Raw genomic sequence first — 72,089 nt, 5'->3', positions numbered from 1 at the left:
TAATATTTATTTGTGTTAGTTCGTTTAAAGGTTTTTATATGTTGTATTTTGTTTTATTATTTCTAATTTTTAAAATTTTGAAACCCTAGTTATCTTATATGCCTCTCACAACATCCCTCATTTCACTATTTCAATTTTAGTTTGTGTTAAAGCTTGAAAAAATCTTACTTTTGTGTTTATCATATTTGTGATAATCATGCCAACTATTTTTGGATAATTATGTTAAGTGTGTATTTATTTTTTTGTGGATTCTTCATAATGTTTGTGATGAAAATGCAGATTTTATTCTAAAATGAACATTGTGTTCATAAACGTCGTTTGTGTTCATTTATGTTCATGAACATTTGTTAGAGTTCATTAGCATATTCTAAGTGTTCATGAACAGTTCACGAACATGTTCGTTTCCTTAATGAACGAACACGAACAATAAATCTCGTTCGGTAAGCGTTCGTGAACAGTTCATGAACAAGCTTGTTCCTTAACGAACGAACACGAACAAGACTTTGTTCGTGTTCGTCCGGTTCGTTTACAGCCCTATGCGTGTGAAATTGGGGTTATTAGCAGGTTAGGGCATCAATGGGGTATGAGATGGAATTTGGGATTTTGATATGATGATATATTGAGGATAAGCGGTAAAATGGTATTTTTACTAGTTTTCAAACAGTAAAATTGGCGGAGTGATGTGCGTTAGGTGTAATATATTTTTGATGAGTATTTAAGCCCTTTTTTTTACATTTTTAGCCAAGTTTTAAATTTATAAAACACGATATTCACTAACACTAAACACACATATGGGCAAGTGCACCCATCGTGGACGTAGTATAGTGTTGGTAAGATACCGAGGTCGTCTAATCAAATCAAAAAGTGAGAAAAATGTTTTAAACTAAGAAAAATAAAAACTAACTAAATGCTGAAAAAAAAATAAAATAAAAACAGATAGACAAGATGAATCACTTGGATCCGACATGTGTATTAGTATAACCTTTGATTATTTTCGCACTTTTGCACTTGTTTAAGAGATTATCTTAGTTATTGTAGTAGGCCCCTCTTTTGAAGGCGACGTTACCCTCAACCCAGTAGTTTGAGTCAGCAAGGATACAATCCTAAAGGGTCGGATTATTGAAAGATAATGAATTAAGTTATTAATGCAAATTGTGGTAGGCCCCGCTTTGGGCGGTGACGTTACCCTCGGCTAAGTAGTCTGAGTCAGCAGGGATACAGTCCTAAATAGCCGGGTTATAGTATTAATAGTAGTTAACTTATGAAGGGGTCAAAGAGTTTGGATCCCCGCCATCCAATACCTATGGGCATTGAAGGAGATCCTACTAAATTTGACCCAGGTCCCAAGCAGGACCTCTAAACGCTGAACAATGGCAAGACCCTTACCAAACCGTTCCCTTAACCCCCGACCAGGTAGCCAACATACCTCCATATAGACCGTGGAGATATGAATGGTGAAAATCTTTTATTTTATATAGACAGTAAAATAATGCCAAGACACCACGGACAAACGATAAGGAAAGATCACCTTCAACGTAAGTAACTAGTTATTAAAGTCATTAATACAAAACCAAATAAAAAGTGCAAAAGATTAAAAATAAAAAGTATTATACTAAACATTTGTCTTCACCAAGTGATGTAAGAGACTTAGGCAAACATGGCCTTGATTGTCAAGAACTCTTACGATCAATCTTGGATCCCGAGACGACTCACACACTCTACGATGGACAATGGATGATGGTGGTGGATGATGGTGTTATGGTGGTGGTGGGTGGTGGATGAAGTGTGAGAGAGGTGGTGTGCCAAGGGATGAGAGAGAATGAAGCCAAGCTCCTCTATTTATAGGCTGAACAGAAGGCTGGACACGGCCCCGTGTCCGCTGGACACGGCCCCGTGCCCGTCTGACATTCTCTCTCTTCATTAATTGTAATTCGCAATTACAATTAATGCGCCTGCTGTACTTTCACCACGCCCCCGTGCCCGCTGGACACGGCCCCGTGGTGGGCAATGGAAGCTTCTACTGGTTTGTCTTTTCTGTTGCTTCCTAAGCACGCCCCCGTGTTCGCTGGACACGGGGCGTGTTCAGACTCTGTTTTCTCTTCTTTGCCTTTGGAGGTGCCGTTGAGGGTCCGGGCAGCCTAGTTTTGTTCCTTTTCTTGTATTTATGGTAGAATTAGTTGTCTTTTTGCTTCTTTTGTGATTTTGAGCTCATTTCATCCTGAAAATACAAAAGGAAGACAAAAACACTCTTTTTCCAACATTAGTACTTAAAAAGGGTTAGTTTTATGCCTTAATTGATGTGATTTATATGTTGCATTTTACACACATCACGGAGTGACTCACAGTGTAGCAAATTTCAAACAACAGGGACTCATGCAACCAAAAACTTCATACGGGGACTCAAGTTGACTCCGCCCAGAAAGCATAAGGACGCAAATTGCATTTTATAATTATATTTTTTGTTTTTCTCACAAAAGCCACTCAACAATTTTCTACACGTACAAAATACTGTACTTTTTTTGTTTTTTTCTCACGAAAGTCATTCAACATTTTTTTTTCATATAAAAGTCACTCCACATGTCATATTTGAACAAAACTATGACATAACTTATAATAACTTATTATTTAATAAATTTAGCGATCGTCTCATATTAAATTCAAATTTTGATTTATCCTTTATTTTTCTCTTTTACGATAATTTTACAACCGAATTTTAGATTTATTTTTTATGGAATCAGCGCAAGGTACCAGATTAAAATTTTGTTTATAAAATCTAATTTTATGATTTTCAATATCACATATTAATCAGATAAGCGGAAACGTGAACATGTATATAAAATTTTGTTTATAAAATCTAATTTTATGATTTTCTATATCACATATTAATCAGATAAGCGGAACGTGAACATGTATATAAATTTTTGTTTATAAAATCTAATTTTATGATTCCAAATTGATTAAACAATTATAAGCAACCATATGGTGTTCAGTGATTATACTTCAGTGAAAACCAAGTGATCACACAATGGATTGACGGATGGTTCCACTAGTAAATTGAGCACGAAACAGAGGACACATGATGAATTGAAATCAAACCTTTTCTTAACTATCTCTTACAAAATCATCATCATCATCATACTCAGTAAATCCCACTAATAGTAAAGCTAAGGTAGGGTGTGAGGAGAGTAAGATGTAGACAGTCTTACCCCTAACCCATAGGAATAGAGAGGTTGCTTCCAAAAGTGTAAGAAAAACCTAAGCCTCTTAAAACAAAGCTAAGATCACCGATGTACCATCTCTAAAAAACCTCAACCTTAATTCTACTTCTCTACGAACTCATATCCTGAACTATGTTTTCAAAAAGATGCAACTTTAGCAAATATTGCCTAATCCGTGTCTTCCAAGTCAATTTAAGTCTTAATCCACTCCTCATCCTCACCACATTGAAGATTTTTCCACTACTCTTATTGACGCCTTCGTTTGTCTTTTATTTCACTTGCTAGCAATCTGTTTTGCGTAACTTTAGTCATTCTTAGTCCTTCCGTAGTCGAAGGTTGTATCGCACCTAACTCCTCCATAACGCCCTATGGCGCCTCCCCACACTGCCCCGAGGGGCACTATACCACTTGAACCCGGTTGCCTCGTGAAAATTATAACGGGGTGAACACATTTGTCTCTCTCTCACACACATATATATAACTCCATATTTACATAACCCCCACTACACACACATGTTATATAACCCCCTATAATCCTCACATTTCACTTTTTTTACCATTTATTATATAACCCTGTTTATGAGAGGTTATATGGTGTTACCATTACACATATCCTTAATGTAACATAATACTTTTATTTCACATGAGTACCTGTAAGGGACAGGTCAGTTGTAGATGCTCAAAGAAATGCTTGCGTAAAATTTTAAAAGATCATTTTAAGATTTTTGTGTAAATGTTTTGTACAAAAAGGTTAAAAAGTAGATAAGTGTTAACACAATTATGAGATACAAATATGAACTTTGCGTCCAGCCGTGACTTTAGAAATTTTGTAAGAAAATGACCAATGTTGGTTAAATAATTACGAGGCAAGTGGTTATGGTCTGTCTCTATTAATCATCCTAATCATTCTATTTGTTATAAATTATAATTAATACTGCATAATCACTACAACTTTCTTATCGACCAATTTCATCTTTTAAAACATTATTTATTTATCACTTTTACTAGAATCATAATATTACTCTTTAAATTACTAAATTTTATTTCATATCCTTTTCAATAACATTATCCTTTTTTTTTTCTTTTCCTTATAACATCAACTTACACGCTCTCTGATTCTACTGCTACACTACAATTTTTTTTAATCTTTTACAGGAATTGAACTCTCACCAGTCACCACAACAATCATAACTTCAAGCCTTATTAAGTCTCATATATGTTAGGTACAAGTTACTCATTACCTATCAGGTTTGCGGGTTTCTTAGTTTATGATCTTTAACACTTCCTATAAACTTATTGAAGTATTAACTACTATTTATTTTATTTTTTAGATTGAAAACTATACCGGTATATTCGATTTCAACACGGGTAACGGGTAAACGCTTTTGAATAATCGAGCATGTATCACGTACTACTCATGAAATTTCAAATAATTGATCAACTGCAAGGTCCCATATTAAAAAAAAAACCCATCATGTTTCAACTTTTATTTATCAAATTCGAGTTTTTCTACTGCTACCAGAGAAAAGTATACATTTTTTTAATTGAAAAAAAAATGGAAAAACATTATCCAGAAAAAATGGATGATGAAGGGGGAAGAGGGTGGCAAGGCGATGATGGCATGGCGAGGGCTCCGTCGTCGCAACCAATAGAAAATCATCATTATATCTCTCAAACTCTATCTTCCACTTAAATACCAAAATCATGTATTTTACCTTTTTACTTTTTATTTTTTAATAACATTTTGTATAAAAATAATCAAATACTTTTTTGAAAGCAACATTTTTTTACTTCTAAAATAACATCTAAACAACTTTCACTCACGCCATACTTGTAAGGATCAATCACTAATGTTATTAGATCACACAGATATGAATGATACTTTAGTTGTCTTTAAAATTATTCGTAATGGTTTACTGATTTCACATTTCACATTTTTATTGTGACGTCCAATAGTAACTGTCACATAACAAGTATGTAAATATGATCTTTCACTTATTTTTTTTTTTTTTCACTTTTGTATATGATGGGTATGTTTGGCATGGAGCTTTTAATAGCTTCTAGCTTTAAGCTTTTAAGAAAAAGCTCATACTCAATAAAAAGTCTTGTTTGGTTGAACGAGCTTGAAGCTTTTAGGTTAGGATCTTGAAGCATTTGGTTGAACGCTCCTACTAGTAGTGTTTAGAAGGGAGCTACAAGCTTTTAGGAAAAAAATGACTATTTTAACCTCTAAAGATAATGAACTTTTTAATGTACAAGCTTTTTAAATTTTTAGTTACGTCCATTTTGGTCATTTTATACATTTTATTAAAAGATCCAGCTACTCTGCCAAACACCAAATATATATCTAAAAAACTACAGCTACTAGCTACCAACTACCAATTTCCAACCACCAGTTACTTTTGCCAAAAATAACCAATGACTTCAAAAGTTTTTACTATCCACCCCTTATTAACTAATATTTAATATTTGATTTAAATAAATTAAAAAAAATTGAATAAAGGAAAAAAAACGTAATTAGTTGAAAAGCAAGTCCCCACACACATCTCCCTCTTCATGTGTGAGGTAGACAACGCCTCCTGACCTTTCACCGACTTTAAAGTGCCACCTCACTAGAGAGGTGAGGCGGTAACAAACAGCCTAACGATTTGTTTGAAGCATCATCTTCTTTTATTCGAAAGTGACGTCGTTCAAAAAAGAGTCAAGTGTCATTTACGTCACTGTGGTTTGTTAACTTTTGTCATTTACACATTCTCGAAACGTGTCATTTCAGTCCAAAAAACTAACCCAAGTTTAAAAAAAAAACGCAGTTAGCTCTGGATGAGAAAAGTGACATTTTATTCTAGAATTTTTTGACTGAAATGACACGTTTAGAAAATGTCAGGGAGAAAAATTAGGGGTGTGCACGGTTCGGTTCGGTTCGGTTATTAGCATTATCCGTAACCGTAACCGAAGTCATCCGTTAATCGGTTCGGTTAATTCGGTTAATTTGTCGGTTTTCGGTTCGGTTCGGTTAATTTTCGGTTAATAACCAATTCAAACAAGGGCTAGTTTTTTTGCTTAGAAATACATGTAATGAAGGTATAAGCACATGAAATAGATGTATAAATACATGAAATGAATATATAAATAAATGAAATGGAGATATAAATGCATGAACAGATATTTAAATACATTAAATGGAGTCATAAATGCATGAACAGATGTTTAAATACATTAAATGGAGGTATAAATAAACGAAATAAAGGTATAAATAAATGAAATAAAGGCATAAATAAATGAAATAGATGTATTATTACATGAAATAAAAGTATAAAATATGAAATACATGAAATAGAGGTATAAAAGCTAGAAATATATAAAGAAAATAAATAATTCGGTTCGGTTCGGTTAATTTCGGTTAACCGATGGTAAAAAAAAAATATCCGTTAACCGACTTTCGGTTAATTCGGTTTCGGTTAATTTCGGTTCGGTTTTGTCGGTTTTCGGTTCGGTTTCGGTTAACGGTTCGGTTATTGCACACCCCTAAGAAAAATGATACAATTTTGAAATTTAGTCTGAAATGAGAAAAGTGAACAGAACACAAGGACAATGGCACTTAACTTTTAAAAAAATAAGTTAACTCTTTTAAAAAAAATAATTTATTTCCTAGACGTATTTTCTAAAATGTAGTTATGTTTAATCATTATTTCTTTTTTGGTTATTATGACGGTAATTCTTAAAAAGTTTTTAAAAATAAAAATGGTATAATCATGTGTTTAACGTAATACCGAAAATACCCCTACTCGAGACCCCATCATTCACATGACGCAATGAAAACCAAAAATCTGATAATCATCATGATCAAAGAAGAAGAAGAAGCAGCAGCACATTTAATCCATTCCCATTCATACATGCCGCCTTCTTTCCTTCCTCTCCATCCTTTCAAATCTCCATTATCATTACCTTACTTTAACCTCCCCCCCTCTATATATAGATGACGCATCACTAGTCTTTTGCGTCATATTCTCACCCTACTTCTGTTGTTTAAAATTCATAAAAACAGAGCTCTTTGTTCGTTGTTTTTCCCACAGGTGATCTTTCTTGAAAAGACACACAAATTTGTGTGTGTTTTTTAGTCTAAAATTTGAGTAATCAATCATTTTTACAACAGATTTTACACATATATCTCTGTTCTTTCCTTGTTTTCCTTCTCATAATAGAAGATTTCTCATTTTCACTTGTGCTCTGTTTTTCTAAATTTCTTAAAGTTGGAGATTTTTACGTCTAAAATCTGTATAAATCGATGATTTCTATAAACAATATTTGTGGGTTTTGTTTATTAATCATCGTTATATATTTAATATTTTAATTTTTCTTCACAAAATCTAATATTCCTCATTTCCTGTATATGCTCTGTTTTTTAAATTTCTTAAAGTTGAGATTTTTACGTCTAAAATCTGTGTAAATCGATGATTCCTACCAACAATTTTTGTGGGTTTTGTTTATTAACGACTATCTTTATTCTTTCTTTTTTTTTTTTTTTTTTTGTAACAAACATTCATCTTTTCTTGTATGTGCTCTGTTTTTCTTTATCTAAAATCTGTGTAAATTGATGATTGTTTAGTTATTAAATCCATTGATTAATTTAGATTCATGTGTGCAGTTTCTGAAAAGAAAAGATAAGAAGATGGAAAGGTTGAACTCAAAGCTGTACATGGAGAACTGTCTGATAATGCAAGAGAATGAGAAGTTAAGGAAGAAAGCACAGATTCTGAATCAAGAGAATCAAGCATTGCTCTCACAGCTGAAACAGAGGATAACAATGGGTGCTCAAAATGGGTCTCAAACCACCAATGGAACTCATGCTTCTTCTTCTGCGTCTAGGAACCCTTGAAGATTAGTGGAATGACCAAATGGGACTTGTGTTATCTCTTTTAGTTTTAAATTAAATCCCCCTTCATTTTGTAGTTTAAGTAGATATAGGGATGGATGGATACTAGGGGTGGGGGTAGAATTGGTACTTTGGTATTTCTCTATGGTGTAGTATGTTATATATCAGTTTTAATGACAAATTTCTGTTTCAAAATTATCTTATTCTTTAATTTTATTAAGTCCGTAAATTTAGCTTAGCTTAAACAAGTTTGATATACTATTATTATTATTATTATTTTAAATATAATAATTAAATATTAAATATTACTAATTTATAAACACTATTATTTTATATATTTAAATATTTACTAATTTATGAACAAGCTGAGTTTGAGTGAATTTGAAAATCAGAAAAATAATTTACCAGCACTATTCGAGTTTAAAAAAGAAATTTTGACAACTTAAGGGACTTGATTATAAGTGTAGCTTGTATAAATTAAATGAGTTGAACTTAAGTAAAATTAAACGAGTTGAACTTAAGAAATTGACGTAGTCTAGACTTTCAGTTGGGCTCAAGTATTACCAAAATAGAGATTTGAGTAAAATGGTAGAAACCCGAGTAATCAAAATAGAGATTTGAGTAAAATGGTAAGAGATCTGAGTAAAATGGTGTTTTCTATCAACCGAATAAAATATGGTAAGAGATCTGAGTAAAATGGTGTTTTCTATCAACTGAATAAAATATACTTGTACTGGACTACCGAGGGAAAATCAGTTTATGTCATCTATGTGACCAATAAAAACGTGGACATGTAGAAGTAAGAGCTTAGGGTGGGCGGGGCACCCACCGAAAACCCACGCGGGGATCCCGGTACCGATTAGGGGAGGTGGCGCCAACATATCGGTGAGGTAGAGAGAGGGAGTGAAATCGGTGGGGCTTCACCGAAGAGAGGGGGAGAAGAGAGGGAGGAGAGGATGAGTGGACCAATCAAAACTTTTTTTTTTTAATAAAAACCAAATCACCTAAGAGGGGAGTGCCGCCATCAATTTAGGGTGTTAGGGGAGTTTAAGAGGGGAGTTGACGTGGCACACGAGGATTGGTTGGGCGTAAGAGAGGGGACTCACCTCTTAGGTGAGCACCCCTTACACCCTTACTTGAAGTTAGGGATGACAATGGTACGGGTTTAGATAATTCTAAACTCAAACTCAGTTAGATAAGCTTGTTCCAAACCTGTCTTAAAATCCGTCGGGTTTCAAACGCGTAAATACCCATCAGATATCAGGTGTACCACGGGTTTCAGGTAAACCCGTTAACAATGTTGCAGAAGGCGCTAGGCGCTAGTCGGGCGGTGGGGTACCGCCTAGGGATCAGTCGGATTGGGTCTTTTATGTATAATTTTATAAATTTATATATAAAAAACATCAATTTTATACATTATATCTACAAAATTGAAAGCTTAGGGACCAAGTGTATACTAGTAAAAATAGAGAGGGGTTAATTGTTCAAACACCCCAACATTATTAACCCTAATCCCACCATCATTCTTCATGCGCTTCTCCTTTGTCCTTTGTTCATCATACCCCCAAAATGCTCCTTCATTAATCACAGTGACATCAGGAATCTATTGGCTGATGTTGATTTCGCACAATGGAGACACGTTTTGACTCGAAATTGGTCAAATTTTGGTTCGAAATCTGGTAAGAATATCTTTCCCTTGAGCAATTTGGTCTAATCTTAACCCATTCTGATCAAATTGCTATCGGTTTTGACCGACTAGGTCCGATTTTCAGCGCATTTCCACCTATTTTTCCCGACTTTGACCGATGTTGACTTTTACCGCCTAATTAGACCGATTTTGGAAAATCCAGGCGGCAGACCTCCGACGAGCGACTAATCGCCGCCTAGCGCTGCATAGAACCGATTTCTACAACACTGCCCGTTAATTTAAAAAAATTACCCGATGGGTATACCCGAGCCAAAACCCATCACTATTTAATTACATTTAGTATTATCACTTTAAAAATGTATCAAATAACTACAATGTATATGGAATAAAATACATATATGATATATGTATAAAAAATGAATGTATCATATATATATACATATTTAAAAATATAAAACCAAATCGGTTAAACGGGTACACACTATCGGGTAATCGGGTCGGGTAAATGGGTATATTACCAAATCCCAAATCCGCGAAAAAAATAAAAACTATTCCCAAACCAGTCCCCTACCCAATTAGCCGACCCCAAACCCGTCCCAAATGTATCGGGTTTCGGGTTTACCCATCGGGTTCGGATTTGATTGTCATCCCTACTTGAACTTTCTTATATTGTACTTGATGGTTACATAAGAGTGAAAGGGGTGCTCCCACATGGAGAGTGGTAAAGTATCCATCTAGCCGACCATCTCATGTCATGTCAATAACTATCTCTACTCTTATTTTTTTTTTTCTTGAAAAAAGGTTAAACGTGTGATTGGTTGGAAGAGGGTGAGACCCACCATTAACCATCTCTCTCTCATCTTCCCCACCTCAGTGACTACCCCCCGCTTCAAGGCCAATCACATAAACAAAGGGTGGCGGTGATGTGCGCGCGTGGGGAACTCACTCAAACACCCCACACCCCGCTTACACCCCTATCACACTAAGGAATCAACCGGCTTATTGGTTCATAGTTGGGTTAATGTGGTTTTAATAAATGAACAACAGTGTTACTCCGTTTGAAATCAATGGTTTGAGCCTGATATTCACCAAAATACACATACTTTATTCCCCCCATTTTACCCCCATTTTATGCGTTTTCGGCCGTAAAACCGTGAATCGGATACTTAATCGGGTGTATTCGTGTTTACAGGCCTAAAACAGCGTGCAGAACAAGAAGATGATGAAAACGAGGATTTTCCGGGCGAAACGACAAAGCTGCGAACTTTCTGTGAAGAATTCTGATATGGGCAATTGGAACGGCCGTGCAATGAATGGCACGACCGTGCGGATCCGACAACAGGGCTCTGCCCAGCAATGCACGCCAGTGCGACAAGAAGTGCAAGCCTCTCTCGGAGTGGAACGATCGTGCGGCTGCAGACACTCCCGTGCAACCTCGACGACCAAGCCCAACCCGGAACTGCACCACCAGTGCAGTTGGTCGTGCCAGCCAAAACCCGGAGATGCACACACGTGCGACTATTGGCACGACCGTGCAGATCTGAAGAAGGTCAACATCTGATGAAGTCACACAGCATGGTGAACAGTATTTTAAAAGTGAACGGTCGTGCACTTTATTGGCACGACCGTGCGATCGCAAAAAGTTATAAAAAAACAGACAACAGCTTCATTTCGGAATTCTGGACTTTTGGGAGCTCTTTTGGCGAATTCACAGGCTCCGGAGGCTCTTGCTTTCATCCGGATTCAAGCCCATTGTGCCGATTAGCTCCGTTACTATCCGGATTCTTAATCATGTGCTTGTTTATGGTTTGATTTCTTAAATCTTTCCATGATTTTGTTATGATTCAAGCATTTAGATTGATTATTATGTATTATTGTAAGCCTTTGGGCAAAAACACTAGAATCTCTTGCTTAATTACAACCATTAGTATGTTAATTATGTTTGTAATGACACTTTGAAGCATTTTCTATGTTAATCCTTGATAATTAGTTTGCAACCTTGTTTATTGATGTTGATTTCTTGATTATAAGTAATTATCTTGGATGATTGGTATGTGGTTAGTTGAGATAATTGAAAGATGAAGCTTAATTAATCATGTATTAGTAGACTTTGAACTTGGTTAAAATGTGTGCACCATGATACTAGAAATGGTTAGTGGTTTAATAAGGGGTAATTATTGTTAATCAAGAAAGCTTTCTTTCACGTAAGGACCTTAACGGGTTAAATGGTGTCGTTATGAATTCTTGACATGAATTATTAACTTGGTTAGTAGTTTATGCCAAAATTGCTATCTTGGTGAATTTATGTGCAAGATTTGTAAAATGAACTCGGTTGTGATTTAATCTAGTTTATGCTTGTCTCGGTGGTTGCATTGTGTTTATCGGTGTCACTTTCCTTGATGAAGTGAGGTTAGAAAACTCCTAACGGATGACTAACTTATCTTTAGGGGATTTTCATAGACATTTATCAATTGCACGTTAAACAACAATTTTAGGTGGTTAAAGTGTGTTTATCGTTTTAGCTTTCCGAATGATTGTCATATTAGGATTCCCGAAAGGGATACTAATTGTCTTGAGAATGGAAAATTGATCAAATGTTTCAAGTGACAAAACCGACTTAGTGTATATACTTTGGTTGTGTAAAAAGCAAGGCTATATATTTATTTTCTTATTTGGAATCTATTATGTTTTCATACATCTTTGTTTATGCTTAATTTAGTTTTTAGAAAATCACTCACTTATTTTCCTACCGGTACTTTAATGATAAATGTCTAGTATTATTTCTCCGCCCACATCCTTGGATCGATACTTGGTTCTTACCGATACTTTACTACATGTATGACGGGGTACACTTGCCCTTTCGTGCGTGTTTTAATGTTGAAGTATAAATCACTTTTATAAATTTAAAACCGAATCGTGTGTTAGATTCATTGTAAAAACATGTATATACGTGCACACGTTAGAGCCATGCGAAAGGAAAATTCTGTGTAATTTAAGTTGTCCAAAATAAATAAATAACACATTAATTAGTATAAAACCAAATGTAGAAATACCTAACTTTTGGGTTTCCATATTAATTAAGTGTAAAGATTTAAACAAATGAAATATATAGGGGCTGTTTGTTTACCTCTTAATGAGGCTCTTAATGGTTCAGCACTTAATGGTTCAGACTGTTTGTTTCACGAGCGGATGTCTGAATGGTTCAGACATTTGCCTCTGAATGGTTAAGCATTATACAGAGTCTGAATGGTTAAGACCTCTAATCTGAATTGGCCAGACATTTGCCTCTGAACGGTTAAGCATTATACAGGCTCTTAATGGTTTAGACCTCTTACTGGTTCAGCACTTAATGGTTTAGATCTCTTACTGGTTCAGCACTTAATGGTTCAGACCACTTACTGGTTCAGCACTTAATCATTTAGATGTTGCCAATCAGCCCCATAGTCTAGAATAGTTCTTAACCTAAAATCAGTTGATCCTATGGATTTGTTTTCTCTTGCTGAACCGACCTGTAATAGACTAGACAGTTTGCTCAAGCTAAATTGATCCAAAAAATTGATTAGATCTACCTAGACTAGATTCAAGGAGGGAGCATGCGTTTTTGGTTCATGGAGAATCTTGCATCCGATGTGGGATCATCTCGTAGTAAAAAAAAAACTTAGAACCATGTTTCAAATTCTAGGCCTAATATACAAAGAGTTTGGGATATATATACGAGATACATTGATCTCTTGGAAGAGTAAAAAATAAAGTGTGATATTTAGGTCTACAACTGAATACAAGGCAATGTGTTCAGCCACCTATGAGATTATGTGGATATTAAATGTTTTGCAAGAACTAAAAGTCAAATGTATTTTACCTGTTAAGTTGTTTTGTGACAGTAAATCTACAATATCTATTTCTTTAAACCCAGTCTTTCATGAGAGGAATAAACATTTTGAGATAGACTTACATTTTTTAAGAGAAAAGGTTGCAAATGGTATAATACAACATGAGAAGGTTACTACAGACATTCAAGTTGCAGATATATTTACCAAAGGGTTGAACTCTGTTCAACATGGTGTTTTGTGTGACAAGCTGGGCTTGTTTGATATGTTTGCCACATGAATCATGGGGGCAGGTTAAATGACAAGGTTGAGATTGTTTGATTCATGTTACATTGGTTGCACTTGTTGAAAGTGTTAGTTATAACAACTTATAAGTAGTTATTATATGTTTTTGTTTGTTATAACTGATCAGGGTGTAAAGTGTGCATATATTATACTTTAGGGGCTAGAGTGTTACAAATGTTGGAAAGTTTAATGCGTAAAGGTTTAAAGTTGTCATTTTATGAAACATGAAGGTACAGTTGGAATCATCAAGTTGGGAGTTGATATAATAGGAAATTAGGGTTTCCTTATTCATTATTGACTCTCATTTTCTTTGTATTCTCTCTCGTTCTTATCTTGGTTGATCTTGTTGGATTTTGTATTGTTGTTGGTCATCTTGTATTGTTGTTGTTCATCTTGTATTGTTTTGATTCATATAGATCTTACATATTAAAAGATCTAGGGTTCGGTTGGAGCTTTTTGGTTTGGGTTAAATAATAAAAGTTTTGTCACCGTTTTGTCACTATATTCTGTGTTGAGTTTGTTATATTTTTCATACCATCATTTTCTACATTAGTTCAAAAACATAATAGGATATTTTGTTGTAGGTAAAACTTTTGGTCAAAACTTGTTTTTTTTTTTTTACAAAATTCATAATTTATGAAGGGATATTAGATTTAAATAACCTCAGCTTTCACCAATTGGCCGATAGCACTCTCAACTTTCGATTTGTATCACACCACTCCCAATTTTCAACTTATTGGCCGATAGCACTCCCAAACTAACTAAACCCTAACCCAGTTAGTTTTTTTTGCTGATGTGACACTTGTGTGGTGATGTGGCATCTGAAGTGGAATTTTTTGATGACGTGGCAGCTGGCGTGGCGTTTGACTTGGCTTTTTTGATCACATGGCAGCTGACTTGGCTTTTTTTATAACGCGACAGCTGATGTGGCACTGGTTTGATGGCGTGGCAGCTGATGTCAGCAAACTAGGTTAGTGTTGGGTTAGATTTGGAGTGCTATCGGCAAATAAGTTTAAAGTTTGAATGGTGTGGCACAAATCAAAAGTTAATGGTGGGGCCCACTCTATTCTAACCAATCACATATTTATATATTTTTTAAGCAAAAAATGCTTTGGTGGGAATGGTGGCCCTTGTGTTTGAGTGCAAAATGAGGAGTGAAAATGAGAGTTGACATGGCATAAGATAATTGGCTAGATAGAGAGTTTACCACTCCCACACCCCTTCCACCTTAAAGACATACTTGGAGTCTGTAGATCTTATAAACATTTAATATAAAATGTTATAAGCGGATTCGTGTATCAGACCCTCAAGTTCGGATAAAAAAGTGTTGTCACATCAACACTAACTCAGCACCATTCATTAACTAAATTTTTCGTTAACTAGGTGCTGTGCGTTAACTAAGCAATAATTTAACAATCATTATTTTTATTTATTAAATATTAATACTAAAATACACTTAACAACATAAAAGAATACAATATTACAAAATTTAGGTTTTATAAAAGATTCAAATTAGATAATTAAATTTTATAAAATTCTAAAGTTTTGAACTAATTTTATAGACAACACAAACTGCGAGAACAATATTATTCGTTCTTGAAACTTGAATTATTAAGGAATATTGGATTTTAATAATCTCAACTATTCGTTGTTGGCCGCCAACAATTCCAACTTCAAAAATAACCACCGGCAGTTCCAACTATTGACATATTGGTCACCAATGGACCCTGACTAACAGAACCCTAACGCCGTTAGTCTCCGGTCGCCAGAAAATCGTTTTTTTCCAAAAAAAAAAAGGTTTCTAAAGGTCCGGTCCAAGGTTACAAAGCGGTTTGAGACGAAAATGTTGAGTTTTCCGCCCAAAAAGTTGAATTTTCCGGCGAAAAATGAGTTTTCCGGCGACTTTAATAATTGGGGCTTTTAATAGAAAAATGTTCCCAAATGTCCATAATAAGGTTAAAAAGAGGTTCGGGACAAAAAATGTTGAGTTTTACGGCCAAAAAAATGTTTTTCCGACGACCGGAGACTAACGACGTTGGGGTTCTGTTAATCAGGGTCCATTAAAGGCCAATATATTAAAAGTTAGGACTACCAGTGGTTATTTTTTAAGTTGGGACTGTCGGCCAACGGCGAATAGTTAGGATTATTAAAATCCAATATTCCAATTATTAAAGGTTTTAAAGTTTATGTTATTTTTAAATAAAACCAAACTTAAGGGACTGAATGAGCATTTTTTTTAAACTCAAAACGACTCATTTCTTCAACACAACACTTACAACTTAAAATTCAAACATAATTCAAACACAAATAACTTTTTTTTAAATTTACCTAACTAATGTTGAACAACTCTTTTTCTTCTTGATTCGCACGCCAAAATAGTCCTTTTTTCTTCCCTAGTCGTCACCAACGTGTTTACGAGATACACTGTTAACGGACCGGTTCGGTGTCGCGCCGTTAACAGGCTGAGTTGCCACGTTAAAGTTGCCTTCGTTAACCAACTACGAATAGTCTAACTAATAAAAATCAGACAAATGAGCTTATGAACATACATATACATTATTTTATGTTCACATAAAAAACATATTACACATTGATTTACTTTTGACTAAAAAGTTAATAAGTAAAACTTTAAATTTGAAATATTCAACTTCACTTGCCGTTGCCATGATTTAGTTAAAAATCCTAAAGAGGCGTGGGTTAGGTAGTGGATTGTCGCTACACCTTCCCCTTGCCTTATCCACCGTGGTGGTTCGTGTGGTTAAAACCACGACAACCACGTTCCTCCTTTTCCATTTTCTTAGATTTTGACATTTTGAAAAATAAATTAAAAATAGGGGTAGTGGTTTGAGTTATGACCACATGCATCATATAGGGTGGTGGTTTTGGATGGTGAATGAGAGTAGGCATGGGCGGAGGATAATGGATACTCGGGGGGTGTCCTGGCCCCTGCCGATTATTCGTGCGTAGTATTTATTTCACCGAAAATTTCCTATAATTTATTTTTTATAGTGTAAAATATTAGATTTTTAATAGTTCAGCCTCCACCGAGTTTTCGTTCACGCTCCGTCATTGAGAGTAGAGTGACATTACGTTGACGTAAAGGGTAATGGTGGTGATGAGATCACGTCATATAGCCTAATGATATCTTTATATCTCTTGTGTCAGCTATTTGAGTAAATTTTAGGATGCTGTCAAATAAGTTATTTTTATAACCATTCGAATATTCAACTCATTTGTCCCGTTTAGCTATATTTTTTTCTGTAAATAACGTGTAGCATATAAATAAATTAAATGAAGTCGTTAAAAGTCAAATCTTTAAAAATGGAAAGGATATGGTATACGTAAAAAATGATGGTTTATAGGACCGGGGATGGAGGAGTACTTAAATGTTGTCTGCAAATGAATGATTAAACTGCAGAACGAAGTAACGCAACTGACAATTAAATCATATATCTTCCGAGCCATATTTTTTTTTGGTGCTACTTTCTACACCCCCTATTTACTTTTTTCACCCCCCTCCTCTCACATACTTACAGGTGAGGCCTGCGTGGGACCGACAGTTTTCCTCTCACAAGGGGGGGTATAATCAGGAAAGAGGGGGGGTGCGTATAGAATGAGCTTTTTTTTTCTGCTGTACTTCTTTATTCTAGAGATCAAAATTGTATCTTTTTCGAATTGTTATAATTAATATAATAATTATTAATTTTGACTAATAGCTAGTTGAGTAGTTAGGCCCATTTTTATTTGAGTTTAAAATCTAACTGGGTTCTATTGTTTAACTTTAAACTAGTTGGCCCTTTTATTATATGGGTTTGATTGTAGTAAATGGGGGAGACCCGGACTTTGGTTCGTCGCCCACCCCGTCCTTTTTCAGGGCCGGTCCTAATAATGTTAGAACTTAGGTTCTAGAATGACTCGATGCTGGATACGTGAGCATTTATTCATACTGAAAACATGATCATAATTCGAAAGTCCCCCTTGCGTCTTTTGACTGGGCGCAAAAAAGATGTGGAGAGCTTTTAGTATGTACATTGGCTACCTCCATACTCCAAGATGACACTTTAATGTTTAAGCATAACGTGGCTTGTAACTTGTTCGAAAATAGCTAGAAAAAAGGTGTTTGGAATCAGTTCTATAGAATAATTAAAATCTTGTGAGGTATTGTATTATTAATCAATCATTTATAAGTATACAATGAGGGCCATTAAGGGTATGTTTAGATGAGCTTTTTCATTTCTCCTTATTAGCTTTTTAACCTCATTATCTCATTTTGGAAAAGTCACAACCAAGTGACTTTTTCATTTCTCATTTTCAATGCCTAAAAAGTTCCTTTTTACCTTATTACCCAAACACCATTTCACAAAGACTCCTTTTCCAAGAAGTCAATAAGTCATAAGGAGGTAAAATAAGCTCATCCAAACATTGCCTAAGAGGATAATGATTTCGGATTTCCCCCGGGATCTCTTTCTCCCCTTTCGATTTAAAAATACTGCATGTAGTCAGGGCCGGCCCTGAGAATTCTTGTACCATGTTTGAGCTCGAAAAAACGTGCCCTCGGGCCTTAACGAAATAAATAATTTAAACTAGTTTTCATACAACCGTGAATCGTTGACAAAAATATAGCATTCGATAAACAATGCAATTAACAAAATATAGTATTCGAATGAGTGACATACCATAAAAAACTAATAAGCTAATAGCTAACCAATGATTCGTGAAGCCCGCCTTGCATTCTTGATAGCAAATTGGTGAATCAACTCTTCACAGTTTAAATCATACCTGAATTCGACAAAAAAAAAAAAAAAAGAATACCGGGCCTGAATTTCATGGTTGTAAAAATCCCGACTAGACACCGATTAATCACCGATTAGTTTTCAATTAATTACAATTAATCCCGATTATATCCGATTAATCCCCGGTTAATCCCGATTAACCGCAAGTCCCCATCTCACCGGCCGACTAGCGACTAGTGCTTTCTACAACCATGCTGAATTTGACGATTGTTTCTGTATAAATTACCAACAATTTAGTCTTCAACAATCATTTGGGTATTGGGCTCACTAACCTAATCCCAATACGCTAACTAATCTAAACCATATGATTGTTTTTGTAAGTGGGCATATTTTATGTTAGTATTTGTTTGGCTATAACCTATTAATTGTTTTTTACATATATAATATTGGATTTTTTTTTGAAATTACGTGCCCTACGACATCACGGGCTCTGGCCGTTGGTCCTCCCCGCCCACCTGCTCGTCGTCTTCTTCTTTATGATCTCATCTCTCTCTTTAATTCAAGTCGACTCATCGAGCCACAAGCAAATTCTAGTTCTAAATAAACCGAGTTCGAACTCAAATTTCAACTTGAGAGAGAATTTCTAGTTGACTCGTGTATTTTTTAAGCTCAAGCTCATTAAAAACCTACATTTTCCAGATTATATGTTTTTGGAGAATTCATCTCCAACAATCCAACATTTCCTCCAACAAAGGAGCAAACCTTATTTCCTAGGATTGTGAACAGGATTCATCCTTCAAAAAAGAAATAACTTAATTATCTTTTAAACCCTCTTTATAAATACACAATATAATTATTTTTGAAGTATTTTTTTATTATTAGTTTATTTAGGCCAGAATAACTCTTTATTAAATAAACAATTTAATTAATTTAAAAAATATTTTATAAGTATTAAATTATTTAATGTAAAAGATACTGAAATAGATGGTTGAAGATGGAAAAAAACAGTGGAAGATTATTTTTGAAATATCTATATATTGAGAAATGGAAGATGGTCCGGGGTTAGAGAAAACCTAATGTTGATATGAAATTTGGCATGCCTCAAATAAGAATTAACATTTCATTTAAAATCCTAATAAATCACATTAAGAAATATTGTATCCAACCAAATATTGCTAATGATCAAGTAATCAATTTCGTCTAGATAAATGACGATATAAGTATCATATGACCCGTTTGTACCCATCTAACCAACTAACCAGATAAATCTTAGCTTGCACTTGGCAGGTGGCCTTCAAAAGGTCATGTTAGAAAACCAGATAAAACAAGATTCGAACCTAAGACCTTTGTTAGATGGGAATCCAATGTTTAGTTTACCACCGCATTCACCCGTAATTAGTAACTTAATCATTCTCAAACACAACCACATAGCAACATTAACAAGGTGCACATTACTTGCATTCTTTACTTAACTAAACATGCATATCCAGGTTCCCAAAACATTATAAAACGTTAACTCGCGGCGAACTTTATAAACTTCGAGTGTTAATATACTAAACGATATTACACTCACTCGGATTTCCATCACTTTCATCTTCTTCATCCCTTGCAGCATCATCTCTATCATGACTCCTTTCAACATAAGCCCTTCCTTGCCTTCGTTGAAGCCTCAAAACATGCGTTACACCATCGCGTGTGTGTGCAACCCCTGAATGATTCTCTCCGGCTCGCCTGTTTGACTCCATAATCTGTTTCATTCAAAGATTCAGATTATGATAATAATATTTTTTTTTTTGTAATCATAACTAACACGTTTAGTTACCTTATGTAAATCACGCGGCAGGGGATGAATGTTATCTGATAAAGGAGCCCAAAGTTTTATATTTTTCTCTAATCCAGTAGAAGCAAGAACAGGAATATTCGGATGTGGTTCGACTTGATTCACTATACGCTTATCGCCTTCCATAACGCGAATAACTCTACCGTCTTTTTTCTTCCATATGAAAATACGCCCACAATCTGATCCGCTCATAACATACTCACAACCAGGCCCGAAAAAACTAACCCCTTTAACTGTTAACGAATTACTACGCCCAGAATACATCTGCGGTTCATCCAAACTATCCACATGTTCTAGCGACGCTGCAACGGGGTACGGGCCTAAGCCCATATTCTTCTGAAATAAATAAATGTGTTCATTGGTATACGAAACAAGAAGCTCGCTTGTGTTGGAGTATGAGATTCCGGTAATGTGGATATCGCGAGTTTTGATGAGGTGTTTCGGGCAGAATGTCTCGACGGGTGCACCCAGATGGAGTTTTCTAATATCATATACGCGTGCGTATTCATCAGAACCTCCTAGTGAAAAATAGTTAGGGTCTCGTGGGTCGATTGTAATGGAGTTCAGTCTGTTTGGAGAAGAATGACGGTGGATGTTTCCGGTGAATGTGGAGCAACAGAAAAGCTTTGTGGAAGAATCACTTCGCAAATCGAACTGCGAAAACAGTAGATTGTATACTTGTATAAGAGTTACTTCCCACGTTGACTTTATAATGGTCAAACTAGTTATATTTTGGATATCGTATTAACTTACTTGTTGAACGAGTCCATCCTCGCCGCAGCTGTAGAATATGTAGGGACTTCCAGGCTCAACAGCAAGCTTGTGAACGCGCCCGTTGTGTTTCCCTAACCGTTTTGTTTGTACCTTTCCGTTGTCTACTACCTGACCAAGTCTTACCTGTAAAATTAGATTATAGGTCTTAACTAGGGGTGCAAACGAGCCGAGCCGAGCCAAGCCCGAGCTCGACCAGGCTCGAGCTCGAGCTCGTTTAACATATGAAAGCTTGAGCTGGAGCTCGGCTCGATTCGAGCTTTATTTCTAAAGCTCGAGCTCGGCTCGAAGGTAATTTTTCAAGCTCGAGCTCGGCTCGGACTCGACTCGTTTAGTATTTATTAATTAATTTATATTAATTATAATTATTATTATACATATAATTAAGTTATTTTTTTATATTTATATAAATGGTAATTATTATTATATAAATATATGTTTAATATATTAATAAAAAATATATAAACAAAAAGCTCGTTTAGGCTCGCGAGCCGGCTCGAGCTCGATAAGCGAAGCTCGTGCTCGGGCTCGTTTACTAAACGAGATTGTTTTTTAGGCTTGGGCTCGGGCTCGAGCTCAAGCTCGTTTAAGCTCGGCTCGTTCGAGCTTTTTTTCGAGCCGAGCTCGAGTAGCTCGCGAGTAGCTCGGCTTGTTTGCACCCCTAGTCTTAACCATTCAGACTCAGTATAATGCTGAACCATTCAGACATCTGCTCACGAAACAAATAGTCTGAACCATTAAGAGGTAAACAAACATCGCCTAAAATAATGTCAATATAGAGTTACTCACCTGACCATCAGCAGCAGAAGTCACTATACTCCTCTCATCACTAAACGGGATAATCCGAGCCTGCAATACATTATCAGCATGACCCGAATCATACGAAAGGACCAAACATCTACTTGCGACATTCCACAACACAACTCGACGGTCATCAGAACCCGACACCAGCCGATCACCACTACGGTTAAACTCAACCGTGTTCACACACCCTTGATGCCCAATCAGCTTACCAGCAAGACCAATTCTACTCACAACACCCTACAACAACAACAATCACACATATCATAACCCAATATTTCTTAATAAACAAACAATTTAGAATCTTTAACCACATCAATACAAAACCCAGCTAGCTAACAACCTTAAAACACAAAAAAAAAAAATCAAAATAGTGAGACTGATGATAACATTGTTACCTCGGAAGCAGAGAACCGGTGATGGAATATTCTGGGGGTATTGAGACCTAATTCTCTGCTAAAAACCTCCAGAATCTGATGTTGTGAACAACTTTTGTTATTGTTATGTAGAGTTGAGGTCTTCATTTTTGACTCAGTTGAAGAACATTTGTGAGTGTGAAATTTTGAAAATTATGGGAGAATTAAAGTGAGAAATGTAGGAAATATGATGGGGTTGATGATGATTAGTAACTCATATATTTAAAAAAAAAAAAAAAGGTAAATCATATATGCTCATATATTTTTTTGAGGTTTCTTGATTTGGCTAGTGTACAATTGTAGTCATCAACCCTTGCACCAAAAGATTTGTTATGAATAGCCAATAGGACATCACCACACTCCACTAACTATGTCGTCCTGTCTTTTTTTTTATTCCTTTTAATTTTTTGTGTTTTATATACGGTGAATTGGATTTAAATAACTTAAATTGGCTTTTTTTTTCCGCTAATAATCATAACTTAGTTATTTACCTATAGTGGTACGAATTTTTCTTTTTTTGTTTGTAAAATAATCCGCCATTAAAAAAACATAACGGAGTTAAGTTTTTTTTTTTTTTTCCAAATTACAAACCGATGTTTTTAAGCTTTTGATCAGAATGAGGATACTAGTCTGTTGATGTAAAGTTTACCTCGAAACAGTGCCCTAAACGACGAAAACGGTGCTTCAATTCGGGTGTTTGAACTTCTAATTAACAAAAATCAAGTCGTTTAGAACACTGTTTCGATGTAAGTTTTACATCAATCGATTCGTATCCTCATTCTGATCAAAAGCCCAAAAACATTAGTTTGTAATTTGGAAAAAAAAAACTTAATTCCCTTATATTAACGGCGGACTATTTTACAAACAAAATGGAAACATTAAGACCACTGTGGGTATAAATATTGAGTTGCCAGTATTATCGGCAAAAAATAGCGGTTCGGATTATTTAATCCAATTTGCCTTTATATATTTGTTTTTTCTTTTTTTATATATTTTATATGGTACTGAATTTTTTTTAGGGAGTTAATATTCACACACTTATCCCCTCTATTTCTCTATATATACATATATATATATATATATATATATATAGTGAGAGATAGAGTGAAAAATAATGTGAAAATAAGATATAGAGGTGTGAGAATAGTGAGAGCTTTTTTTTTTAAATATAAATTATCATTACTAATAATTATCCAGCTGAATGGCGAATACGGTTGGCGCCGGTTCGTCTTGGATGTGAGGCGAGGTTTTACGAATTATTCCACTGTCGTGCCTTCGGGCGGGTGGAGGTCGGGTTTCCGCGCATCTGGGAGAGCCAAGGGACTGGCGGCGGTCGAGTCGTCGACCTTGGCCACAACGCCAGGTGTCACGGTAGTTGGCACGTCGTTCCTTGCCGTTAAAAAAAATATTATTAATAATTATTAGGTTTAAATGATTAAGAATAAATAAGAAGTCAGTTAATATTAAGTCTTGAATAGTCTCTTTTAATTTGAAAGTTATTATTAGGAGTATAGCTTTCTTTTGAACTTCTACATAAATTGAAACAACCTGTTCATTAGTTAGTGTAACCGTAAAATTAGCTTTGATAACCGGCCACCCATTAACCAAGTATTTAAATGTCACCGTCATTTTTATTTACTGATATTAATAACTCCAAAAATCATAAACCAACCATCATATTTCAACAAAATGGGTTGATCTCTATGCTCATTCCACTGTCCGACAATTTTGGTCTTTTTGAAAAATTTCTGAAAGTAATAATCACTTTTCCTTCATATTGTGAGTGCTTGAAAATGAAAGTAAGAAAATAATAAGAAACTATTATTTTTAATTGTATAGAAACATATATGAGGGATAGAAATAGATTTAGAAGGTTTTAAAATGTGGTTTTAGAAAACTTCATTTTTGGCTCAGTTTCGAATGGTTGTGGGATGATAGGCTATAGCAACCCATCCATGCTTATATTTTTTGAGGTTTCCATTTCAAATCTACCGCATGTGGTGTCATTGTCTATCACTTTTGTTTTTTACGATCTCACCTTCCTCTTTGATTTCGAGTTGACTTGTTTAGCCATGGTAAATTTGAGTTGTAAACATGCCTAGTTTGAGCATAATTTTTCAGCTCGAAAAAGGTTTCGAGCTGAGTCAAATTAGCTGATATATTTTTGAGCTCGAGCCGACCCTTGTTCCTTCAATAAAGATTTGTTTTAGAGAAATTCATTTTTAACATTTTCTCCAATAATGGAGCAAACCTTATTTCCTCTTCGAATATGAACAATATTCATTCTTTAAAAAGAAATGACCTATCTTCTAAACCGTCTTTTTATTATTTTTATCTATTGGTATTGTATAAAGATTAATAAGCTAGAATAACTTTTTTTAAATAAATAATTACTATATATTACTTTACTATATATTAATAAAGGAATTTAAATGAACAGTGATTTTAATATTATAATAATATAGAGTTTTTTTTATACTTTTATTATTTTAATATTATAATTATAATAATAGTTATTTTCTTTATTTTTTAACTTTAATCTTTTTTTTAATATTAGGGGTTGGGATAAAGTTTGTGTCAACCGGCATCGAACCAGTACTGGTATCGAAAATACCGGTACGGTCCTGTTCCTTATCAGTACATGAAAGTAAAAACTAGCACTAATACAGAAAACGCCAAAAGTTGGTGCCGAATTGATATTGGAAATCTTTTGGTTCGGAAAATTCAGTGCGTCTACCCGGTACCATTTGCTCATCTCTGATCACGGTTACCGTACGGAAAACGGTACCGTACAACTTTTTTGTTGGTTTTCTTCAACTATTAATTTTTTTCTTTTTTAGTTTCAGGGGTAGGGATGAGCTCGGTGCCAACCGATACAGAATCGGTACTGATACCGAAAATACCGGTTACGGTACCGGTATATGAAAGTAAAAAACGGTAGTGAACCGATATCAGGAACGCCAAAAGTCGGTACCGAATTGGTACTTAAGATCTCTCGGTTTGGCAAATTTGGTACCGATATCCAGAACAATTTGCTCATCTCTGACCACGGGTTTCATACGAGCAACATCGTTACCATACAACTTTTTTAGTTGGAATTTTCTTTTGGTTATCTTTTAGTGTTTTTTTTTCTACATTTTCTTTTTATTTTTATCAGCAGTTCTGTTCGCAACACGCTTGTAATGATTTCAAAACACATGTAAACACAGACTAAATAACAAAAGAAATTCGTCGCAACGCGGCAAACTTCTTTAAACATAGTTAAACTAATTGTTAATGGTCTTGGAGAGATGGTTGAAGATGAAAAAAAAAATAGTAGACCATCATCTTATATATGCCTGTTTTTTTATACAAGAAGTGGAAGATTGCCGTAGAAAGCCTAAGGGTTGAGAATCTGTTATCGGAAAACTCACACGATAATGCCAATACCCTAATAGCAGGATCACGTAGACCGAGCGTGCGTTGAGATTATGGCCTTCAAGAGGTTATAGCGGGAAACTAGAGAATCATTTGCTTACCACTGCACCACCCTTTGATTGTATTTATATTTAGAGTTAAATGTCATTTTAGTCCCTGTGGTTTGGGTCATTTTGTCAGTTTAGTCCAAAGTTTTGAAAAGTTGCTATTTTAGTCCAAATAGTTTTAAACGTTGCCATTTTAGTCCACTGGGTTAACTCCATCCCTTTATTTTGTTAACTAGAAGGACATTTGAGAATTTTCGATAGCGGTACCGGTACCCACTTTTGAGAATTTTCGATACCGGTAACGGTTCGGTACCGAACGAGTACCATGCTCAGCCCTAAACCACAGGGACTAAAATGACATTTAACTCTTATATATTTATAATATATACAATTAACTAATTTGCCCATAGCAACAAAATTCTTCTCAAATCTCAAACATAATCCCATAGCAACATTAACAAGGTGAAACCTACTTGCATTCTTTACTTGACTAATCATGCATATCCAGGTTCTTAAAGCAGCATAATATGTTAAACCCGTCAATAACTTTACAAACGACAAGCATTAATATACTTAACGGTGTTATACACGCCTGCATTTCCATCACCTCCGTCTTCTTCCCTTGCAGTATCATGTCTTCTTTCGACATAAGCCATTCATTGCCTTCTGTCAGGCCTAAAAACACGCATTAAAACTTCAGGTCTGAGTTTAAGCCGCGAAATACCATCTCTAGCGCTGTTTGACTCCATAATAATCTGTATATTAAAGATTTAATATTATGGCTATAATAATATTGTTTTTGAAATCATAAGTAACACGTTTAGTTACCGTTCTTCGTAAATCATGAACCAGATACGCAAACGCAGGGATATTAGGATGGGGTTCAACTTGATTCACTATACACCCATTGCTTCCATAATGCGAATAACTCTACCGTCTTTTTTCTTCCATACGAAAATATGACCACAATCTGATCCACTCATAACATACTCACTATCAGGCCCGAAAAAACTAACCCCTTTAACCGTAAAATTATTCCTATGCCCAGAATACATCTGTGGTTGTTCATCCAAGCTATCCACGTGTTCTTGTGACACTGCAATGGGGCACGGGCCTAAACCCATATTCTTTTGAAACAAATAAATGAGTTCGCCGTTATAAGAAACAAGAAGCTCACTTGTGTTGGAATACGACAATGGAGTTCAGGCTTAATATGTTTGAAGAGTAGAGATTGTCGGTTCCTGTGAACGTGGAGCAACAGAAAAGCTTTGTGGAAGAATTACTTCTCAAATCGAACTGCGACAGAAAAGCTTTGTGTAAAAATTACTTCCTACTTTGTGATACAATCTGGTTAGTAGCGGGAACGGTTAAAGCTAATAACCGTTCGTAGCACACAATTAAACAACCAAAAGAGAAAATCCAGATTATTTCTCTAATATATATCATAGATGAAAAGTTCTAAACGACTCCACCAATAATATAAACATATCAAAATCGAAGCAAAGAATAAAATTTAACGCAACCGCGCATTTAGGGGCAGTTTGTTTGACTCTTAATGGTTCAGACCTCTTACTGGTTCAACACTTAAAGATTCAGACTGTTTGTTTCACGAGCAGATGTCTCTGAATGGTTCAGACATTTGCCTCTGAATGATTAAGATTTATACAGAGTCTGAATGGTTAAGACATCTAATCTAAATTGGTCAGACATTTGCCTCTGAACGGTTAAGCATTATACAGGCTCTTAATGGTTCAGAACTCTTACTGGTTCAGCACTTAATGGTTCAGACCTCTTACTGGTTCAGCACTTAACCATTCAGATGTTGTCAAACAGCCCCTTAGTCTTTAGAAAAAGCGAACGAACGAAAGTTATAAGAAAAAAAACAAAACTATAAGGTTAAAATCATATATTATTTACAGTATAAGGCGTGTACGAGAAACTTATAAAAAGAGTCAAAGTTATTATTCACGCAAGTTGGTAACTATTATAAACTAGTGAGTTAAAAACGGATATTGTTTATAGTATAAGGTGTGTAATGAAAAAAAGGTCAAAGTCACTATTCACAAAAGTTGATCAGTGTTATTATATAATTTCCGTATCTTGAATTTCTAGTTCTTATTGCTTTGACTATACAATGGTCAAACGAATTATGTTTCGGATAGAAATTGAACTTACATGTTGGACGAATCCATCCTCACCGCAGCTATAAAATATGTGGGGACTTCCAGGCTCAACAGCAAGCTTGTGAACGCGCCCATTGTGCGTCCCTAATTCTATTGTTTGAACGTTGTCGTTGTCTGCTACTTGACCAAGTTTCTAAATTTTGATATGTTTTAACATGTGCTACTATTTGATCTATCATACGTATATGTAATCGAACTGAGAGTTTGACGAGCGTTTTTTATATAGAGTTAATCAATCACCTGACCATCACCACCAGAAGTTACTATAGTCCTGTCATCAGTAAACGGGATAATCCGAGCCTGCAATATATCTTTAGCATGACCCGAATCATAAGAAAGGACCAAAGCTTTGGTTGCCACATTCCACAACATAACTCGCCGGTCATCAGAACCCGACACCAGGCGATCACCACAGCGGTTGAACTCAATCGTGTTTACTACCCAACCTTCATGCCCAATTAGTTTACCAGCAAGACCAATCCCTCTTACAATACCCTACAACTCATCCATATATTAAATCCATTAAAACAATTACTTAATAAACAAACAAATGTCATGAAGTTATAATCTACAACCACAACTATACAAAACCCAGCTAACAACACTAACTCATTTCACAAAAAAAAAAAAAAAAAAAAAAAAAAAAAAAAAAAAAAAACACTCAAACCCAGCTAGATATCAACATTAAACGCCTAAATCATTTCACCAAAATAAAAAGAAAAAGAAAAAAAACAATGAAGTGACAGTGATTATAACATTGTTTGAAAGTTAGAAAAAGAACCTGAGAAGCAGAGAATCGGTGGTGGAAATTTCTGGGGGTATTGAGACCTAATTCTTATAGAAATTGGTACTCAGAGTTTTTATTCATTTGGCATATGCCTTTTTTTGATGATCTAATACAAAGAATAATAGGCCTTAAATAGGCAATACAATAGACCAAACGAAGGAAACTAATAAAAGAGAATAATGGCTGGAGATATGCATGGATCTTTGATTGAGAGGGAAACAAGGAGAGATAATTATGCACAAAATAAGAGTAAATTACAAGTTTTGTCCTTTATGTTTACACCAAATTGCAGGCGCTGTCCTTTTTTCAAAAGTTTACAGGCGGTGTCCTTAACCTTTCAAAATCTTGCACGTTATGTCCTTTAGGCCAAACCCAGTTAGATTTTTTGGTTAAATCTGGTCATGTGTTTTGCACATGAGGGCATTGTTGTCATTTCATCTATTCAAGGACTATTATGTAAAATAACTTATGTTTAGGGACTAGTTGGTAATAAATTGAAAAATAAAAGAAATATAATATGTTTGTCTCCATCTCTTTGTCTCTCTCACCTCAGGAGACCTGCTTAACCTAAACCCTAACCCTAGCAACAACAATGGCGGACGATCCACCACTCTCCAATCCAATTCCGCCGCTATGCTCCTCCGTCTTCTCTGGAGACCTCTCAAAACTGTAACGGAAATTGCTCCTGTAATTGTTCTGGAATTTACGGTTTGGATGTTGCTGGACGATTCGATGGTGGTACAGAGGTTTTGATGGTGGACGATTCGATGGTGGTACAGAGGTTTTGATGGTGGTACAGAGAAATGGAGTACAGAAAATCCGATGGTGTCGGTTGTGGGGCGGTGCTGGGTGGTGGGTTAGGGACGGCGGTGGTTGTGGAAGGTGATTAATTGGGTTTATTTGTTAAGAGTTGAATCAAGTTGAATCGAGATGATCTTAATAATGAATCGAGATGATCTGAACAATCGCCATTAACGACTCTTTTCAGGTTCTTCTTTTTCCCCTCGCATCATTCGATCCGTCAAACTTATTATTAATCCTTCTCTCATTCCTCCTAATTTCCATTTATTAATCTCCGGATATTCTGCTATTACATGTGGTGCTGGATGATTTGAATTGAATTGAATTGTTTTCAAGTTTTTGTTTGAATTGTATGTTATCATTTTACGAATTTTATGTTCTGATGGTTGAATTTGATGATGATTGTTGTGATTTCCAGATACATAGAGAGAGAGAGAGTTTATATATTGTTTTATTTTTAAGTTTTGTAGAAAATAGTCCCTGAATAAAAGTTATTTACAAAATAGTCCCTGGAAATGTAAATAGACTAATATGCCCTCATGTGCAAGGCACATGACCAGATTTAATCAAAAAATCTAACTGGGTTTGGCCTAAAGGACATAACGTGCAAGATTTTGGAAGGTTAAGGACACCGCCTGTAAACTTTTAGAAAAAAGGACAGCGCCTGCAATTTGGTGTAAACATAAAGGACAAAACTTGTAATTTACTCACAAAATAATGTATTCTCAATCTTCCCCCTCAAGTTGGAGCATGTAAATTTCGAATGCCCAACTTGCTGAGTAGAGAGTTGAGGTGCTGAGCTCCAAGGGCCTTGGTTAACAAATCTGCAATTTGATTTTTGAAGCTAATATAAACCGGTTCAACTTCTCTGCTTTCAACTCTTTCACGGACAAAGTAACAATCCATCTCTACGTGCTTTGTTCTCTCATGGAAGACTGGATTGTTTGCTATATGCATAGCTGCCTGGTTATCGCAGAACAAAACAGTTGGTTCTCCTTGTTTAGCATCTAATTCACTCAACATCCACCTTGCCCAAATCACCTCGCTGACAATAGTGGCCATGGCTCTGTACTCTGCTTCTGCAGATGATCTTGAAACTACTGATTGCTTCTTTGACTTCCATGATATGGGCGCTCCCCCGAGAGACAATAAGTAACCAGTTCGAGACTTTCTTGACAAAGGGCATCCTAGCCAATCCGCATCACAATATGACAATAAGTTCATGCCACCTTCTTTTGGTAATAATATACCTTGCCCCGGAGTTGATTTCAAGTACCGCAAAACTCTAGTTGCTGCATCCATGTGGTTCTGGCGAGGGTCTGTCACGAATTGGCTGAGGACATTCACTGCGTAGGTGATGTCCGGTCTGGTGGCCTGCAGGTAAAGGAGACGGCCAACTAACCTCCTGTATTGACTGCTATCCACTTTATCTTCTCCTTCTCCTTTCCCAAGCTTAAGGTTTTTTTCCATGGGAAAGGAACTAGGTTTACACCCTTCCAGGTCGCTATCCCTCAGGATATCTAGCGTGTATTTTCTTTGACTCAAGACCAAACCTTCCTTAATACGAGAGACTTCGATTCCAAGAAAATATTTCAACGGACCCATGTCTTTGATGCTGAACATCTCGTCGAGCTGATCTTTAGTGTGTTGTATTTTTACAGAGTCGTTTCCAACTATGACAACATCATCAACATATATAAGCGCAGCTACATAGGACCTTTCTGACTTATAAATGAACAGAGAATAATCTGCCTTTGACTGTCTGAACCCGAGCTCAACGAGAGATTTTGTGAATTTTTTATACCAGTTACGTGACGCCTGTTTCAAACCATAGATGGATTTTCTTAATCTACAAACACGAGCCTCCCCCTGTTTAGCAAAACCCTCTGGAATCTTCATGTAGACTTCTTCCTCTAAATCCCCATGCAAGAAGGCATTATTCACGTCAAGTTGGTGAATTGATGCGTGCGAAGTGTAGTATATTTTTTATGTATATTTTAAGCCCTTTTTACACTTTTAGCCAAGTTTTAAATTTATAAAACACGATATTTACTAACACTAAACACACATATGGGCAAGTGCACCCATCGTGGACGTAGTATAGTGTTGGTAAGATACCGAGGTCGTCCAAGGACACAAGAGCTTTTAGTACCGGTTTATCCTCAACGTCTAATCAAATCAAAAAGTTAGAAAAGGTTTTTAAACTAGAAAAATAAAAACTAACTAAATGCTGAAAAATAAAATAAAATAAAAACAGATAGACAAGATGAATCACTTGGATCCGACTCGTGTATTAGTATAACCTTTGATTATTTTCGCACTTTGCACTTGTTTAAGAGATTATCTTAGTTATTGTAGTAGGCCCCTCTTTTGAAGGCGACGTTACCCTCAACCCAGTAGTTTGAGTCAGCAAGGATACAATCCTAAAGGGTTGGATTATTGGAAGATAATTAATTAAGTTATTAATGCAAATTGTGGTAGGCCCTGCTTTTGGCGGTGATGTTACCCTCGGCTAAGTAGTCTGAGTCAGCATGGATACAGTCCTAAATAGCCGGGTTATAGTATTAATAGTAGTTAACTTATGAGGGGGTCAAAGAGTTTGGATCCTCGCCATCCAATACCTATGGGCATTGAAGGAGATCCTACTAAATTTGACCCAGGTCCCTTGCAGGACCTCTAAACGCTGAACAAGGGCAAGACCCTTACCAAACCGTTCCTTTAACCCCCGACCAGGTAGCCAACATACCTCCATATAGACCGTGGAGATATGAATGGTGAAAATCTTTTATTTTATATAGACAGTAAAATAATGCCATGACACCACGGACAAACGATAAGGAAAGATCACCTTCAACATAAGTAACTAGTTATTAAAGTCATTAATACAAAACCAAATAAAAAGTGCAAAAGATTAAAAATAAAAAGTATTATACTAAACACTTGTCTTCACCAAGTGATGTAAGAGACTTAGGCAAACATGGCCTTGATTGTCAAGAACTCTTACGATCAATCTTGGATCCCGAGACGACTCACACACTCTACAATGGACAATGGATGATGGTGGTGGATGATGGTGTTGGGTGGTGGTGGGTGGTGGATGAAGTGTGAGAGAGGTGGTGTGCCAAGGGATGAGTTGAAATGAAACCAAACACTCCTATTTATAGGCTGAACAGAAGGCTGGGCACGGCCCCGTGTCCGCTAGACACGCCCCCATGCCCGTCTGACACTCTCTCTCTTCATTAATTGTAATTCGCAATTACAATTAATGCGTCTGCTGTACTTTCACCACGCCCCCGTGCTCACTGGACACGGCCCCGTGGTGGGCAATGGAAGCTTCTATAGGTTTGTCTTTTCTGCTGCTTCTTGGGCACGGCCCCGTGCTGGCTGAGCACGGGGCGTGTTCAGTCTTCTGTTTTCTCTTCTTTGCCGTTGAGGGGTCGGGCAATCCACTTTTGTTCCTTTTCTTGTATTTATGTTAGAATTAGCTGTCTTTTTGCTTCTTTTGTGAATTTGAGCTCATTTCATCCTGAAAATACAAAAGGAAGACAAAAACACTCTTTTCCCAACATTAGTACTTAAAAAGGGTTAGTTTTATGCCTCATTTGATGTAATTTATATGTTGCATTTTACACACATCAAATACCCCCACACTTGAACTTTTGATTGTCCTCAAGCAAAACTCTTTAAATATGTGGCTTACACTCCCAAATGGAATGGGTAGAAGAGAAGGTTTTTGGCTTGTCATAGAGTGTCGGGAATCCAAGATCTTTTTAGGTTTTATTTTTATTTTATTTACAATCCTATTCGTTATGATTTATTTAGAACGTTTCATAAGAGAAATTACTTATTTAGGCTTAGCATGCCTTTTTAAAATTTCATTTATATACAAGTTCACATACCTCACGGGAGAAATCACTCAACACTCGGCCGAAGGTGTAATTTTTTAGTGAATCACTCGAGAGCGGCATGGAACTTATTCCTACCATAAGCTTGCCAAGCAATCAATCCTCCTCCTTTTTAACTATATACCTTTGTAAATATCAAGAGGACTTTTTGGGTGAAGGGTTAGGCTTGGGCTAAAGGTGGGTGGTTGGGTTAGTGGTTAGTAAAAGTGCGAAAAGCGTAAAAAACGTCGGTTTTCGTAAAACACTTTGTTTTTAGTGACTTTTTATTTTGAAGTATTTCTCCAAACAAGCTTTTGTTTTCATAGCTTTGTTTGTTTTTAACTTCATCATTCTCTTTTTTTTTTTTTTTTTTTGATCACACAAAAAACTGAGCTTACGAAAAACCGAGCTTGTTACTAAAATAAAGGGTGAAAATAAAAAGGGTTTTTGGTGGGTAAAAAGGGTTTTTAGGGTAAAGAAATGAAAGGTTTAGGCTCAAAGGGGTTAACTAGGGGGATTTTGGGTAGGTGGTAAAAAAAATTGAAAAATAATGGTGTAGAAAGAAAAATGGTTAGTCCTAATGCCTCCATCATTTACTTACTTGGGTTTAAGTTGGTGAGGACCGGGAATGAATCGTCGTGGCAAGTTCTAGAGTTGTAAGAACCAAGCGGCTATTCACACAAGAAACGAAAAATGAGCATTTAGTCTAAAGATGTGAATTTGTATGCTCAATAAAGGCTCAAAACTCACTTTTGTGGGAATGGGTTTTTAATGTGATCAAGTATATATAATCAAATTTTAACTAAGCTTGTTATGCCGTTTCATAATTTTCTTATGTTGGTTCTTGTTATCACGACGCTCTCGGTTGTAAAATTTGTAAAAATATAACCTTATTAATCTTAGGATTCCTAACTTAAACTTTAGACAAGTAAAAAAATGAAAATTTTTGAAAAAAATTTGGGGTGTTTAGCGATTCCAATAGAGTTTTGTGTAAGTCTTGTTGTTAGGACTTGCAAAATTTCGAGGTGTTAGCTTCCCCCCCCCCCCCCACACTTAAATTACACATTGTCCTCAATGTGTCCCAAAAATAAATTTTTAGGTTGATTGGATGTGTAATGTGGTGTTAAAAAAAACAAAGATTTATGTTACTGGCAGTCTGGACACGGCCCCGTGGGGACCGGACACGGCCCCGTGTTCAGGTGCCAGTAACAAAAGTTAAAGAAATGAGACAGAAGCCTGGACACGGGGGGCGTGTCTGGTGAACACGGCCCGTGTCCAGTTACCTGAACTGGGCATTTTTCTGCAGGGGGTTCAGCACGGGGCCGTGTTGGTTGGACACGGCCCGTGTTGAGCCTTCTGTAATGGAGAATTTTGTGTCGGGTTGCCTTGTTCTTGTGCATAGGGCCATTTTTCTCGTTCCCTTTGTCATCCTTTACCACCATGAGTGTGTTTTATTCCTGAAAATTAAAACTAAAAGATTAAACTAAACTAAGGGTAGTTACGCGGAATGCCTCCGTGGTGCGCCACGTTTATAAGGGTCCTTGGCTAGACCCAATGTGAGGTTATATATTTTCTGAGTGGGATGCTTGGCGTCCCATGTTACACCGTCGGAGAACAGCATCCAAACTTGAATCAATAACCTTCATGTAGTTGACCGGGTCGTCGTCTTCTATTCTCTTCCCAACTCCGAATTTTACTTCATCATCCCCGTACCTCAAGGTGAGTGTTCCGTCATTCATATCTACCACCGCTTGTGCGGTGGCAAGAAATGGTCTCCCCAGTATGAGGGGGACCTCGGTGTCTTCCTCCATATCGAGTATGACAAAGTCGGTTGGATAGACGAATTTGCTTACCTTTACCAAGACATTTTCGATGACACCTTGCGGGAATTTGACGGATCGGTCAGAAAGTTGTATGCTCATTTTTGTAGGACTCGTTGTTCCTAGGCCGAGTCGTTTAAACATTGATGAGGGCATGAGGTTAATGCTAGCCCCAAGGTTGGCTAGTGCATTACGAACGGGGGACTCCCCGATTGAGCAGGGAATCGTGAGGCTTCCGGGATCGATTTTCTTTTGGGGAAGTTTATTGAGTACGAGGGCAGAGCATTCTTCGCCTAAGTTAACTAATTGCAAAGTTTCAATTTTCTTTTTATGAGTGAGGAAGTCCCTCATAAACTTGGATTATTTGGGCATTTGGGTTAGGACATCAATAAAAGGAATATTGACATGCAATTGTTTTAATAGACTTTCGAACTTTGCGAATTGCTCATTGGTCTTTTGACGAATTAACCTACCGGGGTACGGGACTCGAGGAGCCTTGGTAGGCTCTGGTGACAGAGGGGAGTCCTTCTCCTGTAGAGGCGGGGGTACCGTTTCTTCTGTCGACGGTGGCGCTTCTGCAGGCCCCACGGTGCGGTTTCGTAACGTGATGAGATGAACTTTCGCTTTGGGGTTTGTTTCGGTATTGCTAGGTAATGCACCTTGTGGTCTCTTGGCAAAATTTTGGGCTATTTGATTTAATTGTTTTTCTATGTTTTGAATACTAGCTTGTTGATTTCTAAAATTTGATTCTAATTGTAGAAATCTTTCCGAGTTTTTCTTTTCAGTGTCGGAGATGAGGCGAGATACAGTATCTTCAAGCCTTTCTCGTCCACTTTGTTGTTGAGTGAAATTTTATGACTCATTTCTTGGTTGTTGAAAGTTTGTTCGTTGGGTTTGTTGGTTACTACTATTGCCGGGTTCTCTCCAACCAAGGTTTGGGTGGTTTCGCCATCCTTGGTTGTAAGTGCCCGTTGGAGGACCCGACGGCCTAGGTCTATTATCAATGTAGCTTACCAATTCTTGTTGATCGTCCGTTTCTTTCATACAACTCCAATTTTCATGTGGCCCACCACACCCTTCACAAGCCATAACCGAGACTGTTTTTGTCATTTCTAATTTTTTTTATTTTTGAAGAAAGGGCCTCGATTTGGGCTTGTAAAGAAGTGCTTTCATCAACCTTATGGGCGCCCGGGGCAATAGATTTATTGCCTCGGGGGGTGTGCCATTGAAAATTGGTTTGAGCAATTTCCTCAATTTGGTTATATATTTCATGTGGGCGGCGATTACCTAAAAGTCCCCCGGAGCTAGAATCAAGTGTCTGCCTTGTGTGTGGCAACAGTCCATTATAGAAAGTGGATACTTGTTGCCATATTGCAAGGCCATGATGTGGACACTTGCGTAATAGCTCCTTGAACCGTTCCCAAGTTTCATATAAGGATTCCCCGTCCTCTTGTGAATATGTATTAATTTCAGTCATTAATTTAGCCGTTTTAGCGGGAGGGAAATACTTATATAGAAATTTTTGGGCTAGTTCATCCCAGGTGTTTACCGATCCAGCTGGGAGGGCGTTGAGCCAAGCTTTTGCTCGGTCTTTTAGTGAGAAAGGAAACATTCGGAGACGGATGGCGTCGTTTGATGCTCCATTGATCCGAAAGGTATCACATATTTCTAAGAAATTAGTAATATGTAGATGGGGATCCTCGTCCGCAAGCCCATGGAAGGTTGCAGAGTTTTGAAGCATTTGTATCAAATGCGCCCGAAGTTCGAAGTTATTAGCTTCAACATTCGGTGCATTGATAGCGGCGCCTAGGTTACATATGGTGGGTCGTAGATAATCCATGAGGGTACGTTGGTCCGCCATTGGGGGTGGATCACCCGAAACTTACTCTTGGTTTTTAGCTTTTAATCTTTTTCTGAGAAAGCCTTCGGGTTCTTCTAGAGGTTCTTTTATGTCCTTATTAGAACTGGAGCTCATACACTATGTAGGATTGGCATCTGGTTCCAAGTCCTACAATAAAAACAGAAAAGAATGCTGGTCAGAAGGTTCACCACGGCCCCGTGCTCAACGAACACGGCCCGTGGTCGGAGTTACAATGATTGTTGTCCAGATCCCAGTTACTGGAAAGTTGGACACGACCCCATGTTGCACCGACACGGCCCCGTGGTCAGCCTTCTGTAACTTGGAAAACTAAAAACTGCCAGTAACGATGGTGGGCACGGCCCGTGTCCAACCAGGCACGGCCCGTGCTGAGCTCTGCAGAAGCTGAAAAACTAAGGAAATCCTAAAAAATTAAAAAGAAAAATAAAAATATGATTAGGCCGTTGATTCCTAACTTTCTTAAAATCCTTGTGTCCCCGGCAGCGGCGCCAAAAACTTGATGCGTGCGAAGTGTAGTATATTTTTGATGTATATTTTAAGCCCTTTTTACACTTTTAGCCAAGTTTTAAATTTATAAAACACGATATTTACTAACACTAAACACACATATGGGCAAGTGCACCCATCGTGGACGTAGTATAGTGTTGGTAAGATACCGAGGTCGTCCAAGGACACAAGAGCTTTTAGTACCGGTTTATCCTCAACGTCTAATCAAATCAAAAAGTTAGAAAAGGTTTTTAAACAAGAAAAATAAAAACTAACTAAATGCTGAAAAATAAAATAAAATAAAAACAGATAGACAAGATGAATCACTTGGATCCGACTCGTGTATTAGTATAACCTTTGATTATTTTCGCACTTTTGCACTTGTTTAAGAGATTATCTTAGTTATTGTAGTAGGCCCCTCTTTTGAATGCGACGTTACCCTCAACCCAGTAGTTTGAGTCAGCAAGGATACAATCCTAAAGGGTTGGATTATTGGAAGATAATTAATTAAGTTATTAATGCAAATTGTGGTAGGCCCTGCTTTTGGCGGTGACGTTACCCTCGGCTAAGTAGTCTGAGTCAGCAGGGATACAGTCCTAAATAGCCGGGTTATTGTATTAATAGTAGTTAACTTATGAGGGGGTCAAAGAGTTTGGATCCCCGCCATCCAATACCTATGGGCATTGAAGGAGATCCTACTAAATTTGACCCAGGTCCCTTGCAGGACCTCTAAACGCTGAACAAGGGCAAGACCCTTACCAAACCGTTCCCTTAACTCCCGACCAGGTAGCCAACATACCTCCATATAGACCGTGGAGATATGAATGGTGAAAATCTTTTATTTTATATAGACAGTAAAATAATGCCAAGACACCACGGACAAACGATAAGGAAAGATCACCTTCAACATAAGTAACTAGTTATTAAAGTCATTAATACAAAACCAAATAAAAAGTGCAAAAGATTAAAAATAAAAAGTATTATACTAAACACTTGTCTTCACCAAGTGATGTAAGAGACTTAGGCAAACATGGCCTTGATTGTCAAGAACTCTTACGATCAATCTTGGATCTCGAGACGACTCACGCACTCTACGATGGACAATGGATGATGCTGGTGGATGATGGTGTTATGGTGGTGGTGGGTGGTGGGTGGTGGATGAAGTGTGAGAGAGGTGGTGTGCCAAGGGATGAGTTGAAATGAAACCAAGCACTCCTATTTATAGGCTGAACAGAAGGCTGGGCACGGCCCCGTGTCCGCTGGACACGCCCCCGTGCCCGTCTGACACTCTCTCTCTCTTCATTAATTGTAATTCGTAATTACAATTAATGCGCCTGCTGTACTTTCACAACGCCCCCGTGCTCACTGGACACGGCCCCGTGGTGGGCAATGGAAGCTTCTATAGGTTTGTCTTTTCTGCTGCTTCTTGGGCACGGCCCCGTGCTGGCTGAGCACGGGGCGTGTTCAGTCTTCTGTTTTCTCTTCTTTGCCGTTGAGGGGTCGGGCAATCCACTTTTGTTCCTTTTCTTGTATTTATGTTAGAATTAGCTGTCTTTTTGCTTCTTTTGTGAATTTGAGCTCATTTCATCCTGAAAATACAAAAGGAAGACAAAAACACTCTTTTCCCAACATTAGTACTTAAAAAGGGTTAGTTTTATGCCTCATTTGATGTAATTTATATGTTGCATTTTACACACATCATGAATCATCCAAATTCTTTTCACAGCCACGGCCAACAAGGTACGAATAGTAACCAACTTTGCAACTGGTGCAAATGTATCATGATAATCAACCCCTTCGAGTTGAGTGAAACCCTTCGCCACCAATCTCGCCTTATATCTATCCACCTCTCCGTTTGGTTTGTACTTGATTTTGTAAACCCACTTTGAGTCAATCGCCCTTTTGTTTTTAGGCAACGCCTCAAGAGTCCAAGTACCATTTTGTTCAAGGGCCTTAATTTCTTTCTTCATGGCTTCTCGCCATTCATGGTTCAGTGATGCTTGATGAAAATTCTTGGGCTCATCGCATGAGTCGATAGCTGACAGAAAAGCTTTATGGGTGGGAGAAAAATTATCATAAGAGATGTAACAAGCTAGAGAATGTACCGTGGATGAACTTTGATTTGCTGTGGGTCGAGTATGGTCTATTGATGGGGGAAGCTTGACATTGTAATCGTTGAAGCGTGTTGGTTGGGTTCGAACTCTGGATGGTCGAACTTGGGCATTTTCTTCCTCTCGAACCGAAGTGTTTTGTTCAGAAGGACCAGCACTGTTTTGCATTTCATGTTCTGCAATTTGTGCATTGTTAAGATCTTGATCATTAATGTTTGAGGTGTTCAAAGATGCCTCAACTAAAACTTCATGGCTGATGGTCTCGACATCATCCTCGTGACCGTGGGCATTCTCTCCATTCTGATTTTCTTCGTTCCCATTAACATGAGGGGTGACTAAGGGTTCGCCTTCATTAGTCTCATTGTAATACCAGGGCGGAAAATCAAAAAGTTTCTCATTTTCGCTTTTGTTGATACGATCCATGCTCTTGAAAGGAAAAACATTTTCAACAAATTTCACATCTCTTGACACCACCATTTTGCTATCCGTAATGTCATATATTTTGTACCCTTTTGTTCCCGGTGGATAACTTAAAAATACCCCGGGTTTCCCTTTCCATTCAAATTTGTCTCCATCTGTGTCGGTGTTTCTAAAGTAAGCGAGGTAACAAAAAATCTTCATATGTTCATAATCAGGTTCTTCTTCATGTAAAATTTCAAATGGGGTTTTGTTGTTTATGGTGTTTTATGGGAGACGATTGATTATGTAGGCCGCTGTCATGACACACTTGGCCCAAAACTTCTTTGGAAAATTTGCCTCAAATCTAAGTGCTCGTGCAGTCTCGAGCAAATGTCTGTGCTTACGTTCTACAACACCATTCTGTTGTGGTGTGTGTGGACAAGTGGTCTCAAGAATTATGCCCTCTTGAGCATAAAAGTTGTGCATTCGGTTTGAAATAAACTCCCCCCCCCCCGTTATCACAACGAATCCTTTTAATTGATTTTCCAAATTACGTTTTGATCATTTTGTGGAAAAATATCAGATGGTCACCCGCATCAAATTTGTGTCTTAGAAGGAAAACCCAAACAGATCGACTGTAGTCATCCACGATCATTAAAAATAGTTTGCTCTTGAAAGAGAAGGAGTTCTATACCTTCCCCAAAGATCACAATGCAACAATTCGAAACATTCTTTGGTTTTGATAGAACTTATGGGAAAGGTAACCGTGTGTGCTCGGCTTTAGCACACGAATCACAATCAATAGTTTTAAAAGACACATTCTTGACAAAATCAAAACGAGAAAGTTTACCGCTAGAAGCATGACCAAGTCTTTTATGCCATACCTCCACCGACGCCGACATAGCCTTCCTTTCTCGTTCGACCATCTTCATCCGGTATAAGCCATTGTGACATTTACCCGTTCCGATCAGTTTCTTCGAATTCAAGTCTTGCATTTCGAAGAAGTCTGGAAAGAAAGTTACAGTGCAATGAAGGTCTCGAGTCAGCCGACTAACCGACAATAGGTTGCAAGTAAAATCTGGAACGTATAGGACATCTTGGATTTCAGTCCCATTTGGTAAGGTGGACGACCCTTTCCCTTTAACAGGTGTAGAGTCTCCATTTGGAATTCTTACGGGTAGTTCGCGTGTTGTTTTTAGGTTGCCATGAAACAGATTGAGAAGGTAGGTTATGTGTTCGGTACACCCTGAATCAACGATCCAGTTGCCATCATCGCCTAATCTAGCCCTCATGTTTGCCATCCACTGGATTATCTCGTCATTAGTGAACGAGCTAATGAATTGTTCGTACTTCTCACGGTTTAATCCCGGGATTGAACTCGATTGATTTAGGTTGTCGGCAGCGGAATTGGATTTAGTTCGGCTCTGGTCATCACCGGCCATGGCGGTGAGCAGGAGTCGATTGAATGAGAGGCGAAGAAGAAGCCGAAGTGTATATTTTTTTAGGGTTCAGGAACCCGCTCTGATACTATATAGAAATTGGTACTCAGAGTTTTTATTCATTTGGCATATGCCTTTTTTTTATGATCAAATACAATAGACCTTAAATAATAGGCCTTAAATAGGCAATACAATAGACCAAACGAAGGAAAAGAGAATAATGGCTGGAGATATGCCTGGATCTTTGATTGAGAGGGAAACAAGAAGAGATAATTATGCACAAAATAATATATTCTCAATAATTCTCTGCTAATGTTGTGAACACCTTTTGTTATTGTTGTTATGTAGAGTTGAGGTCTTCATTTTTGAGTCAGTTGAAGAACATTTGTGGGTGTGAAATTTTGAAAAGTATGGGATAATTAAAGTGAGAAATGTAGGAAATATGATGATGATAGTAATTCATATATGCTCTTTTTTTTTTTAGGTTTCTTCATTTGGCTACTGTCCAATTCTAGTCATCACCCTTGCACCAGAATATATTTTTATGAAGAACATTTATTACGAATACGACATATGCAGACACCACTACGGACGAGGAATGGGTACTGTATTTTTAGGTTCGGTCGGTATAGTATTTTACCTATTTTTATTCTTCAAATACGATACCGTATCAAGCATTTTCGGTATTAATACTGATGCTTATTTTTGACGATTTTCGATAGCGGTACAATACGCTCATCTCTACACACCACTATGTTGTCATGTTTTTTTATTCATTCTAAATATTTATATTATATATACATATATATATTTTTTTCTTTTTTTTAAGTTATATATATAGATGCTGGATCATGTACATGACAAAAAACTCATACGAAGTGTACGTGACTAGGAGATGAGGACAAGTGGCATTGGCTTGAGGGTAATTTAGTCTTTTCTCACTTGAAACAACTTCCCCCATTGATTTTTAAACGGCTATAACTTTTTCATACGTTAATATTTTTTTTAAAAAAAATAAATGTACCATATTAACGAACATTTTATTCTCTTTAATTCGAGCAGCATATTGCTGTAGATTGCTTTAAAAAATTTTAAAGGATTCTGAATACTCATTAGTCCATTACATGATTACATGATTTTGAATACCCAGCACATGACTACGTGATTTTGAATATTAATTACGTGATTACACATTCAGCATAAACCATTACGTGATTACACATTCAATATAAATTCATAACATGATTACACATTCAATATGATTTGTTATAACTAATGTTATTACAATTACGCTTATTACGTGATTACGCATTCAATAATAAGAACTTGATTGTTTATGCTTTATTACGTGATTAAATCTCTAATATACGATGTTATATAGTTATTATAGGTTGATTTAGCTAATGTTTTGTATATAATTTATCCTTAATACATGATTAGACCTAAAATCTTGGGTATTCCATATGAAATATTATGTATTAGATGCTTTTGTTTTTACGTAATTACGTAATCACTCAGTGTAGTTTCACATAAAATATATAATGAAATCACATAATAAAAAATGTATATGCAAAATCACGTAGTTACGTAATAATACATAGTCAACTATTGTTACGTTATCACATAGTAGGGTTTCACATAAAATACTATAATAAAATCACGTAATCACGTAACGGGTATTCATAATCCTGTATTCAAATCACGTAATCACGTAGTCATGTGTTGTGTATTCAAACTCACGTAATCACGTAATGACTGTCATTGTTGCGTAGAATCGTACAAAGATACCGTCTTGTACGATATCTGGACTCTCTCTCTCTCTCTTTCTATATATATATATATAGGACAAAGATCCGTTAGGAACCACCCTTTATTGGGATAACCGCGAGAACCAATGTGAATATAACCAAAAATGCCTAAAAATAGCTAAAAAACACACATTTTTTATTTATTTTTTTTAATATTTTTTTATAAAAAAATCGGTTTTTTTAGTAGCCAAAAAATAAATTTAAAAAAAAATTTGGCTACTAAAAGTAGCGATTTTAACATAAAAAATATTAAAAAAAATTTATATTTTTTTTAGATTTTTTAGGGATTTAGTTTTTAACATTTTAGCTTGGGGGGGGGGGGGTAGGTTTTTGGGCGGTGGGGGAGGGGAGTTTAGGTTTTTTTTTTTTTTTTTTTTTTTGGGGGGGGGTGGGGGTGGGGGGTTTAGGTTTTTGGGGGGTGGGGTGAGGGGGGTTAGGGTTTTTTTTTAGGTTTTTTGGGGGTTTTAGTTTTTAACATTTAGCTTGGGAGGGGGGGTTAGGATTTTTTTGGGGGTGTGGGGGGGGGTTAGGTTTTTTTTAGCTATTTTAGGTTGTGTTCACATTGGTTCTCGCGGTTCTCGCAATAAAGGTGGTTCTCGCATGAACCTTACCCTATATATATATATATATATATATATACATGTAAAGAGTATGGTAAAAATATGGTTATCGTACATTACATACGCTATATTTTGAGCCATACACGTGTCCTGATTCAGTTTCGTTTTAATAAGGTTAAATCAGACAATTAACTCAATCATCTGAGGGCAAATTCGTCTCTTCATTCAATTAGCGAGAAGTTCGTTACACTGTTATCCCGGTAATTATTATTCAAATCAGTTTCAAATTTTCCATAATTCTCAAATTGCAGTTTCGTTCTTCTGTGTTAGGGTTTCATTCAATTTGTTTATTTCGATGGATCCACAGAGTAGCACTGGACGAACAGATGTTGATTTTGAAGAAAATCGACCGATCGGTGATCATGCTCAATTATCTGCTTATTAGAGAGTATCGATTGAGGATGTTTTAAATCCGCGGCCTGCAAATCCAATTCCAATTCCAATTTCAAGTACAAGTGCTGCAAACGAGTTTTCTAATGGTAATTATGTTAATTCAGATATCTAAATTGTTCGTATAATTGTTTTTTGTTTAATCGTAGCATTGTTGTAGCTGTTTTTGAAGTTTGAATGTTGATTATACATTTGTATTGAAAGCAACATGCATAAATTCGCATGTTATTACTCTTACAATTCGCATTTGATTTTATTTTTTTGCATTTTCGCATGTTATGGTATAATAAATCGCATATGTAATACAGTTTAATCAATATCATCATTTTTCGCATGTTTTGTTCATACATTTCGCATGTGTTTTATGTTTTCTGATTTTGATTCATGTAGATGAAAGGGTTTACACTCCGGAGGTTCAAGCATCAGCTACACCTGTTGTTGGAATGCAATTTATCTCTATTGAACAAGCATATGCGTTTTATCAATCATATGCTAAGTTAGCTGGTTTTTCTATTCGGAAAGGTGGTGAAGTACACAGTGGTGGTATAATTAAAACCAAGTATTTTGTTTGTTATAAAGAGGGACATAAGCCTCTGTGTATTGATGATCATTCGAAGTCAAAAAAGCAATTCAAAACAAGGAACAGGGGGACTATTAGGACTGGATGCAAAGCTCAACTTATGATTTGCACTGTGGATGGTAGATTATATACAGTAAAGAGATTTGTTGATGGACATAATCATAAGTTTGTATGTCAAAATGATATTCACATGCTGCCAGCTTACAGACAAATGTCAGATGTCCAGGAGGAGATGGTATGGGAACTAGGCACTTTAAACCTTGGTCCTGTCAAAGCTTTCCATATAATGAGGAAACGTTATGGTGGTTTCGAGAACGTTGGTGCCACGGTTGATGATTGCAAAAATTTTAGGAAGCGAATAAACAGCTATATAGGAGAATATGACGCTGACATGGTGATAAATAGGATGACTGACAAAAAAAGTATTTAGCTGATTATTCGTTTGAATAATCTGTTGATGATGACAAACGTTTAACTGGTTTGTTCTGGGCTGATGGTTTATGCAAGCTTAACTATATGGAATTTGGAGATGTGATATCCTTCGATGCAACTTTCAAGACAAACAGGTAAGTGTTTCAAGACAAACATGTTTGTTTCTTATTTTCGCATGTTTTGTTTTGTTAATGAGCTTTTAATATCGCATGTATAGACAACAGAGTGGTGTTGAATATATCGCATGCTATACTTCTGGTTTCGCATGTGATTTTTAGTAATTCGCATATCCTAAACGTGATTTCGCATGTGTTGTTCAGGTACAAGATGGTGTTTGTTCCGTTCACTGGCATTGACAACCACTGTCGAAATGTAACAGTTTCAGCTGGGTTGTTGGCATCAGAGAGTATTGAATCATATAAATGGCTTCTGAATTCATTTTTAAAGTCATTTGGTCGGCATCCAAATGTTGTAGTGACGGATCAAGACCCTGCTATGAAACAGGCTATTGAGGAGGTTTTCCCTATTAGCAGACACAGATTGTGTATGTGGCACATAATGAAAAAAGTGGCAGATAAGGTATAGCATGCAATATTTTTGTGTTTTATTGGTGTTATTTTTTTATTTTTAGTTTTTTGTTATAGGCTGATATAAAAAGCATTTATTGTTATAGATTGGACACGAGTTGTACAATAACGATGAGTTTAAAAGGAGGATGTGCGACATTGTTTGGACTGATTCGATTGAGCCCGAAGAATTCGAGAGACAGTGGAAGTTGGTGATGATTGAGTTCGGTCTCACTGAAAACAAATGGATTGATGATATGTTTGGGATGAGATCCATGTGGATTCCGGCTTTTTACCGGCACGAGCCAATGTCGGGTCTTATGAGAACAACTTCAAGATCAGAGAGTGGGAACCATTTTTTTTGCTAGGTGGCTAATTCACAACTCACTCTCGTAGAGTTTATGAATCATTTTGATGGCGCAATGGATGTTCAAAGGTTCAATCATAGAAAGAATGATCATATTTCAAGATATACTGAGCCAGCTGATTGGAGTGAAACTACCTTGGAAAAAGATGCTGCTAAGATCTACACCAGGTCTATATTTTTGATCAGCAATTAGAGATTCATGGAACAATTTCCGAATGTTTGCCGATGGACACCAAAGTCGAAGGTCCACGTATCAGAATATTGTTGAAGGACTTTAAAGCACATGGAGATGGTTTATTGGAGGTATTTTACATGTTATTTTAGACATGCGAATTTGTTACGTTACACATGCGATTTTATTTTATTCATTTTACATAATTTTTTAGCCATGCGAAATTGTTATTCTATACATGCGATTTTAAATTTTATTATTATTATTTTTTTTGGGTTATTTCCTAGGTGTGGTTCAAGAATCTTGAAAATGATGTAACTGCACAGTGTAGCTGTTTGCGTTTTGAGCAGTATGGGCTGCTATGCAAACACATCTATTTTCTTTTCAAGATGTTTGGTGTTAAAGAAATTCCAAACAAATATGTTACGAAGAGATGGACGAAGGATGTGGTGCCAAATGAGTTAAATGTGAAGTACAATCTAAATATTGGTGGTAAGGATGTGCAACACAAGGCTAAACGCAGGGCCGGCCCTGAAGGTGGGCGGGGAGGACCACCAAACAGGGCCCGTGATTTCGTAGGGCACGTAATCTTAAAAAAATCTAATATTATATATGTAATTTTTTTAATATGGTATAGCCAAACAAATACTAACATAGGCCCACATACAAAAAAAATCATATGGTTTAGATTAGTTAGCCCATTAAGTTAGTGTGCCCAAAACCCAAAAGATTTTGTATTTCGTTAATTGCATTGTTTATCGAATGCTATATTTTTTCAACGGTTCACGGTTGTATGAAAAAACCAGTTTAAATTACTTATTTCGTTAAGGCCTAAGGGCACGTTTTTTCGAGCTCAAACAGGGTACAGTAATTCTCAGGGCCGGCTCTGGCTAAACGGATTGCTCATGAAATAATCCACACAGGGGAGTACTTGGTTAGTAATTTGATTTCTGACCATGATCAACTTGTTTTAGTGAGGGATCAAATGATGCAGCTTAAAGAGAGAGTTGATCAGAGTCGTATAACCAAGCAACTTGATCCAAAATTTGACCGATTTTCAAAGTTGATTGGTTATCAACAACCAGTAACTAATGCTCCCCCTACTATCCGTATGCCGGTTGGTATAAGAAACAAAGGTCGCGGCTCGCATAGAAGGATTAAATCTAAGAAGGAACAAATGATCAGCCGCAAAGGGAAAAGGTCAAGGACATGTAGCGTATGCAACGAAAAAGGTCATGACATTCGGACTTGCGGTGAGTTGAAAGCCAAACAACAAGGTAAACATGAAAAAAAGAAGATGAAGGGCGTCCAGATTGAAAATGTTGGCAGAGACACAGACAATGAGGTCGAAGACGACGAAGATGAATTTGAAGATTACAGTAGCGATGATGGATCTGAAGAAGAAGATCAGTGGGAAGAGGTTTCGGAAGATGACGATAATGAGTAGGTTTTTTATAAATGCACATGCGAAATACACGAAACACATGCGATTGTATTTTCATCTGTTTATATCATAATATCATGCGATTTATAGGTTAAAACATGCGATTTTATAAGCTTCAGTGTATAATCATTCGTAAATGCGATTTTCACTTTTATTACATGCGATATTCGAGTTATCTTTAGTTTTGTTGTGTGACGATGATGGCTATATCATTCATGCGATTTAATATCTTATATAGCAAACATAATACGTGTTCAAAACATGTACAAAAAATATAATAATAGTTATTGTCTAACACAGCAACAACCACAAAACGATTAAAAAGAGTTTTTAGTTACTTGAAGCAAATATTTTGTCACGTTCAGAAGAGCTGAACTCCATCTTCTCCTTCACAGTGTTTAGAGCATCTGTCAGGAAAGAATAGGCCAAGTCATCAGCTTGAGATTGCCCTTTTATGTGATCCAAAGCTCTGTCTTTGAAGCTTGATGGTGGTTCTTGAAGTAGCTTTTCTCATACATCTTGATTTTTCTTGATTTGTTCAAGAATTTTTCCCTGCACATCAAGAACCAGATGAGAAGAGGTGACATCAGTGCTTATTTCTGTCAACGTTCTAGTTGACAATAGCACTTTGATTGCAATGTTTTTGATTTTATTTGAATCTTCAGAAGCCATTTTTTTTGTCTGTTTGTTGTGTGTCTTTTTTTCTTATTATATATCTTAATATGGAAGGTAGTTATATCTAGGTTTTTTATATTAATATAGTAAATTTATTATATAGGTAGGGTGGTAAGTTCAGTAGTATTTATTGTAAAATTGATGATTACATGTCAAATTACAGTCACATCGGTAATAAATTAAGTTTTTTTTATATAAAATACTACTATTTTTAGTTTTTAATATTCGTAATTTGTTTTGTTTTTTTTTTTTTTTTTGCATTTTTAGGAGAAAGCAATTTTAATTTTTTTTGCACTGTTTGTATTCAAAATCGCATTTGAATGGGAAACAAATTCGCAAACTTTAAGAAAACCTAAATATATTTATATTTTTTTCTGATATCGCATGTGTAAAAGAATGAAATCGCACACTATATTAAATTTTAAAGAATACTTAATTTTTTACTAAAATCGCATGTGCAATATCGATGAATTCGCAAACTATATGAGATTTCAATGATTTCTTCTTTTTATTGAAATCGCATTTTTATTGTCAATTAATTCGCACATGAAATCATACCCTGCATTATCTTCTTCGGTAATCAGTCCATTGATTTGTTTCATTTCTGAATTTCTTAATTTCGTCAGAAGTTCATTTTAACAGAAGGATTTGGTGATCAGGAATCGTTCGATTTTTGATTAATTGTTATAATTTCAATTTCGGTTTTGATTTTTAGGATCTTACGTTATGATTTTTGAGGTTTGCTGAGTATCAGGGGTTTTGATCCCGTATTTGACGATTTTAACCTTAGCGGTTTCTTTTTATTAATTTTAATTTGATAAATTTAATAGTAAAACACGCTGTTTAAATTAGATGATCGGACGGTTGTTGTTGTAGCGTACATAATGTACGATTAGGTTATTTGTATGATAACCGGCCTCTATATATATATATAGGAACGGGATCATGAGAGAACAGTGAACGACTTTCAGCCATAGGATCTTTGTGATTTGTGGCTAAGACGATGCGGTGGCATTTAAATAATTTATGGGCTATGGATACATGAGCTGCATATATGACAGGGTCTGGGGTTCGGTTATCCTGCTTTATGAAGTTAAATGGAACAACCAGTTGTCTGAAAGAACGGATTATGAGTAATGGGTTCTGTAAATGAAGGGAACATCGTGATTACAACCAAAAAGTTTATGGGTTCAAATCTCACAAAAAGTCGATGTGTAAATATTGTCACAGGATGCAAAAGTTCTACGACACGTTAAACCAAATCGTATACCATAAATTCTTCAATGAGTATAACTAAAATTTGTACCTTTGTTGTTTATTACCAAAAACAGAAATAGAAAGATTATAGATCAAAATCTACATACACCTTGGGGCAATCCAATATAAAAGAATCCCCTCTTTACAACACCTAATTATATGACCATTTTGTGCAGGCAGGACCTTAGGGTACCATCAAATCAGATATATCCGGGCCGGGTCGATTTCTACAACGCTACGTTAATTCAAGCTGCACATGTGTGAAACTCAATAACCGTCCGATTATTCTAACTAGCCAAAATTCTGTGTGATTAACGGTGTGGTGGGTGAAAACCCGATTTTGTCCTTGTTGGAGGAGAAATATGTAATTATACTAATCTTCATCATCGGCTATTGCTGCAAAGGAGAAGGGTTTGAACTTATAACCATCGCCTCCGTAAAACTTGTTTTGAAATTCCACCCAATGTAGCCTCAATGCGTGAAGGAAAGCGCTTAGCGTCTCCATCATGAGTAATATAAATGCAGTTGCAAATGCAAAAACTGCTAGTCCCACCATCCGAATTAAGATGTTATTATACCTGAAAATCACATTAATTTTTATTCTCTAACGGGTCAAATTGGTAATTTCAAAAAAGATAGCTAAAAAAATGTCAAACGGATCAAAAGTCGGCTGACTGGTAGCCAAAATACACAAACCTCTTAAATTATTTTATTCGAAAGGGTAAAATGCCATTTTCGTCCTTGAGGTTTGGCCAGCTTTGCAACTTTTGTCTAAAGGTTTGTTTTTTCGCATCTGGATCCAAAAGGTTTGAAATCTTGCCATTTTCATCCGTCTCGTTAACTTCATCCATTTTTCTCCTTTAAGTCAGGGGTATTTGCGTCTTTTTTGTTAACTTAAAGGGCAATTCGGTCTTTTTCACTTTATGTAAAAAGACCGAATACCCTGAAAAAGACTTGTACATTATGCTAAATGCTTGTACATAAAGTGAGAAGGACCGAATTACCCTTTAAGTTAACAAAAAAGACGGAAATACCCTTGACTTAACGGAGAAAAATGGATGGAGTTATCGAGCCGGATGCAAATGGCAAGATTTCAAATCTTTTGGATCCAGATGCGAAAAAACAAACCTTTGGACGAAAGTCACAAAACTGGCCAAACCTCATGAACGAAAATGGCATTTTATTCTATTCAAAAAGTTCACTATACTATTTTTAATTAAAAGAAAAAAATAATATAAAATCGGAAAAAAACATGTTTAGAAAGAAGAAACTTACCCCCAAGCAAGAAGGAGAACTTTCTCATAGAATACAGTGGACAATTCTGAGTGTGCTAAGCTGTAATAAATATAAACTATCTAAAATAAAGACACAGTAAATAATAAATGCCTGATTATTAAACTTAACTAAGGTCTGTGAATGGTGTACCTCAAAGCCCATAATCGAAGGTATGAAGCAGTGTTAGAAACTGAACCAAGTACAAACTCGATAGAATGTATCATTTGATGTACAAAAACCTCACTGAAATTAAATTCCTCTTCATGCTGCCGTGGAGAACCGGGGTCAGAATCTGTATCAATCTCAGACGACCGAAGAATCCCATATGCACGACCTTGAAACCTCTAAAAATATCAAACGATAAAACCATTAACTTTGCAAGCTGATTATATATTTATATATTAATCTGAAATCAAGATAATTAGATTACAGTACTACTGGAACAATATTTATAGTTTTTAGTCAAGTGTTAATGGATGAGCGTAGATAGAAACGGGTAGTACCTCAGTATGGAGTTTCCTCAAAATAAAAGGCTTGGGGAAAAGCATCCATGGAACAGCAACAAGAGCCGAAAGCAACAACAGGATCTGCAAAAATCTGTTATTAGAAAACCACTGGGGGACTGGTTGATCAACTACGTAGAGTATGATGTGTACAATATAGAAGACATAGTAGTTAATTATAGATGTTTTATGAAGTGTATCATGTATGGTTATAGACATGGTATATAACTTCAGATGTGTTATGTATACTGATTATTGTATAGCGTGTAGCTGTATGTGCTTAATTGCGTAGAATGTATATTGACTGTTAATTGTTAAGTCATACTCAGCGTAGCTGACTTTTAGTATGCACATCAGGTAGTTCGAAGAAGTGACGGCTGGCTTGTGGCAAGGCTCCACGCTAAAGACTGGCATCCCCTTGTTATGATTTCAGTGTTTTAGACAATGTTTAAATTCAGTGATTTGTAACGACTTGAAATGTTTCTGCTACATTTGTTTTTAAATTGAATGGTATTTTATTTTCTAACTATTTGCCAAAGAGTAAATCCAACGAATGTGACCCCCGGGTTTTTGGGCGTTTCATTTCATGCATAGTACAAATTTTGGGTGACAATGACATTCGACCTGCTCCGGCTCGACCATTTGACATGTTTCATTTTTAGCTAGTTTTTTTTTGTTACCCGTTTGAGGTAAGATAACCCGAACCAACTGTATCTTAACTAAATGGGTCGAAACCGACGCTTATAATTCTAAAGGATCAACAATAAAGAGAAACAATAGAGGGGGGGGGGGGGGGATATTCCACGGTCCTCCCAACCGCCGAGGTGATCCCACCTCGCAGACCGCCACCCAGCAAGCCTGAGTCTGGGGGTAAATCCGCTACCGTAGGGGCATTGGGAACGAGCAAGACTCGAACCCGCCACCTCCGGGTTAGAATGCGGGCTGGTGGCCATTGGGCTGACACCCAATGGTTAATAAAGAGAAACAATAAGTTGTACCTGAAGGGGCCGTTGTCCCCAAAACAGTTCGTTTTCACCAAGATCATCAAAAGGACTCAGGAACATATAAATCATCACATGATAAAGATCGGCTTGAGAACCAGTGCACCACTTTATGATAATGAGAAGCGAAAGATACCCAAAAAGGCTGTTTAAAAATATCATCTGTGGCACAAACTGATACCTGACAAAGTTGCACCAATCCTTAACTAATGTCACATATCTACAAGAGTAAAGTACATGGATAGTCCCTGTGGTTTTCCAAAATTTTGGATTTGGTCCCTAGCTTTTCATAAGTACACAGACGGTCCCTGTGGTTTGCACTTTGTAACGCATTTAGTCCCCAGCCAACAAATATAAAGGTTTTAGGAGGTCCAAGTTAAGGACTAAATGCGTTACGTGCAAACCACAGGGGCCATGCATGTACTTTTTACAAAAACTTGGGACTAAATTTGTTACAAAGTGCAAACCGCAGAGACCATCGGTGTACTTTTGGAAAGCTAGGGACCAAATCCAAAATTTTGGAAAACCACAGGGACTATCCGTGTACTTTACTCTATCTACAAAAATCAAAGTACACTACATAGAGAATCATAAGATCTATACCTGATATCCAGTGAGTTGTTGAAGAAAATTGAATTAAAGTAGCTTAACATGATTCCGAGATTCATCTGGGCAACACCGAACAATATCGACATCTTCATTTTAAGAGAGTTCAAGAACGGTAGCTCTGAACGACTCCCGCGCCAACTAGGGTCTACACCAAATGGATATGCATCACGATATTTGATTAAACCGACTGTATATGCATCACTGTTAATTGAAACAGAAAATGGTTGTTTAGTGCTAGTAGACGAGAAGCTATCTTCAACAGAATTATAATAAATAGGGCTGCAAATGAACCAAACGTTCAGCGAACAGTTCGTGAACCGTTTGATGGAAAGTTTGTTTGTGTTTGTTCATTTAATATATGAACGAACACGAACAGAAAATTCCGTTCATTTAGTTGATGAACGAACATGAACAGAGGCCGTGTTCCTTCATTTATGTTTGTAAATGTTCGGTAACGTGTACGTTTATGTTCGTTTGGGTCCGATAGTTTATTAGTGTTTTTGGTTTTTATATTCTATTTAATACTTCAAAATTCCGACAAATAAAATATTTAAAATGCTTGTTTGTTTCGTTTGTTTCCAATTGTGTTCATAAACGTTCGTTTGCGTACGTTGCCTAAATTTAATAAAGGAACACGAACACGTTTATTTTCCTTAACGAACGAACACGAACATAAAATCTTGTTCGTCTTCGATAAGTGTTCATGAGCACATAGAGAACCTTAACAAACGAACACGGTTTTGTTCGTGTTCATTCGGTTCGTTTGCTGCCCCAAATTAATAATGAAGAAAAAAGTGTCCGGACATAATATATGAAAACGTAAAGAAAAATATACCTGCACGAATCGTCCCGGCATTTATAAGCAGAATCGCCAAATATGTGATAGGGAACAGAAAAGAATTCATTGTATATTAGTCCACAATAGATTGAAAACAGTGACATCAAGAGAAGCACATAACGACCACCGAATAACATCTCCATGAAGCTCCCAAGTTTCTGCCATAATGAATGAAAAACAAAAAAAATTAAAAAGCTAAAAATTGACAATGTATTAATAACTGTTTTATAAAAACAAGTGAAAATTGTTTTATACTGCTGTAAGTTTTGACAAGAACACTATTTTGTGACATCCCAAAAAATAAACTTCTATTTCTCAATGTGAAAAAGAAAAACTTTCAAAGGCAATCTGTATATGCCTTAATTTTGACATTAAAATTAATTGCTGCATAAAACTACAAAAGACGTAGATAAACTCATAAGAGTAAAATGCCATTTTCGTCCCTGGGCCAGTTTTGCGACTTTCGTCCAAAGGTTTGTTTTTCCGCATCTGAATCCAAAAAGTTCGAATCTTGCCATTTTCATCCGGCCCGTTAACTCCATCTATTTTTCTTCGTTAAGTCAGAGGTATTTTCATTTTTTTTGTTAAATTCAAGGGCAATTTGGTCTTTTGAATACTTGTACATTATGCTATATGCTTGTACATATGACAAAAAAGACCGAATTGCCCTTTAATTTAACAAAAAAGACAAAAGTACACATGACTTAACGGGAAAAAATGGATGGAGTTAACGAGCCGGATGAAAATGGCAAGATTTCAAACCTTTTGGAACCAGATGCGGAAAAACAAACCTTTGGACAAAAGTTGCAAAACTGGCCAAACCTCAGGGACGAAAATGGCATGTTACTAAATTCATAATGATTTTTTAGTTAAAAGCACTAGATTTAAATGTCAATACATATATAACAACAAAACAAAATTACTTTGATATAAGACGACCACATGGATTTATAAAAACAAAATCAACGTTCTAAGAGAACAAACCTGAGAACTAAGCTTCCCTTCACGAGCTATGAGAATCAATGCACCGATCAATAGACATATTCCATGTCCCCAATCCCCAAACATGACCGCAAAAAGAAATGGAAAAGTAATTACAGTATAAACTGCTGGATTGGCTTCCTGATATTTAGCAACACTGCAGTAAATAGTATATAGACATCAATAACTCCCACGCACAAAATAATAACATATGCAGTCAAATATGTAGTGTTTCATCAAGAAAAACTAATATTGATTTGACTAATATGGAAATGAAACATAGGTTTACCCATAGGCGTCAACGATTTCTTGATATGCATTTGTGAAAGCGTTCGTTCTGAAATATGTTGGAGGTGATTCCACAGCATCCATGACATGGAATATGATGCCGACTTGTGAGTTGCTGTCAAATGTTGCTCGTTGCAGCGCCTCTTGAATCTAATGTAAAGTATAACGTAGTTCAACAAATAGAAAGCAATAACTTGAAAAGGAATATACGATATAAATAAAAGAGAAAAGTAAACGGATGGTCCCTGTCGTTTACCAAAATTTTGGATTTAGTCCCTAGCTTTCTAAAAGTACACATATGGTCCATGTGGTTTGCACTTTGTAACTCATTTACTCCCTAGCCAACAAATCTAAAGGCTTCAGCATGTCAAAGTTAGGAACTAAATGTGTTGCAAAGTGCAAACCACATGGACTAAATACGTTACAAAGTGCAAACCACCGGGACCATCCATGTACTTTTGGAAAGCTAGGGACTAAATCCAAAATTTTGGTAAACCACAGGGAACATACTTTACTCTAATAAACAATGCACATAAATTACCTTGGGTTTGGCAAAGATTGGGCACCATCCCTCTCCAACTAGACACTTCTTTGTAACATCAAAGTTTAACATATTCAATGTATCAAACACAGCTTTCTCTCTTTTAACCTACAAGATCATCTCATTATATAAAGATGCAAACAATATCAAAGTTTAATGCAGTTAACACAGTAAAAAAACAGATATTTGAGATATAGGTTATCGTGGTGGGATATTGGTAATTTTAATATATATATATATATATATATATATATATATATATATATATATATATATATATATATAGAGTAAGGTTAACATACAAAAATCCTTATCATACATCAAGTAGGATACAATGGTAACCGTTGGATCAGGGGTATAATCACGCATGGGACCACATAATCACGCATGGGACCACATAATCACGCATGGACTATAATCACGCATGTTCTATGATAATAACGCACGTTATATTTTTTGTCATGTATGTTAATGTAGGTTAAGCCTTGAAGTACATTATACTTTCTCTCTCTCTCTATATATATATATATAGGGAGAAGATCATGCGAGAACCACCTCTTATTGTGAGAACCGCGAGAACCAATGTGAACACACCAAAAATGCCTAAAAATAGCTAAAAATCACACAATTTTTTTTTTAAAAAAAAAATTTTTTTTGGCCACTAAAAGTAGCGATTTGAGCATAAAAAATATTTAAAAAAAAAACATTTTTTAGATTTTTTTAGGTTTTTTGGGGGTTTAGTTTTTAGCTTGGGGGGGGGGGGGGTAGGTTTTTTAGCTATTATAGGTTGTGTTCACATTGGTTCTCAAGGTTCTCACAATAAGGGTGGTTCTCGCATGAGCCCCTCCCTATATATATATATATATATATATATATATATATATATATATATATATATATATATATATATATATATATATATATATATATATATATATATATATATATATATATATATATATATATATATATAGAGGCCGGTTATTGTACAATATCCCTTAACGGACATTACGTACGCGATTTGTGTTTAACATGCGATTTTGTAATTTTGGGGATTCCGAGTTTATCAGCCATGCAAATTTATACATGTCCGGGTTTGTATAACATGCGATTATGGGGAATTCGAGTTTATCAGCCGTGCGAATTTGTACATGTCCGGGTTTGTATAACATGCGATTATGACATGTCCGAGATTATGTATAACATGCGATTTCTAGTCGCGTACGTAATGTACATTAAGGCCAATTGTACGATACACTTTTTTCTCTCTCTCTATATATATATAGCAATTTAACACTAACAGTTCAGCATACTCTCCTACCATTAACAAATTAACCTTTTGCAACTTGCAAAACACTAGCAATTGTAGCAAGTAGGAACCCATTAAGACTTAAAACACTAACAATTAACAATTAAGACTTAAAACACTAATAGCAGCAATAAGAAGAAAGACGAATGGTGGAACTAAGAAGAAAGGTACTGAGATCGGAAAAATATCGGTCAATATTGCCGATAATTTGGTACGAATATTTCACACCGATATTTTACATGGGGGCCGATAACCGATATATCTATATCGGTGATATGTAACCGATATTAACTACATAGAAGTTTATATTAGTGCAAAATAAAAAACCTATAAGCACACCTTACCATGTTCATCCATAGTGTTAAGTGAAACCCGATGGAGTGAAGAGCAGCATTCCTATGACGAATTCCAACATCCAAGGTGGTTTCCAATTCAGAAAGCCGTGACAAAACCTGCAAAAGGATAGGTTGAAAAAATAATGTTTTCAAAAAGAAAATCACGTGTAGTTGCAGGTTCAGAACAAGCATCAATAGCGAAACAAAAATCATATCTACATTTTATATTTTTTAAAGTATCAGCACTATCCCTTTGAAAACAAACCTCTTGAGTTATTTGAGTCTGCTTTGTTAAGTCTTCTGGAACAGGATAACAATTTGCACCAAATGCTTCACAGATTTTAAGTATTTTTGTCTTTGCCTGCTCTCCGGAAAAGAACACTACAAATACAGTTTTTTCAACCTGTACAGAAACATATAAACTACATTCATTTGAACTTTAAATATAATCAACTAGTATTTTGACCCGCCGAGCGTTGCGGCAGTGTCGAAACTTAAAGTAACTCCAATCTATACCGTAAGATATTTGACCCGACTCGTTTCCGAACAAAAATTACGTCAAAACGTAGACCAACTGAAAACACACATAAAAATTAGCACGAAAACATATTATATTTGACCTGGCTCATTACCGAGAAAATTTACGTCGAAACGTAAACCAACTTGGATTTATAATGAAACTTACTTAAAAATAAGCACGTAAAAAATAGCTTTTTACGTTAAAATGGTACCACGCATTGCGGTGGAGTTGAAACGTAAAGTAACTCGAGTTTATACCGCCTAGTGAAATCGTATTATATTTGACCCGACTCGTTTCCGAACAAAACGTAGACCAACCAAAAACGTACATAAAAGTAAGCACGAAAATGTATTATATTTGACCCACATACATAAAAATAAGCATGTAAAACTTGAGGGGGTCCAAATGACATTTTACAAAGTTTTTATAAAGCTGAGGGGGTGTAAGTGGCAATGCTAAAAGTTGAAGGGTTGAATACAAAAAAAAACATGAGTTGGATGGCATTGCTTTAAATTTGGCAAAAAAAACAATAAAAATAGAGGTTGTGTCTTAAGTACTATTCCTTTGGCAAAAAAAAAACAACAAAAATAGAGGTTGTGTGTTAGGTGCTATTCCTAAGACACCCTCTTTTGTTATATATAATAAATATAGATACTGATGTTTAAGCAGCAGAATGATGATATTTTAGTTATATAGAGTGTAAGTATGTATTTGTATTTATGAGATGTGAACGAACCATTTCAGATGATACAGGATCCATGATGAGCTCATCCGCAGGGGCCTGATTGAAAAGCAAATTTCCCCTTGTTGCACGGAACAACATTCTCTCAAACAATAATATCTTCGATTTCGGGATAATCCCACTTATAAATCTAAGGCCAGATGAATTTGGCGGTCCAGATTGTGTCGCCTGTGTGATAAACAAACTTTGAGTATCTATGTGATGGCACTCCAAAATGCAAAATGCACACAAGATTTTTACGGTTTTACCTGCTCAAGCAAGGAGGCTGACTCCGGATAATCACTAGGGTACACATTATCGTCTAATTCCGTGCCTTCTGCAGTATCGTAACTCTTACCTGATACAAGAAAGACTCCTGCCTGGAGAACATACTTACATTCAGAATAATGTTCTGGAAATAGAAAATTTACAGTTATAAAACTGGATGTTTCCGTTACTGAAAACAAGCATCAAAACGAACAGCATGCACAATGTACCTTCTGCAGCACGATCTTGAACTCTAGCAGCTCATTATACGTTTGTTGTAGTTTCTCACTGTTGGCATTCATCTCAATAAGTTCGTGTTCATGCTCAGCAAGTTGTGTCTGTAATTACAAAATAATAATATGAACAATATTTAGTTCTAAAGCAAGTTAACCTCCTCAAAGAGGGTATGTTTTTTGTTCTTATTTTTCCTCAGTGAGCTTGAAAGAGCAGACCTCTAATGCTTCCAAGTCGACATCTGGTTGCAGTGTAGGAAGAGCAGAAGATTGTAGTCCGGCTTTGTGTATCTGATCTTTGAAAAACCGAAGCTTTCTTGACATTTCAGCACATCTTTTTACCTAAAAACCAAGGAATGATGTGCAAGAAAACATAAACTGAGATATACATAGACCTTGCTTTATACTGGTGATATATAAACACATAAATTTAGGTCTACTTTTTGCTGGTACCATTTCATATATATACACACACACACACATATCATAGTGCTGCTGTAAAACCAAATCATATTTTATTGAAATGATTACATAAAACAAAATCCAAATTGTATAGAACCATCTTCGATGGAAGAGTTTAGGCTCAAAACAAAAACAAAACTTTAATTTAGCAGTATAGCATAATAAAAACCACAGCCAAAAACATAAATCTACATGAATAAATTAACAACTGAAGGAAGTTATGAATTTGGTATAATATTACCTGATTAACAAATGTTCTTTGAAATGGGCTTTTATCATCATTTAACTGCCAAGAAGAATAAAATGCAGTGAATTAGAAAATTGCATGAGTTATATATGAATAAGAGAAACTAAGTGAGTAAAAGAACCCTGACAATTGGAATTGCACTTTGATCTCAATGACTTATATACCATATCAAACAATCAAAAGAATTGCAACTTTCAGTTAGTTTTCTTTTTATATAAAGATCCTTGTTTGCTTGCAATTACTGTAACCTGATCCAGCCTTCTTTTATCAAGGCAAAAAAAAACTATATAGCTCTCAGCAAGACCTAACCACTATCAAACAAAGAACAAAGTATGTGTGAATTGTGAAAGAAAGGTAAAAATCACTCATCGTTCTGCATCTCTCAAACAACTTAAGCCTCTAAAAGTGCATCCACGTCTGTTACAGCCCAATAGTCTGGTGGGCGAGAGAGCCCATTTGGTCTATTAACCTCACATCTATTGCCTATACAGCCGATGTAGGACAAGTCTCATACCTTACAATGGTTCCAATCCGTAACAACATCATCACTATTAGAGTCATCCTAAGAGATTAGGATGTACAAAACATACCTAAACATGTTCTTCCGCTTTAACAACAATCTCTGTGAAATCACCATCACTCTAGTGACTAGCTCATTCCTCTATATCAAACTTATTATCTCAAATAGTTTTCTTACTCTAAGCCTAATCTACTGAGAAAGGACCAATATCATAAAACCTTCTAGCACCCTATAAATCATCATCACCTATGACAATATTTAACCTATGCTACCAAATTACCTACAAAAATCAAGTAAATTCAAAAGCTACAGCTACATTAACCCTAATTTAACACTACACAGTATTAACTAACTCAAAACAACAAACTACTTGCAACAAATTCACAGCAAAAGATATCAATCCTCTAAAATAACAAACATCATACACATAAACCTCCATCAAAACATTTAAAACCTAAATATCAAACGTCATCAATCCAGCAACCATTCATACAAACACACATTCACATACATATACATATTCATATACAAAATAAAGTCAGATCGAAAACATACGTCACGGAACTGAAGTAGACCTAATTCACCGAGATAAGATACAGCACGATGAGCAGATTCAACCGGAATGATTAACTGCACGAACGTCATCTTTTCCGATCGCATGAGATCCATTTCCGGCAAATTCTTCAACAATTCCATGATTATTCGCTAATCTAAACCGTTCCTATAACTAAAAACTGAAGATATACCGATTGATGATACCGAAATTGCAGATATCTAGGGCTAGATCTTCAGATCTGGCCTCTGTAAATTCATACTGCGTGCAGTTTCTGGATCTAGAAATGCATATGATACAGGGGAATTTTATTAGTTATGGTTTTTTTATTTTATTTTATTTTTATTTTATTTTTGTTTGTGTGTGTTTTTTAACTGTTTTGGGTAGATGTCAACGGTCTCTAGACGTGATAATTTGCCTGATAAGTGCCTAAAAGTTTGTAAATCCGGCAAAGAAATGGTTTACTTTACCATTAGGATACTCTTTAGTATTTTATATTTCTTCATTTATTTAATTGGTACAATTGTTAATCGATATGATTACGATATGATTACGTGAAGAGAAATGCCTTAAGAGGCGTGATTTGTCTTAGATGGCAACACGTAAGCATATTTAGGGTGTTAATCAGTGTTGGTGGAGCGCTATATGAGTACCATGGGGTTGGGCGTTAGCCTGGTAACGCCCGAAGGGGCTGAAGGGTAGAAAGGAAGGTGAACATAAATGAGGAAAAGAAGCCGAACTCACAATAAGGTATACTAGGGTTTTGGTTGGACATAAATCTGTAAAATCATTAGCCATTAAAAACACTTACATCATATATATACAAGACAAAGCCAAACTCGACTAAGATCGCGCTTAGGTCATTTAACTTTATTGAGCTTGATCTCAAGCTTGATCATTTTGAGATGTATTGTAAGTTTGTAACCATGGTTTTTGCATTACCAAAATACGATGTTTAAATCAAAACTCGTAGTCTTATAAAAAAATTATATCATTCCCAACTTTTATCGAAATAGCATAAAGAACTAAATGCATGGTGGTTTTATAAAAAAGTGAAATACAAGTTCATTAGTTGTGATTTATAAGGGTGGGAGGGGTGCTCACCGACGAAAACACCACAGCCATGTGCCCTATTGAAGTGGCGACGGTGTTACCGATCGCTAACTATCCCAATAGTGTCTATGTCCTCTCCCACACATAACCCATCTCTCTCTCTCTTTCTCTCTCTCATCTCCTTTTATCGATGACTGGCACCCTAAATACATACCCAATGGAGTGGCGTCGGTGTTACCGATCAGGTAACACTACCTGATTCATGGTAGCCGAGAACGCCCCTCCTACCCTAAATTCAGAAATCCCAATCATGGAATAAAATTTGCTTTTCAAAAGTTTAATGCACTATAAAACTATAATGACCACTCAAAACAATTGACCTTAAAGCTTCACTTCTCAATCTTAGTCTTAAAACAGGGTACAACTGAAATATGCATAATATAATTAGGAACTGAAAAAGATACACATTTGGTATTGAAAAATATAATTAGGAACCGAAAGAAATACACATATGCTATTGAAAAAAAAAACAAATACACCTTGAACTTAAAACCTAAAGCAAATATGAGATATTATTTGCATTAAGAGATGACTTCTCGTCACACAAGATAGCAAAATGTTAGGTGGTGTTTGTTTCTCTAAAAAAAATTGCGCAACCACATCTGTATGCGTAGCGCAGACCACGCGCAGACATTGTCATCTACAGACTGTTTGTTTTTCCGAAGACGTTTCATTAAAAAAGTCTGTGCGAGCTCTTCTTGATGCAGACTTTGCCCAACCACTTCTAAGATCTTCTAAGGTCTGCAGAGGGTTAAAACCACCACCGTCCACCATCACCACCGTCCACCACCCATAATCATTCATCACCATCACCACTGTCCACCACCACCATCGTCCATCAACCACTACCGTCCACCACCACCCACCACCGTCCACCACCACGTACCCACCGTCCACGTCCACCACCAACCACCACCGTCCAGCACCACCACGACCACCCACCACCACGTACACCAACACCGGTTTATTTTAGAGGTCTACATACGTTAGAAAACAATCAGTCTTCTTCTTGCGGACTGCAGAGGTTTGGTCCACCTCTTCTTTTACAGATGTCTGCAGATTTGGTCCGCAGACTGCAGACATTTTACCTCTTAAAAAACAAACAACACCTTAGAAATTATAAAATATAAAATATCTAGCCTCTAACGTTTAATTATAAAATATAAAACAAACAGCACCTTATAAATTATAAAATTGTATCTATGATATTAACTCGATTTAGAAAATAATAGAAATTTCAATTTTGATTAAAATCAAATTTTTTGAGCGATGATATGGTGTTGCAATGTGAAAATTTTGAAATCATTTATTGAAAGTAAGGCATACTTATACAAGTAATATCTTATATAAGCTTGCAAACCCAATAAAGTTTGGTGTTTAAGGGTTAGAGCTTGTTTATTAAACAAACTATGGTTTAGGTTTACGCTTGTTTATTAAACGAGCTAGCTCCAAATTTAGAATGGAGTTTAGCTCAAGCTCCTTTACCTCGCAAATGACTCCATTTTTTAATTGTAGCCATCCACACATCAAAGCTTCCAAACAAAAGGCACGATGATTAATCGTTACACCTAATGTTTATGTAGACGATTAAAACTTGGGTGTTCATTTTGTCTAGAATCCTTAGGTAATTTTCATTAAGTTGTATTTATTATTGCTCGAGTGAATAGAATATTATACTCATAGATATCACAAGTGGAACAGGTGGTGGTCCTCAAGAGCAGGCCCAACATTATCACCAGCTAGACCATGAACGTACAAGCACATTAATTGATAAGGAGATCATTTAAGTATTTAGTATACCCATACAAATTTTATAAAGGAAAAATGGTTAGAAATGATGTAACTTAAAACAAACATAAGTTTTACTTCGTTTTACAGTTGCAGGTCATAAGATGTGGATGGGAACTCTACAACGAGACATGCGACTCGACAACTAGCTATAAACAGTTTGGGGTGTTGATCAGTTTTGTATAAACATAATGGAAAACATGTAGAAATACCCGTGACAGCAGACAGACCAGCAGAGAATCCAGTCAGAGACGCAGCCATGGAATTCGATATAGTTGTCAGGATGATTTGGTTTCTTCTTATGGTGTAAGAGCATTCTCATCCACTCCATCATCTTTAACCCTATAATTTAACTCAAAACCACAACTTTTTAAAATTTATCTCACATTTTAAAAAACCTCCTACATCCAACTCCTCATACCTATCTCTTTATTCTTTTTTTATTATTATTTCTTCTCTTTTTTCCACTTACAATTTTAACTACTATCTATTTTGTCTTATTATATTTTTCTTCTAAAATTGATTCTAATAACTTTGTTTATATAAATTATACTACTAATTATTATTTTTGGGTTTTTTGGGTCGATTACTTTAAATACTAATTATATCATCATAAACTAACAAGAAAAGTTAAACTTTATTCATTCACATAGTCTGTTCCAGATAGATCAGAGAACCTATATTCATTCACATCAACAGTCAAGCTCCATAAATTTAAACTTTATGCATGAACTGATGAACAAGGTTAATATTACCATACCATGAGAAAGATAGATCCTACTCAAAATACAGAACAATCGATAAACATAAACCTTCACATTTAACAAAAGTTGAGCTAATAAGTTCTAGTCATACATATATAATTCTAATGAACATCGCATAACATATTTCTAAACCCAACTCATAACATTCACAAAACAATCTAATATAACCGAGTCTTCCGATATTATCTTTTGCTTAGAAGATAAACCGAGTCTTCCGATATTATCTCTTCTTTGGACGAAGTATGGCTCGTTAGCCACAACCTCATTTAGAATACGGAGAAATAGAGGACGACTCATCCGAAATCTCCGTCGAAACAGATTCGAGGGATATACTGGATTTTCTGCAAAATAATCACGATATAAACGCTCATGTCCCTGAATATGATTGCGTCGAATAAATTTACGACGTTTGCGAGTACATTGTTCTTCGACATCCTCATCAAGATCATCATCGCTATCATCTTCCGAAGATAGGTATCTCAACAACTTGCGAAAGAATGTACGAACCATTTGATCAAACTTGCAATTAACTCAACCTGTCATCATACATGTTATATGTCAATAAATGTTATAAACGCCAAAAAGTGCCGGTTTTTCAGTGAAAAACGTCAAAAAAAGGTTGAGAGATTAACGAGAACGAAAGAAAACCCAAACTATACCGAAATCTCATTGTCCATATACATGTTATATATTCCTTCTCAAAAAGATTAGTACACTAAGCTAACTGAGTTATAACAAAATGATAATATTTTTAAGTAGTTTGATATTTATACAGTTAACTTTAAAAGTTGATTTTGTGTAATAAGAAAGCACAAGATAAATGCAAAAGTTTGACTTTCTCAATGCCTAACCACTGTTTCTTTTTTATGACCACCATCCACTTTATTCAAATTCAACCACATTGATGTCTTGTATCAAGAATAACAAGTCAACAACCCACAAATTCCAGGTGGGCTTAGGTTTGGGCGTGGCCCCATTGGCGTGGGATTCAGCCCGGGCGTGGGGTGGGGCTACCCACATACCCCTTTGAAATTGGCTTTTGGTCTTGGGTGCCCCCTACTCCACGTGTCGCACCATGCCCCAACCCACGCCCCATCATACCCCACTGTCTAAGTATCTATGAATCATTACAACACCCTAAACATGATCATATCAAGTTATCAATAATAAAAAAATACACTTACAGCTTTAATAATCCAAAGTGGGCCTGTTTGATTGGTGCAACCTTCAGTCAGTACCCAGTAGTGAAGGTTGTTTTTGATTCACTGTATCCATTCACACATACTCATTCACTCAAACAAAACAAATATCATAATATATCAAAGCTGGTCCACATATATAGTAACATCAAAACTCACTTAGTTAGGTGGGTTTAGGGGAAAAAGCAACCAGCAGCAGTGTTGCTGCAGGTTTTTTGGACTGCGTTTTGGACCCGCGAAAACAGCAACAACAGCAGTTTTTTGGGACCGTTTTTTTGGACTGGTGAGTACATGCTGCTGCTAGATGGTAGTAGCTTGCAGTAATTATTGATAGTCACGCCCTTTTAGTACGCCGCAACGCGCACAGGGTATAAAGTTAGTCTGTATAAGAAATTAAATTGCCTAAAAGACTAGTTCTTTTAATTTAAATGCAAACGATTCTCACGGTTATGTATGGTTTTCGATAGGTCGGAACCGGAATCGGAACTGTATATTCACGAAATATAAGAACCATGAACCAACCCTTTTGCCAAAACGGTTCTAACCCTCGGTTCTAAAGAGCCGGTTCCGTGGGTCTTGCGGGCCGTAAGCGTTTATTGCTCACCCCTAATACTTACACCTAGTTTTCCCAACATTCACATGACAAACTCTACCATCTTTGTATACAATAACACAAAAAAAAAAAGAAAGAATCATACCTGTTTGAATAAAATAAGCTTACAGAACGCAGCCCTTCGAAATCCAAAACCTACATTTTATACATTTCATGAATTAACAATCAAAACTAAAAATCCAACAAAAGTTTGAATAAAATAAGCTTACAGAACGCAGATGGATGGAGATGTGAAGGATGAATCAATTGATATTTCCACTGATTAAGAAAAATCATTTTCAAATCGGAACCCTAGTTTCCAATAGAAGCCGCATCATTGCCTATGTTTACAAATCGAACTCGGAACCCTCCACAATTTACAAATCAGAACCTGGGAAGTGAGAACTTGATGGTAGTTTTGCTTAATTTGTTGATGGTAGTCGATGTGCAGAAGAAAGAGGGGCGGGAGAAGGTGTGGTTGTTGGAAATGGGGGAGCTACAGGAGCTTTTTATATGTATAAAAAGTTACTGTACCTCTTTTTTAATATTTAAGGTTAGGGTATACATATAATGGACTGGTTGGAGTAAGTTTTTAGAACATTTTTTTATACTTTAGAGATAGTGATAGTTTTGATGGAGTGAATGTGAATGCTCTAAGTTCTTTATGGTAATACCGAATTCTAGGGTAGAGAATTCGTATGGACAGAGAGATGTATAGGAAGCAATTTTGATGATGTTATGGTTATGATAATTGTGTAATCCTTAACCTCTCTAATTATCTCCTTATATATACATCCAAGAGGAAACCCATTTAGTTAATAAGGATAATATGATCCATCAACCATTACCAACTAATTTTATAATAGGTTTAATATATGTTGATCTAGATATTATATAAATAATTATACGGCTACAAAGATTAGATATCATATTATAATATATTTAATCTTATGAGTTAAGTTCTTATGAAAATAAAATTATAGTACGAAACGTATGAAGTGAAAGAAAGTCAAAAAAGTGGCGGTGGCATTTTGGTAATTATCAGCAACTTCAAAATTACTCTAGTAGAGTAATTTTGAACTTCTGTAGGGTAATTTTGTAAAAGCTCAAGTAGAGTAATTTTGGTCATGTAGGGTAATTATCAAAATTGTAGGGTAATTATCAAAATTACACTAACCCCCCCACCCCCCCAAAAACCTAAAAAAACCTACCCCCCCCCCACCCCCAAAAACCTAAAAAAACCTAACCCCCCCCCACCCCCAAAAACCTAAAAAAACCTAACCCCCCCCCCACCCCCAAAAACCTAAAAAAACCTAAACCCCCCCACCCCCACCCCCACCCCCAAAAACCTAACCCCCCCCCCCCCAACCCAAACTAAAAGCTAAAAACTAAACCATAAAGCTAAACCCCATAACTAAATGCTAATAAAATTACTCTACAAGACATTTCCCAAAATTACCCTACAGAAGTCAAAATTACTCTACTAGAGTAATTTGATAATTACCCTACATTTCTCAAAATTACTCTACAGATGCTCAAAATTACCCTATTGATGCTCAAAATTACCCTACAGATGCTCAAAATTACCCTACTAGAGTAATTTTGAAGTTTTTGATAATTACCAGATTGCCACCGCCACTTTTTGCTTTTCCCCAGTACAGTACTTTTGAAATTGCTGATAATTACCATATTGTCACCGCCACTTTTTGACTTTTCTTTCAATTCGTACAGTTCGTACGTTTATTTTATTTTTATTTGATCTTTTACCTTAATCTTATATGGGGTCTAAGTTCTTTCATCTTGGTCCGTGATTTTGAATTGTAAGATTTTTCTGTGATATTCTTGAATTTTTATTTGATTATGTTTTAATTGTGTGAATGTGTGAATCTGAATTTTATTAATAAGATAAATTATTAGTTGTAGTGGGAGACTCAACATATCATATGTGATGGAAAGGGGCTAGCAACCTTTTTTTGTTTTTCTAAAAGGTGTTCAGATTATGATACATTGACACCCCATGAGAAAGTTTTTACGTATGTAACTTGTGGTACAAATGGTACAGATAAGACAAAACCTTTCTTGTTATATTTGGTCGTTAAAAAGGGTTTCATATTCTAGTAGAGTGATTAGGTAACCAACAAACCTCACGTAGAATTCTTGTGTGTTGTTTTGTTGATTATTTATTCATTTACATATTTATATATTGTTGTTGTAATTTACTTTTATTTCAATTATTTATTCATATATTGTTGTTGTAATTTACTTTTATTAACAGTAATAACAATGAGACGTATCTATGATACAAACCAATTTTAAGTAAAACATTGCATAGTCACTTATACATATGGATGAAAGATAAAAAAAAACGGTAAAAGTCGTTTAATACAAAAAAAAAAAAAAAAAAAAAAAAAAAGTTGGTGTGATATAATAAACGTATATACATGTTATCTAATGATCATAAATTATTGAAAAGTGTAGAAATCTGTTCGTGTAAAATAAATAAAAATTCCTTTATTAACTTGAATTACAGAAACAAATCAGAATGAAATGGAACTACAATACAATTACAACTGAAAAATAGAAATACAAGAACCGAAAACACGAACAGACGAAACTGTTCTTGGCTGAGGATCGTGTTAGACACGGGTCCCTTAAAACAAATTTCGTGTCTCCCAGGAGAACACGTTTGTTTCCAGGATACAACAGCCGCAAGCAGTTGCACTGCCGGTCTTGACTCCAACCCGAATGTATACCTTGAAGCTTGAAAGAGTATAGAAGAATTCTTGCAGAGAGAGATTGAAATTGCTATGTAAGTCGGTGTAGTTCTTCAACAGGGGTACCACCCTATTTATACTAGCTGGACTTGAAGAAACTGAAAAACGAATTTAATGGGTGAATTAAACTGCATTAAACGTCTTCAATGCACTTTAATTCGTCATTAAATTCTCAGTCAAACGCATTAACTTCGTCAGTTTCAAATGCTGAATGTAACTGTACTGGCATTAACTGCAGTAGGAAGCTTATGCGAGCGCGCGCAAGACACATTGGTGCGTACGTGCAGGTCTGTACGCTCATGCGCGGTGCGTCCGTTTGGCTCACTTCCATGCGCGCATGCGCCACAGTCCCATGCGCACATGCGCGTGTGCGCCACGTCACCTGGTAGTCTCTACGAGCACGCCACACAGTCGCGCCGTTTTGGCTCACCTAGGTGCGCCGCGCACGTCACCTCAGTGCCCATGCACCAGGAGAACACGTTTGTTTCCAGGATACAACAGCCGCAAGCAGTTGCACTGCCGGTCTTGACTCCAACCTGAATGTATACCTTGAAGCTTGAAAGAGTATAGAAGAATTCTTGCATAGAGAGATTGAAATTGCTGTGTAAGTCGGTGTAGTTCTTCAACAGGGGTACCACCCTATTTATACTAGCTGGACTTGAAGAAACTGAAAAACGAATTTAATGGGTGAATTAAACTGCATTAAACGTCTTCAATGCACTTTAATTCGTCATTAAATTCTCAGTCAAACGCATTAACTTCGTCAGTTTCAAATGCTGAATGTAACTGCACTGGCATTAACTGCAGTAGGAAGCTTTTGCGCGCGCGCGCGCGGTGCGTCTGTTTGGCTCACTGCCATGCGCGCATGCGCCACAGTCCCATGCGCACCTACGCGCGTGCGCCACGTCACCTGGTAGCCTCTACGAGCACGCCACACAGTCGCGCCGTTTTGGCTTACCTAGGTGCGCCGCGCACATCACCTCAGTGCCCATGCACCATGCGCAAGACTGCCACATCATGCGCCACATCACCTACCACTTGGTCCTTGCAACCCTTGTGCTTCACCACGCACACGCGGTCAAAAATACAAAAGCGGCTCTCAAGCGGGCGAAGTGCAAAGTGCGCCATCAAAACGCCACATTGCGCCTCATCGCTCACGCCACGCGCGCGCACGTGTGCATGTGCGAGTTAGGGTCCCTTCGCGAGTACACTAGTGAGTGCTTCCATGAAACAATAAGAATGGAGAGTTCCCACTTAAATACCCCTTTAAGTTTCATCTCTCATCCGATGTGGGACAAGGTGCCACTTTCCCACATATTTTAGCATTCAAGTTTCAAACACCAAACTTTGAGCATCGATATCTCATTCATCTTAGCTCTGTTTTGGACGTGGTTTAGTTCGTTGCGAAGTCCTTCCAACGTAGAACACAAACCCACAAATAAATATATAAAACCCGCTCATTTTATTATATTTATTTCTAGTCCAAAATAAGAAAAAAAAATCATTTTCCTACATTTATGAAAAATGTTATTTTCACAAAATTTCCAACAAAAAGTTAATTACAAACAAATACAAAATGGTGTCTCTAACACCCTACTTTCATTCTCAAAGAGAATTACATGTATTGCTTAATTAAAACAAAACTAGAAAGTTTGTAACCCTAAATTTATTTTATAAAATAGATGTAGAGATCATTGTAATTTTTCATCACCTCTAAAAAAAATAAAAGATTCTAATTTATGAACGTGGGTCAGCTTTAACCTAAACACCTTAACTCCCCGTGTTCTTTATTTTTCGTACTTGTGAATAGCTAACACATATTAGTATCTCTACAATAAAGAGTTAAGTTTTATGTATTCCATAAAGATACAACAAAGATTTACAATTAAAACTAAACAAAACTAATTAATTCTGAAATGTCTAATAATACTTTGAAGATAATACCATAACACTACTTGGTGTTCACCATGTTGATGTATTCCTGATGTTCGATTATGTTTTTTCACAATATTCAATATATTTAGTGAATAAAACAGATTTTGTTCCGGTTGTAAGACCGCGGTGTGTGGACTTGGGTTTGGGGTGTGGGAAACCCACCCAAGCCTTGCATGCCATCCCCTATGGGCTTGGCTTTGCCCTTCTGGCGTGGCTATGTAGCCTGGTGTGGGGCGGGAAGGGGGGGGTGATGTGGTTTACTGTGATTGGCTGGGCATATTTGACCCAAAAAAGAAAGCCACGCCACCCCACACCCAAAAAAAGCCACGCCCAGCCATGTGGAGCCCACCTCCGTCACATGTCAACCCAAGCCCCCCAACCTAAGCCCACACACCCCATAGTCTAAGATGGGTTTCCTTGTGTTAACATAATTAGACATCCCGATATTTACATGATGGGTTGTAAGATGATGTTATACAAATGAAAAAAAACTTTACTAGAGAGTTGAGTGTGAGGAGAAGACCAAACGTTATATGAGTTCAACCATCAACCTGAGACGCGAGAAAGAGGAGAATAGAAAGTTAAGGAGCAACAAGGTAGGTCATGAAAAGGAGTGGCAGGGAGCACATCGTAAGAGGAACCCTAGGTATGGTCGTCGTAGGCTGTTTGATCAGAAGGAGGTTATATGGCGACTACCTTCTTTGTATAAATCTTCTATGGGTTTACGATAGCAATCGCTCATGGA

At 36.4% G+C, this 72,089-nt stretch overlaps 2 protein-coding genes, 2 long non-coding RNA genes and 1 other non-coding gene across 6 annotated transcripts; 2 read left to right on the top strand and 3 right to left on the bottom strand.

The window, feature by feature from the left end:
* The first annotated feature begins 7,089 nt into the window (after window positions 1-7,089).
* Window positions 7,090-8,289, top strand: LOC110902919. The gene is made up of 2 exons (XR_002571525.2): window positions 7,090-7,291; window positions 7,864-8,289. It is a non-coding gene; the product is annotated as an uncharacterized LOC110902919 (long non-coding RNA).
* Window positions 8,290-20,012: 11,723 nt separating this feature from the next.
* On the bottom strand, window positions 20,013-22,641 carry LOC110898474 (WD and tetratricopeptide repeats protein 1). Of its 2 annotated transcripts, none has more exons than XM_022145258.1 (5): window positions 22,395-22,641; window positions 21,985-22,236; window positions 21,178-21,306; window positions 20,407-21,078; window positions 20,013-20,332 (listed from the first exon to the last, which is right to left on the bottom strand). In XM_022145258.1, the coding sequence occupies exons 1-5, from the start codon at window positions 22,518-22,520 to the stop codon at window positions 20,138-20,140; spliced, it is 1,374 nt and encodes a 457-aa protein (XP_022000950.1). In that variant the 5' UTR covers window positions 22,521-22,641; the 3' UTR covers window positions 20,013-20,137. The 2 variants fall into 2 exon arrangements, with proteins under 2 accessions (XP_022000950.1, XP_022000949.1); XM_022145257.1 differs by having other exon boundaries at window positions 21,178-21,321; window positions 22,395-22,640.
* Window positions 22,642-36,727: 14,086 nt separating this feature from the next.
* Window positions 36,728-36,834, top strand: LOC118485989. Its single transcript, XR_004877846.1, has one exon. It is a non-coding gene; the product is annotated as a small nucleolar RNA R71 (small nucleolar RNA).
* A 13,125-nt stretch (window positions 36,835-49,959) lies between these two features.
* LOC110898473 (V-type proton ATPase subunit a1) lies at window positions 49,960-61,505 on the bottom strand. The gene is made up of 18 exons (XM_022145256.2): window positions 61,182-61,505; window positions 60,101-60,145; window positions 59,617-59,739; window positions 59,395-59,502; window positions 59,167-59,277; window positions 58,913-59,086; window positions 57,922-58,059; window positions 57,666-57,773; window positions 56,013-56,120; window positions 55,473-55,621; window positions 55,187-55,340; window positions 54,200-54,360; window positions 53,359-53,565; window positions 52,753-52,936; window positions 51,755-51,838; window positions 51,402-51,595; window positions 51,252-51,311; window positions 49,960-50,554 (listed from the first exon to the last, which is right to left on the bottom strand). The coding sequence occupies exons 1-18, from the start codon at window positions 61,320-61,322 to the stop codon at window positions 50,350-50,352; spliced, it is 2,454 nt and encodes an 817-aa protein (XP_022000948.1). The 5' UTR covers window positions 61,323-61,505; the 3' UTR covers window positions 49,960-50,349.
* A 3,311-nt stretch (window positions 61,506-64,816) lies between these two features.
* Window positions 64,817-67,152, bottom strand: LOC110898471. The gene is made up of 4 exons (XR_002569424.2): window positions 66,866-67,152; window positions 66,742-66,791; window positions 66,029-66,109; window positions 64,817-65,380 (listed from the first exon to the last, which is right to left on the bottom strand). It is a non-coding gene; the product is annotated as an uncharacterized LOC110898471 (long non-coding RNA).
* Between the last annotated feature and the right edge of the window lie 4,937 nt (window positions 67,153-72,089).

This window comes from Helianthus annuus, chromosome 13, assembly GCF_002127325.2.
Source record: "Helianthus annuus cultivar XRQ/B chromosome 13, HanXRQr2.0-SUNRISE, whole genome shotgun sequence".
Taxonomy (NCBI): Eukaryota; Viridiplantae; Streptophyta; class Magnoliopsida; order Asterales; family Asteraceae; genus Helianthus; species Helianthus annuus.
Note: the sequence above shows the minus strand (reverse complement) of the source record. Positions and strands in the feature narration are given on the sequence as shown.

Coding starts and splice junctions, on each gene's coding strand:
- LOC110898473 (XM_022145256.2), bottom strand. CDS start 61,322: ATGGAATTGTTGAAGAATTTGCCGGAAATGGATCTCATGCGATCGGAA. Junction 58,060..58,912: donor ATCCTGTATCATCTGAAATG/GTTCGTTCACAT, acceptor GTTTCTGTACAG/GTTGAAAAAACTGTATTTGT. Junction 51,312..51,401: donor CTTCGATTATGGGCTTTGAG/GTACACCATTCA, acceptor TATTTATTACAG/CTTAGCACACTCAGAATTGT.
- LOC110898474 (XM_022145257.1), bottom strand. CDS start 22,520: ATGAAGACCTCAACTCTACATAACAATAACAAAAGTTGTTCACAACAT. Junction 21,322..21,984: donor CTTCTGCTGCTGATGGTCAG/GTGAGTAACTCT, acceptor CTAATTTTACAG/GTAAGACTTGGTCAGGTAGT. Junction 20,333..20,406: donor TGCCGCGTGATTTACATAAG/GTAACTAAACGT, acceptor TGAATGAAACAG/ATTATGGAGTCAAACAGGCG.